Below are 71,928 nucleotides of genomic sequence, written 5' to 3'. Positions count from 1 at the left end.
ATTGTAAGAATGAGAAATAGAGGAGAAACTGGCAGCTTCAGAGACTTAAAATCATATTGGATTTTTTACATGGAGAACTGTGGAGTCCCAAGTGTTCACATGGGCAAAACAAACAACACAACAAAAACTATAAAGAACCATAGCAAGTGATTATGTCTTGTCTCGTTCTTGGGGGGTTGATGGAGTGGGAATGGGCCATGGTCAGGCTGGGGCACGTGGAAGATCTCAGTGGCTGGCAAGATTCTATTTCTTGACCTGGATGGTAGTTACCATGGTGTTTGCCATACATTTTTTCTTGTAATATTTTCCATCCTTGTGTTTTATTTTCCAGTAAAAAGCTTAAAAATGATATAAAAAAAGTAGATGACAGAAATGTGTAGAACCTAAATACACAAAGGGGTTCTGTAACTTTGTTTTTCCTTCTGACTTTTACAATTAATACTGCAATGATAATTACTCGTTTTGGCCACTAGGGTGCGCAATTTGTTGCCCACAGCGTCTCGTGCTAGTGCTGGAAAAAGGGGATTTTCGATGCTTCCTCCATTATTCACAGTTCTTTGATCAATAAACGAGTGACAACACTAACAAATTTTATTTAGAAAGTTAGGTCCAACTTTTATATACATAACATAGATTGAACATGCAGAGGCAATATTGTAGCTTTCGCTCCCCTAAAACAAGTTTTAACTTCATAAGTTATTATAACAAAACCTCATAAACCATCATACCAAAACTTCAGGACTTCATGTGTGAGAATGGCAGGTGAAAAGTTTGCAGAGTGGTCTTCTATGAAGAGATGAGGACTCACTGGTGGAGGAAGAGAAATACACAAGAGCTACTCAGATTCTCCCCTCAAACACGTCCTCAGCTCTGGACAGACAGAACCACAGCAGAAGGGCCAGGCTTTGAAGGCTAATGAGGAATGAGAGATGTTCTTTAAAGGGCCTGGACTTTGGAGCGATGGTGAGTCCAATTTGACTACTAATCTAAGAACCATCTTGTCCATGTGCAGTGTGGAAAGAGCTTCTGTTCAGAGAAGTTTGTTTGTTTGTTTGTTTGTCGTCGTTGTTGACTTTTTTTTGCTTTTGGCTTGATCTTTTTATTTTTTATTTTTTTTATTGTTGGGGAGTCATTGAGGGTACAATAAGCCAGGTTACACTGATTGCATTTGTTACGTTCAGAGAATTTTAATATGAGCTTACAGTAAGTTCAACAGGGCCGCATCTCAGGTGAGAAAGAGGCTTTCCAGCAATCATCAATTATCTTTTCTCAAAGGAGAAGATTCGGTGATACAACGTCTATTACTAAATCATGAATCTCAAATGCTTTGCATTGTCAAGGAAGTGAAAAGCTTGTGAATCGTTCACAGGCTAGGAGTTTTATTTATGTATTTATTTTTGCAGTTTTTGGCCGGGGCTGGGTTTGAACCCGCCACCTCCGGCAAATGGGGCTGGCTCCCTACTCCTTTGAGCAACAGGTGCTGCCCAACAGGCTGGGAGTTTTAAAGTCTTTCCACAAGGCTGCAATAAAAAAAAAAACACACAAACAACAGAAAATCTTACCTTTGGACTCCTGTTGTTATGGTTTCGTTTTGACACCTTTTCAGTGAGCCCAAAAGGCTGCTATGGCGTTCATGTATATACAGGGGCATACATTTAAGTGAATTAGAATTACTCATTCTGGCTTTTCCTTGAGATTTCATGAATTAGTTTATTAGCAATTCCCTAGAATCACACATCCTTTCTGCTCGTGTTTTGGTGGTGACAAAGAGGCTCGAGGTGTTGTAAATAAAAGAAAAAGGCGAAGAGAGACAGGCAGGGCCCTGAGGGTTGCAGATAGAAAATCCTCACTGGGGCTCCGTGCCTGTAGCTCAAGCTGCTAAGGTACCAGCCACATAACACCAGAGCTGGCAGGTTCGAATCCAGCCCAGGCCTGCCAAACAACGACAACCACAACCAAAAAATAGCTGGGCATTGTGGCAGGCACCTGTAGTCCCAGCTACTTGGGAGGCTGAGGCAAGATTGCTGTGAGCTGTGATGCCACAGCACTCTACCCAGGGCGAAAGCTTGAGGCTCTGTCTCAAAAAGTGAAAAAAAAAAATCCTCACTGGGTGGACACCGTGGGTTTTTGGTAAGCCTGGTGCTCGTAGAAAACCCATACCTCATTTCCAGAACCAAAATCTAGCCTTTCTCCTTCAAGGACATTGCCAGAAACTTGAGGAACACATTTTTTTCCCTGGGCCTGTTAAGTACCATATGGGGTCTCCAACGTTTAGGCTTCCTCCTGCCCCCCACTCCAGCTTCCTATGTAGTTCTTCTCCTATAAATGCAAAGTATGATGCAGCTCTCACTTTTACCCCAGGTTTTAAAAATGGTTGCCTTTCAGCGTGTTAAATGGCATGGTGGGAGAGATTACAGATGTTAAGGAAATCTCAGAAATATATTAAGTCCTCTGTAAATGCTGATGAATAAAGGGCTGGATGAGAGAGTGCGGTGAAAGAGCTCCAGAGATACAGTCAGTTAGCGGGAGGTCCTAACAGGAGAGAAAGTTATTACTTCTCAATGGCGAGGAATAGGGCAAAATTTGATTTGAAGTTCCTAAAAGATAGAAACTACGTTTAACCCTCTTTATCGATTCCTCTATACCTAGATGGATGTCTCAAATATAGAAAATGCTCAGCTAATAATTTAATCACTTTATTGATTGATTAACCATTTATAATTGCCTCCGATTTTTGATGGAAAGTTCCAGAAAACTTAGACCAAAAAAATAAAAACAGTCATGTATCACTTAAGGAGGGGACATGTTCTGAGAAATACGTCATTAGGCAATGTTGTCACCATAAAACATCCCAGAGTGACTTACATAAATACCTAGACGGTACAGTCCACTACACACCTAGGCTGTTGGGTTTAGCCGCTGCTCTGAGGCTACACAGCTGGGTAGGGTGTTACTGTACTGAACCCTGCAGGTAACTGTAACACAATAGGCAGTATCTGTGTATCTGAACATGTCTAGACATAGAAAAGGTACAATAAAAACATGGTACTGTAATCTCCCAGGACCTCTGTCATATATGCAATCCATCATTGGCCAACGGTATAAGTCTTAGAACAATAAGCTAAAAAGATCACTAAAATGAGGAGATTAAGTTTAGGTTAAGGGAATGGGATTAACCCAAGTTCCATCTTATTTTATTTTTTACTTATAAATGTGAGGGTGCAAACAATTAGGGTATAATGTTTGCATTTCTTAGGTCAACTTCCTAATGTAGTTGGGTCCCCCACCCAGGAGGTGTGCCATATACCCTTACATTGTGCCCACTAAGTAGGAGCACACCCATCCCCCTCCCTCCTCCCCTCTCCTCCCTCTCGCTTTCTCCCACCCCTTGACCTCTTATCGGAATTGAATCGAGTTTTTCTCTTATGTGGGCGTGTATTAGATGGTCTACTGGCTTCATATTAGTATTGAGCACATTGGATATTCGCTTGTCATCCTTTTTTTTTGAGACAGAGTCTCACCATATTGCCCTTGGTAGAGTGCCATGGCATCACGGCTTACAGCAACCTCAAACTCTTGGGCTTCCAGTGGTTCTCAACCTGTGGGTCACGACCCACAGGAACTGTATTAAAGTTCCTGGCATTAGGAAGGTTGAGTGCCACTGGCTTAAGTGATTCTCTTGCCTCAGCCTCCCAAGTAGCTGGGACTACAGGTGCCCGCCACAACCCCCCAGATACTTTTTGTTGTTGTTATCTTTGTTGTTTAGCAGGCCTAGACAGGGTTCGAACCCACCAGCCCCGGTGCATGTGGCCGGCACTCTAACCACTGAGCCACAGGAGCCGAGCCTGCTTTGCCATTCTTGTGATAACTTTACTAAGAAGAATGTGTTTCAACTCCATCCAGGTTAATACAAAAGATGTAAAGTCTTTTTTCTTTTTTAAGTAAATCTTTAGGCCAGGCGCAATGGCTCACCAGTGGCATGGCTCATGCTGTAATCCTAGCACTATTGGGGCGGGGGGGGGGAGGGCAAGGTGAGAGGATTGCTTGAATTTGAGAGCAAGATCCTATCTCTACTAAAAATAGAAAAACTAGCCAGGCATTACAGCACATGTCTGTAGTCCCAGCTACTTGGGAGGCTGAGGCAAGAAGATCATTTGAGCCCAAGAGTTTGAGATTGCTGTGAGCTAGGCCGACAGCATGGCACTTTACCCAGGCAAAAGAGTGGGATTTTGTCCAAAAAAAAAAAAAAAGGAGAGAGAAAGAGAAATAAAAAGTAAATCTTTAGTGTAGTATACATACAGAAAAACACATAAAGCCTGGGCATGGTATTATAGGCCCATACCTATAATCTGGGAGGCTGAGGCAGGTGGATCATGCCTGTAATCTGGGAAGCTGAGGCAAGTGCATTGCCTGAGCTCACAAGTTGGAGACCAGCCTGAGCAAGAGTGAGACCCTGTTTCTAAAAATAGCCAGACAGTGTGGCAGGAAGCCTGCAGTCCCAGCTACTTGGGAGGCTAAGGCAAGAGGATCACTTAAGCCCAAGAGTTTGAGGTTGCTGTGAGTTAGGACACCACAGCACTCTACTGAAGGCAACAAAGTGAGACTCTGTCTCAAAAGAAAACAAAAAAAGTACACATACATGATAATCAGCTAGGTGATTTTTCACAAAGTAAATACACCCCTGTAAGCAACATCCAGGTTAAAAACATTGCCTTTGGGAGGCTGAGGCAAGAGAATTGCTTAAGCCCAAGAGTTTGAGGTTGCTGTGAGCTGTGATGCCATAGCACTCTACCAAGGGCAATATAGTGAGAGACTGTCTCAAAAAAAAAAAAAATTGCCGTTGCGGGAGGCCCACAGAACTGTTGCCTGCTCCCATTCACTGACCCCACCTTCCACCTTCTACAGCACTGACTTACTTGGTTCTGAATGGTAACCTGGGAACTCCAGTGGTGCAATCGGTTAGCACGCAGTACTTATATAAATGATAACCTACATTGTATACACTTTAATGTCTGGGTTTTCTGGCTCAACCTATTTCTGAGATTCATTCAAGTTGTCACATTAAGTTCTAGACTTAAATATTAATATTATGCATGCTGTAGGGTTTTTACTGACAAATAACATCACAGAATGGAAAACAATATGGTGGGTAGTTTTTATTTATTTCTTAGACACAGGCTCTTGCTCCGCTGTCCAGGCTGGAATGCAGGTCACTGCAACCTCCAACTCCTGGGCTCAAGTAATCCTCCTCCCTCAGACTCCTGAGTAGCTGGGACTACTGTGCACACTACTGTGCCAGGCTAATTTTTTTTTTTTTTAGAGATGGGGTCTTGCTCTATTGTCCAGGCTGGTCTTGAACTCCTGGCCTCGGGTGATCCTCCCACATTGCCCTCCCAAGGTACTGGGATTATTGCCACGAGCCACCATGCCCAACCAGGGCTGAGGTTTAAAAATAGCACAGATTGGGCAGTGCCTGTGGCTCAGTGGGTAGGGCGCTGGCCCCATATACCATGAGTGGCGGTTCAAACCTGGCCCCAGACAAACTGCAACAAAAAAATAGCCGGGCGTTGTGGCAGGTGCCTCTAGTCTCAGCTACTCGGGAGGCTGAGGCAAGAGAATCGCCTAAGCCCAGGAGTTGGAGGTTGCTGTGAGCTGTGTGACACCTCGGCACTCCACTGAGGGCAATAAAGTGAGACTCTGTCCCTACAAAAAAAAAAAATAGCACAGACTGTTAGAAAATGACAGAATTCACTAGGAAAACATGGTTGGGCAGTGTTAAGGATCAAAATGACATTGACTACAGTGAGTCATATTAAAATTAACTAATTAATATATTTTTAAATGACATTGATGAGCATGAAAACCATGTGCTCTGTTTTGCAGGGTTTTTCAGCAATATGCTGCAGCCTGGTTCTAACCTCCTAACAGAATGGTCAGCTCCATCCAGTTGATGTGAATAGAATGGCTGAACAAAGAGTTTAGAACTATAGTTCTTTACCACCCACGGCAGAACAAATTACATTAAAATTTAGCAGCACCAAGCAAGCGTTTATCAGCTCGAGTAGCGTCTGAGGGTCGGGAATGTCAGAGCAGCGAAGCTGGATGGCTCCGGCCGAGGTCTCTCATGGGGACTGGGCATCTTCAGGCGCGCCAGGCTGCAGACTTCGCTTCCCAGCTGGCTCACGGGGCTGCTGGCAGGCTGCAGATTTTGCTGACTGTCCACAGGAGGCCACAGCATCTCGCCACCTGGATTAGACCTCTCCACGGGGCTGCTTACAGCATGGTACCTTGCTTCCCCCAGAGTGAAAAATCTAAAGGAGAAAGACAGATGGGGGATGGGGAGGAACACCAGAGACAGACATTTCATAGCCTTCCCCACCATCCCATCACCTCTCTCAAAAAGTCAGCTTCCTGCAAAGAGGGGACACAAGTGCCTGTCTTGTTCATCACTGTCCCCTCTGAGCCTAGAGGAGTGACAAGCATTAGCAAATGATCAAAGCATTCCCTCTCCCCCCCTTTTTTTTGAGATAGGATATTGCTCTGTCACTCAGGCTAGAGTGCAGGGGCGTCACCACAACTCACTGGAGCCTCAAATTCCTGGCCTTAATTCTCCCACCTTAGCCTCCCAAAGTGCTGGTGTTGTAGATGTGAGCTGCCATGTCCAGCCATGAAGTAAATCAGTAAACGAGCTAATCAGTGAGTGCGAAGGGCGTTGGAGAAAACTGAAGTCTCAATATAGTGGGAAACTTTCTTTTGGGGGGGGCAGAGTTTATATAGAAGTTCAGGGGCTCCCCAATTGTCTGCTGCTGTTTTCTTTTTCTTTACTCTCTTCTCCTTTTGTGTTTTCTTTTTTCAAATTTAATTAGTTTATGTTGCCACCAGTGAAACTGTTGTTAGAGTTGTCACTTAACATCTTATGCCTTTGAAAAACCATTCTCAAATACAAACACAGTCTTTCCATTCTCAATGCAAAAAAGAAATTCCACACAGGATTGTTGTAAAGAAAATATCCACTTAAGGCTCAGCGCCTGTAGCTCAAGCAGCTAAGGCGCCAGCCACATACACCAGAGCTGGAGGATTCGAATCCAGCCTGGGTCTGCCAAACAACAATTACAACTACAACCAAAAAATAGCCGGGCGTTGTGATGGGCGCCTGTAGTCCCAGCTACTGGGAGGCTGAGGCAAGAGAATCACTTGAGCCCAGGAGTTGGAGGTTGCTGTGAGCTGTGACGCCACAGCACTCTACCCAGGGCGACAGCTTGAGGCTCTGTCTCAAAAAAAAAAAAAAATTTTTTAATCAAGAAAATATCCACTTAAAATCCTCTTTTTCAATTCACTTTCAATTTAAAATTAGATATGAGTCTTACCAAAAAGAAAAAAATACGTAAGTCCCCAGGTGAATGAAGGGGTACTGAATGACTTCAACAAGCCTCTTGAAAACCAATATTTTTCTTTTTTAGAATAATAGTTGGGGGGGCAAGACACGATTGTAAGAGGGATAGTACCTAACAAATGCAATCAGTGTAACCTGGTTTCTTGTACCCTCAATGAATCCCCAACAATTAAAAAAAAAATTTAATGACCAAAAAAAAAAGAATAGTAGTTGGTATTTATTGAACAGTTACTGTGGCAGCACCAAGTATACGTGTAGAACCTCCATAGCTGACCACCTCCCTAAGTTGAGCTAATTGTCATAGACCACACACACCACATGTACATATCAGTACAGGGGGCCTAGTTCCTCATGTTGACCACCTCTGTATGTTGACCAGTTTGCTACAGTCCCTTGGGTGCAACAAACCCCTCAACTCACAGAGGTTCTGTTGTATAAATATTGGTTAGTGTAAGTGTTCTGTACAGAGTAGGTGCTTAACATGTTAGTTCATTTTCCTTCTAGTATGAGAACAACATGACTTTCTGCCTCCAAGGGTAATGGACAGTGGTAAAGAGGGTTCAACAATAACACTTGAGTCTGGATTGAGTTCCAAAGACTGCTGGTCGTTTGGGAATACCTTAGATCAAAAAACCAATATTTTAAGGGGAAAATTCCCTTTGAAATAATAACACTCAAAATGTTAACCCCTAGTGACAAAAAGAGTATTACCTTACATTTTATTAGCCCTGGATTTATACCATTATTTGAGAGGGCAGGTGGTAAGGGCCCTTCTTGCACCTTGGGCTCAGAGTCCTACCTCAGCTCTCTCCAGCTAGGTGACCTTGACCTAGCCACTTGACCTCACTGGGCCTCTATTTCCTCCTCTGTAAAGTGAGGTATTAGTGCCTCCCTCACAGTGTGGCGAGGATGAAATAAAAAGCTTTAAGAGGTAAGAGTTAGGTGAAATTGACTATTTTCTCTGTTTTTACAGATTAGAAAACCGAGCGTCAGAAACATCGAGATTGTCTTAAAGTTAGACAAGTGTCAGGTATCACGGTTTTGACTCATCATCCCCTGAATTTCTGGCTCCAAATTGCGTGTTCCATCAAGCCTCCCAAGTAGCTGGGATGACCGGCACCCCACCACACTGTCTGGCTATTTTTAGAAACAAGGTCTCACTCTTTTCCATTTAACAATAAGAGCATACTGCTGTACTTACAGAAGGCCACAGAAATACTAAAGTTTAGCGTTCAATCAGAAACTGTCAATAAGAATAACTGTTTTCAATTCTCACGGTGTTCTCATTCTAGAGAAAACAATAATCACTACAGCTTTAGAGAGTTAAACTCAGGTTTTACCAACAACAAAATACCGCGATCCTCTCAAATTCACATCTAAATAGTTCTCGAAGGGATTGGAGTTTGTTTTATTGTTTTCAAAATTTCACTTTCTCTTACTGACCTCTATAACCAGATGACACTCCACTATACATTACAAACGTACAGTCAGTTCTCATTACTCCCCATGGTTGCGTTCTATGAGCTGCCCTGAGCGCAGGGCTAATGAATACTGAGCCATTGCTCTCATGAGACAAGTGCACTTAGGTTCCTGCGTGCCCCGAGTCACAATATTTTGTTTATCTAAACAACATATCATTTTGTTCATGTGAATTTCTGTTTAAAGACACCTTCTACAGTGATTCACAAACACTGAACTCATAGCTAACAGTGCTATAACTCATGCCTGAATGAAGCTTAACACACGTGTCTTCTTTGTGAGGCACATCACAGCCTTCTGGCACTGTGACACTGGACGGCACGTCAGCAGTATGCTTTGGGGCTATTTTAAACAGGAAAATCACCAACAAAAGCACACCCTCAAAAGCAGGGAAGGTACAAGGATGTGCTTTGAGCATCGAAAAGGATAACCAGTGCTCGCTTCAACAGCACATACACTAAAATTGGAACGATACAGAGAAGATTAGCATGGCCCCTGTGCAAGGATGGCACGCAAATTCATGAAGCGTTCCATATTTTTTATGGAATATTATGCAGCCTTAAAGAAAGATGGAGACTTCACCTCTTTCATGTTTACATGGATGGAGCTGGAACATATTCTTCTTAGCAAAGTATCTCAAGAATGGAAGAAAAAGTATCCAATGTACTCAGCCCTTCTATGAAACTAATTTATAGCTTCTATATGAAAGCTATAACCCAATTATAAACTAAGAATATGGGGAAAGGGGAAAGGGAGGGGAGGGAGGAGGCTGGGTGGAGGGAGGGGGATTGGTGGAACCACACCAACGGTACATCTTACAAGGGTACATGTGAAACTTACTAAATGTCTTAACACAATAACTCAGAAAATGCCAGGAAGGCTATGTTAACCAGTGTGATGAAAATATTCCAAACTGTATATAAAACCAGTGCATGGGCTCAGCACCTGTGGCTCAAGCAGCTAAGGCGCCAGCCATGTACACCTGAGCTGGCAGGTTCGAATCCAGCCTGGGCTGGTCAAACAACGATGGCTGCAACAACAACAACAACAACAAAAAAAAAATAGCCAGGCATTGTGGTGGGTGCCAGTAGTCCAAGCTACTTGGGAGGCAGAGGCAGGAGAATTGCTTGAGCCCAGAAGTTGGAGGTTGCTGTGAGCTGTGATGCCACGGCACTTTACCCAGGGCAACAGCTTGAGGCTCTGTCTCAAAAAAACAAACAAACAACAACAAAAAAAAAAACAGTGCATGATGCCCCATGATTGCATTAATATACACGGCTATGATTTAATTTAAAAAAAAAGATAACCAAACAATAACACATTAAAAAGAATATTCATCTATTGTACCCTCAATGAATCCCCAACAATAAAAAAAAAAAAAAAGGAATATTCATCATGGTCAAGTGGGATTCATCCCAGGATACCAGAATGGTCCAACATATACAAATCAATCATTAGGATATATGACAGCAACAGAACAAACGACAAAAACCATATGACTGCTTCAATTGCTGGTTAAAAAGCATTCAATAAAATTCAACATCCTTCATGATAAAAACTCTTAAAAACTGGGTGTAGAAGGAACTTACTTCAATGTGATAAAAGTCACATATGACACACTTATAGCTAGTATCATCATCCTGCATGGGAAAAAACTGAAAGCCTTTTCTCTAATATCAGGAATAAAATAAGGATGCCTATTTTCATGATTAGTATTCAATGTAGTAATGGAAGTTCTAGTTACAGCAATAAGACAAGAGAAAGATAAATAATATCCAAATTGGAAAGGAAGAAATCAGATTATTTTTGTAGATGATATCTTACATTTAGAGAAACCTAGACTCCACACACACATACACACACACACACAAAACCTATTAGATAGCCGGGCGTTGTGGCGGATGCCTGTAGTCCCAGCTACTCGGGAGGCTGAGGCAAGAGAATCACTTAAGCCCAGGAGTTGGAGGTTGCTGTGAGCTGTGTGAGGCCACGGCACTCTACCGAGGGCCATAAAGTGAGACTCTGTCTCTACAAAAAAAAAAACCTATTAGAACTGATAAACAGATACAGTAAAGTTTCAGGATACAAAACCAACATACAAAATCAATAGCATTTCATATGCCAACAGTAAACAATCTGAAAAATAAACCAAGAAAATGATCTCATTTAGAATACCTGTAAATAAAATAAAAATGCCTAGGAATAAATAACCAAAGAAGCGAAAGTTCTCCATAATGAAAACTATAAACATTGATGAAGGAAACCGAATAGGACACAAAAAATGGAAATTTATTCCATGGTCATGAATTGGACAAATAAATCTTGTTAAAATGTCCATAATACACAAAGCAATCTACAGATTCAATGAAATCTCCTTCAAAATACAAATGATATTCTCCTTAGAAATAGAAAAAAAAAAAATCCTAAAAGGTTCATGGAACCACAAAAGACCCAAAATAGCCAAGGCCATCATGAACAAAAAGAACAAAACTGAAGAAATCAGATTACCTGACTTCATACTATACTACGGAGTGACAGTAACCAAGAACACTGTTTTGTCCTGGTACAAAAACAGACATATAGATCAATAGAACAGAACATAGAACTCAGAAATAAATCTACACACTTATACTGAATTTATCTTTGACAAAGATAACAAGAACAAACAATGGGGAAAGGGTACTTTCTTCAATAGTGCTGGGAAAACTGGATATCTATAATAGAAGAATGAAACTAGGCCCTTATCTCTTGCCCTATACAAAAATAACATCAAAATGGTTTAAAGACTTAATTCTAAGACTGGAAACTATGAAACTACTAAAAGAAAATATTGGGGAACTGCTTCAGGACATTGGTCTGGGCAAGGACTTCTTGAGTAATACTCCCAAAGCATAGGTAATCAAAGGAAATTTGGACCAATAGGATCACATTACTCTAAAAAGCTTCTGCACAGCAAAGGAAACAATCAACAAAGTGAAAATATAACCCACAGAATGGGAGAAAATATTTGCAAACTACCTATCTGACAGGGAATTAATACATGTAACTAGAACATACAGAGTACGAGGAGCTCTGAAAACACCAAAGAAAAAAAAATCAAAGAATCCTGTTAAAAAATATCTGGGCATTTCTCAAAAGAAGATATGCAGAAGACCAAAGGGTATGAAAAATGCTCAACATCAATAATCATCAGAGAAATGCAAGTGAAAACTACAGTTTAACTCACAGCAGGTAAAATGGCTTTTATCAAAAAGGCACATAATAAATGCTGGAGAGGATGGGGAGAGAGGGAAACCCTAGAACACTACTGGTGGAAATGTAAATTAATGCAACCACTAGGAAGAACACTATGGAAGTTCCTCATAAACTAATAACTACCACATGACCCAGCAATCCCATTTCTGGTACATCAAAAAGATATCTGCACTCCCATATTCACTGCAGCATTATTCATTATAGCCAAGATTTGGAATCAACGTAAGTGTCCATAAATGGATGAATGGATAAAGGAACTGTGGTCCATATACACAATAGAATATTATTATATAGCCATAAAAAGAATGAAATCCTGCCATTTGTGACAGCATGGATGGAACTGGAGAGCATTAATGTTAAGTGAAATAAGCCAAGCACAGAAAGACAAATCTCCCACGTTCTCGCTCATATCTGTAAATATTTTATTATTATTATTATTATTAATTTGTAGAGACAGAGTCTCACTTTACTGCCCTCAGTAGAGTGCCATGGCGTCACATCTCACAGCAACCTCCAACTCCTGGGCTTAAGGCAATTCTCCAGTAGCTGGGACTACAGGCGCCCGCCACAATGCCCAGCTATTTTTTTGTTACTGTAGTTTGACTGGGGCCAGGTTTGAACCCGCCATCCTCGGTATATGGGGCTGGCACCCTACCCACTGAGCCACAGGCACCGCCCATATGTAAATATTTAAAACAATTGATTTAATAGAGACAAAGAGTAGAAGGATGGTTTCCGGAGGCTGGGAAGGGCCGCAGGGAGGGGAAGATAAAGAAAGGATGGCTAATGGATGCAAAAATATAGTTAGATAAATAAAATGAGCAATATTTAATAGCACAACAAAGTGACTATGATCAACAGTAAGTTAAGGTATATTTTCAAATAACTAAAAGAAGTGTAATGCTCCTGAGTCTGGGGCCCCAGACAATGCCTAGAGTTCTCCACACTCCTGCTCAGGCTCTCCCCAGGGCAGTTCAACTGAATGCCAAGTCCAGGAACACCGAAACAGTTCACAGTCCACAGGCACGAGAACTTAAAGAGCAAGAGGAAGTGAAAGGAAAATTAGGGCAAGGAAACAGATAAAAGAAACCACTCATGAGGAAGAATCAGCAGAAAACTCCAAGCAACATGAAGAACCAGTCCAGAACAACCCCGCCAAGGGACCATGAGGTAGCTACTGCAGATGATTCCACCTATGAAGAAATGTTAGGAATGACAGGGAATTTAGAATACACATGTTGAAAACAATGAAAGAAATGATGGAAACAATGAAGGAAACTGCTAATAAAGTGGAAAATAACCAAAAGGAAATCCAAAAACAGAATCAAATAAGAGATGAACGATATGAAGAATATAAAAAGGATATAGCAGAGCTGAAGGAACTGAAACAGTCAATCAGGGAACTTAAAGATGCAATGGAAAGTATCAGCAACAGGTTAGACCATGCAGAAGAAAGAATTTCAGAGGTAGAAGACAAAGTTCTTGAGATAACTCAGATAGTAAAAGAGGCAGAAAAGAAGAGAGAGAAAGCAGAACGTTCACTGTCAGAATTATGGGACTTTATGAAGCGTTCCAACATACGAGTTATAGGAATTCCAGAAGGGGAAGAAGAATGCCCCAGAGGAATGGAAGCCATACTAGAGAATATTATAAAAGAAAATTTCCCAAATATCACCAAAGATTCTGACACACTGCTTTCAGAGGGATATCGGACCCCAGGTCACCTCAACTCTAACCGAGCTTCTCCAAGACACATTGTGATGAACCTGTCCAAAGTCAAGACAAAAGAAAAGAGGCTGCAAGCTGCCAGGAGTAAGCGCCAGTTGACCTACAGGGGCAAATCCATCAGAGTGACCGCAGACTTCTCTAATGACACTTTCCAAGCAAGAAGACAATGGTCATCTACCTTTAATCTACTTAAACAGAACAATTTCCAGCCCAGAATTCTGTACCCTGCTAAGCTAAGCTTCAAAATTGACGGAGAAATCAAATCATTTACGGATATAGAAACATTGAGGAAATTTGCCACAACAAGACCAGCTCTACAGGAAATACTTCAACCTGTTCTGAACACTGACCACCACAATGGATCAGCAGCAAAGTAAGAACTCAGAAATTAAAGGACAGAACCTAACCTCCACACTGATGCAAAAGATAAAACTAAGCAATGGACTCTCACAAAATACGACGAATAGAATACTACCACACTTATCAATTATCTCAATAAATGTTAATGGCTTGAATTCCCCACTGAAGAGACATAGATTGGCTGACTGGATTAAAAAACACAAGCCATCCATTTGCTGTCTGCAAGAAACACACCTGGCTTCAAAAGACAAATTAAAGCTCCGAGTCAAGGGTTGGAAGACAATTTTTCAGGCAAATGGAATTCAGAAGAAAAGAGGAGTTGCAATCTTATTTTCAGATACATGTGGATTTAAAGCAACTAAAGTCAAAAAAGACAAAGATGGTCACTTTATATTGGTCAAGGGAAAAATACAACAAGAAGACATTTCAATTCTAAATATCTGTGCACCCAATTTAAATGCTCCCAGATTCTTGAAACAGACCTTACTCAGTCTGAGCAATATGATATCTGATAATACCATCATAACAGGGGACCTTAACACTCCTCTTACAGAGCTGGACAGATCCTCTAAACAGAAATTAAACTAAGATATTAGAGATTTAAATGAGACCCTAGAACAACTGTGCTTGACAGACGCATATAGAACACTCCACCCCAAAGATAAAGAATATACATTCTTCTCATCACCCCATGGAACATTCTCCAAAATTGATCATATCCTGGGACACAAAACAAATATCAACAGAATCAAAAGAATTGAAATTTTACCTTGTATCTTCTCAGACCATAAGGCACTAAAGGTGGAACTCAACTCTAACAAAAATGCTCGACCTCACCCAAAGACATGGAAATTAAACAATCTTCTGTTGAATAACAGATGGGTGAAGGAAGAAATAAAACAGGAAATCATTAACTTCCTTGAGCATAACAACAATGAAGACACAAGCTACCAAAACCTGTGGGATACTGCAAAAGCAGTTTTGAGAGGAAAATTCATCGCTTTAGATGCCTACATTCGAAAAACAGAAAGAGAGCACATCAACAATCTCACAAGAGATCTTATGGAATTGGAAAAAGAAGAACAATCTAAGCCTAAACTCAGTAGAAGAAAAGAAATATCCAAAATCAAATCAGAGATCAATGAAATTGAAAACAAAAGAATCATTCAGAAAATTAATGAAACAAGGAGTTGGTTTTTTGAAAAAATAAATAAAATAGATAAACCATTGGCCAGACTAACGAGGAATAGAAAAGTAAAATCTCTAGTAACCTCAATCAGAAATGATAAAGGGGAAATAACAACTGATCCCACAGAGATACAAGAGATCATCTCTGAATACTACCAGAAACACTATGCCCAGAAATTTGACAATGTGAAGGAAATGGATAAATATTTGCAATCACACCCTCTCCCTAGACTTAGCCAGGAAGAAATAGAGCTCCTGAACAGACCAATTTCAAGCACTGAGATCAAAGAAACAATAAAAAATCTTCCAACCAAAAAATGCCCTGGTCCAGATGGCTTCACACTAGAATTCTATCAAACCTTCAAGGAAGAGCTTATTCCTGTACTGCAGAAATTATTCCAAAAAATTGAAGAAGAAGGAATCTTCCACAACACATTCTATGAAGCAAACATCACCCTGATACCAAAGCCAGGAAAAGACCCAAACAAAAAGGAGAATTTCAGACCAATCTCACTCATGAACATAGACGCAAAAATCCTCAACAAAATCCTAGCCAATAGATTACAGCTTATCATCAAAAAAGTCATTCATCATGATCAAGCAGGCTTCATCCCAGGGATGCAAGGCTGGTTTAACATACGCAAGTCCATAAACATTATCCACCATATTAACAGAGGCAAAAATAAAGATCACATGATCCTCTCAATAGATGCAGAAAAAGCATTTGATAAAATCCAGCATCCTTTTCTAATTAGAACACTGAAGAGTATAGGCATAGGTGGCACATTTCTAAAACTGATTGAAGCTATCTATGACAAACCCACAGCCAATATTTTACTGAATGGAGTAAAACTCAAAGCTTTTCCTCTTAGAACTGGAACCAGACAAGGTTGTCCTCTGTCACCTTTACTATTCAATGTAGTGCTGGAAGTTCTAGCCAATACAATTAGGCAAGACAAGGAAATAAAGGGAATCCAAATGGGAGCAGAGGAGGTCAAACTCTCCCTCTTTGCCGACGACATGATCTTATACTTAGAGAACCCCAAAGACTCAACCACAAGACTCCTAGAAGTCATCAAAAAATACAGTAATGTTTCAGGATATAAAATCAATGTCCACAAGTCAGTAGCCTTTGTATTCACCAATAACAGTCAAGATGAGAAGCTCATTAAGAACACAACTCCCTTCACCATAGTCTCAAAGAAAATGAAATACCTAGGAATATACCTAACGAAGGAGGTGAAAGACCTCTATAAAGAAAACTATGAAATCCTCAGAAAGGAAATAGCAGAGGATATTAACAAATGGAAGAACATACCATGCTCATGGATGGGAAGAATCAACATTGTTAAAATGTCTATACTTCCCAAAGCAATCTACCTATTCAATGCCATTCCTATCAAAATACCAACATCGTACTTTCAAGATTTGGAAAAAATGATTCTGCATTTTGTATGGAACTGGAAAAAACCCCGTATAGCTAAGGCAGTTCTTAGTAACAAAAATAAAGCTGGGGGCATCAGCATACCAGATTTTAGTCTGTACTACAAAGCCATAGTGCTCAAGACAGCATGGTACTGGCACAAAAACAGAGACATAGACACTTGGAATCGAATTGAAAACCAGGAAATGAAACTAACATCTTACAACCACCTAATCTTCGATAAACCAAACAAGAACATACCTTGGGGGAAAGACTCCCTATTCAATAAATGGTGCTGGGAGAACTGGATGTCTACATGTAAAAGACTGAAACTGGATCCACACCTTTCCCCACTCACAAAAATTGATTCAAGATGGAGAAAGGACTTAAATTTAAGGCATGAAACAATAAAAATCCTCCAAGAAAGCATAGGAAAAACACTGGAAGATATTGGCCTGGGGAAAGACTCCATGAAGAAGACTGCCACGGCAATTGCAACAACAAAAATAAACAAATGGGACTTCATTAAACTGAAAAGCTTCTGTACGGCTAAGGAGACAATAACCAAAGGAAAGAGACAACCTACACAATGGGAAAGGATATTTGCATATTTTCAATCAGACAAAAGCTTGATAACTAGGATCTATAGAGAACTCAAATTAATCCACATGAAAAAAGCCAACAATCCCATAGATCAATGGACAAGAGACATGAATAGAACCTTCTCTAAAGATGACAGACGAATGGCTAACAAACACATGAAAAAATGTTCATCATCTCTGTATATTAGAGAAATGCAAATCAAAACAACCCTGAGGTATCATCTAACCCCAGTGAGAATGGCCCACATCTCAAAATCTCAAAACTGCAGATGCTGGCGTGGATGTGGAGAGAAGGGAACACTTTTACACTGCTGGTGGGACTGCAAACTAATACAACCTTTCTGGAAGGAAGTATGGAGAAATCTCAAAGCACTCAACCTAGACCTCCCATTTGATCCTGCAATCCCGTTACTGGGCATCTATCCAGAAGGAAAAAAATCCTTTTATCATAAGGACACTTGTACTAGACTGTTTATTGCAGCTCAATTTACAATCGCCAAAATGTGGAAACAGCCTAAATGCCTACCAACCCAGGAATGGATTAACAAGCTGTGGTATATGTATACCATGGAATACTATTCAGCCATTAAAAAAAACGGAGACTTTACATCCTTCGTATTAACCTGGATGGACGTGGAAGACATTATTCTTAGTAAAGCATCACAAGAATGGAGAAGCATGAATCCTATGTACTCAATTTTGATATGAGGACAATTAATGACAATTAAGTTTATGGGGGGGGGACAGAAAGAGGGAAGGAGGGAGGGGGTGGGGCCTTGGTGTGTGTCACACTTTATGGGGGCAAGACATGATTGGAAGAGGGACTTTACCTAACAATTGCAATCAGTGTAACCTGGCTTATTGTATCCTCAATGAATCCCCAACAATAAAAATAAATAAATAAATAAATAAAAGAAGTGTAATGCTCCTAACACAAAGAAATGATAAATGCCTGAAGCATTTACCCTAATTATCCTGAATTTTTTTTCTTTTTTTTTGCAGTTTTTGGTCGGGGCCGGGTTTGAACCCGCCACCTCCGGCATATGGGGCCGCCCCCTACTCCTTTGAGCCACAAGAGCCACCCTGATTACCCTGATTCGATTAACATACATTGTGTGCATGGATCAGAAGCTCCCATGTACCCTGCAAATATATACAACTGTTATGTAGCCATAATAATTAAGAATTTAGAAAAGAACTGTCATTGATAGAAACATTACATAAATAAATATCTGATATACGAGGTCTGTCCGTAAGTATATAGCCATTGTTAACCTGTGTAAGGGCGACAGTTCGTGCGACATCTGCGTGACCCGGCGGCCCGGGCGAGCGGCCTGGAATGCGCATGCGTGAATGGGGACACCGTGACCACGCTGGTCAGTGCGCGCGAACCGCCGCTGCGCGAGCAGGATGCTCAAAAATGACCTGGTCAGCAGAGCAATGAATTTGCAGCAAAGTTTGCGTTAAGCTTGAACATTCCTCCACCGAAACTATTTGGACAATTCAGAAGGCTTTCGGGGACGCCGCAGGGAGTGCAGCGCCCACAAAAGGGTGGCGCGGACGCTTCCGAGAGGCGGGGATCTGCTGAGAGTGAGCCACGTGCTGGAAGGCCTGCCGCGAGCAGAGCTCCTGAGAAGGCTGACCGCGTGCAGGCTGCAACCGGGGAAGGTCAGCACTGCCAAGGCGAGAACTGGAGATTCCAAAACTACGGTGTCTGGGATTTGTGACTCAGGATGTTGGCGTGAAAAGTGCTGTGGCAAATGCGTTCCACCCTCAAAGAAGGCGCCGCAAAGTCCTAACGAGAGCAGGTCGACTGTGTTTGACTGCGAAGGTGTTGTCCGGCGTGAGTACACTCCTCAGGCCAAGAAAATCAATGAACAGTGTGCTGTTACGATCTCATGGTCCTTCTGGTTGAGAGATGCAAGGCGACCCGCTGCTTCTTCACGACACGCGCCCACGCGTCGCATCTCCTGCAGAGTTGATTGGGTGAAACGTCAACTCTCCCAGGTGACCCAGCCGCCTACAGCCCAGATTAGGTGCCCTGCGACTTCTGGCTTTTCTCAAAACTAAAGTCACCTTTGAAAGGGAAGAGATCTCAGACCATCAGTGAGATATTAAGGAAAAAACGAGGCAGCAGAAGGCAACTCCAACAGAGGATTTGGCAGAGTGTTGTGAATAGTGGAAGAGACGCTGGGAGAACTCTGTGAGGTACCAGGTGCCTACCGTGAAAGGGACTGAAGCGTCGTTGCCCCTGTATATAATGTTTCTTGTATCTCCTTCAATAAACGTGTCTATTTTTCATATTACTGGCTAGATACTTTCCAAACATACCTCGTGTATGTATATGAAAAAGGGAAGAGAAAGGAGCTTTTCTTTTCAGATAAAAGCCAGGTAATAAGTGGATTGACAGAATAAGACGATCACTGTTTGGCAACATTCAATGTAATCACTGATTCTGCCAAAGATCCTCAAAGAATGCTAAAACCAGTAAGTGAACCAATTTTTTCTAATAGGATATTTGCATGGATTTTTAATTGCAAAGAGAGAAGGGTATCTTCATCAAGGTGAGTTCTGGCAGTTTCCATCTTAACCAAGTGACCAAAATTAGCATCACTAATAGTGGGGCAATCTGATATATAGACCTTCTGATGTGATGCAATTTGAAATACACAGCATTATCTAAAAGTATTCTTTCCAAAATATGTTTTGTATGAATTTAATCCAGCTGCTAGAACAGCACAAGCCAATAGAAATATAACGTGAGCCACATAAGTAATGCAAAGTTTTCTGGGAGTCACATTAGAAAAGTGAAAACAAAATAAAAAATGCATGTATGAAATTAATTTAACAATATACTTTACTTAACCTGATATACCCCAAATAGTAACATTTCAACATGTAATTAACATAAAAAGCATAAATATTTTACTTTTTTTTTTTTTTTTTTGAGACAGAGTATTGCTCTGTTGCCCTGGGTAGAGGGCAGTGATGTCATCCTAGCTCACAGCAACCTCAAACTCCTGGGCTCAAGTGATCCTCCTGCCTCAGCCTCCCAAGTACCTAGAATCACTAGAGAAAATGATTCTAAAAATGCAATTTTAACCAAATATCAAAGTTCAAAGATGCTCACCATGACACCAGCTATTTTTTCTTTTTCTTTCTTTCTTTTTTTTTTTTTTTGGTAGAGACAGGGTCTTGCTCTTGCTCAGGCTGTTGTCAAACTCCTGAGCTCCAGTGATCCTGCACCTCAGCTTCTCAAAGTGCTAATAACACAGGCATGAGCTACCATGACTGGCCTTACATTCTTTTTTGTACTGTCTTCAAGATTCAGCTTATATTTTTACACTTAATGTACATTTCAATTCAGATGCTAAATTTTTATTGGAAATACTTGAACTGTATCTAGATTTCATAAAATTTGTTATTGAAAAAGATTTGCATAGGGCGGCGCCTGTGGCTCAAGGAGTAGGGCGCTGGTCCCATATGCCGCAGGTGGCGGGTTCAAACCCAGACCCAGCCAAAAAAAAAAAAAGAAAAAGATTTGCATAAATACTTAAAACTTTTTCAGTAACTGAATTGAGTATCAGCTTTTAAATTTAAATTCATAATTCAGTTTCTCAGTTGCATTATCCACATTTCAAGTGTTCTAAAGCCACATGTAGGTAGTAGCTACCATACTGGATGATGCAGTCCTCACCTTAACTTCCACTTTAGAGGAAATAAAGGGGATTGGAGGTAGACAAGTTAACTAGCACCAAGAGACAATCCAGAATGTAAGACAGTAGTCTTCCCAAAAAGTCAAGGTTGGCCGTGCACAGTGGCTCACACCTGTAATCGGAGTACTCAGGGAGGCTGAGGCAGGAGTGTCCTTTGAGCTCAAGAATTCAAGACCAGCCTGACCAAGAGCCAGACCCCCCCATCTCTGCTAGATATTGTAGCATGTGTGTGTAGTCCCAGCTACTTGGGAGGCTGAGACAGGAGGATTGCCTGAATCCAGGAGTCTGAAGTTGCTGAGAGCTAGATGACACCACAGCACTCTAGCCTGGGGCAAAAGAGTGAGACTGTGCCTCAAAAAAAAAAAAAGAAGGTCTTTACCTAACAAATGTAAATAGTGTCACCTGGTTTCTTGTACCCTCAATGAATCCCCAACAATAATTTTTTTTTAAAAAGTATGTTATTAAAAATGAGGAAATTATCCTAAACTAAAAGAAAATAAAAAGGAATGTAGCAAATACAGCATTTGAAAATAAAAAACAAAACAAAACAACAGCTTGGGGAAATTTCTTTGAACTGGGGAACTTTGTATACTATATTCTAGATATTCTGGAATTATTGCTTATTTTCTTAGGTGTGATAATGGCATTATGGTTATGAAGAAGATTTCTTTATTTCTATAATAAATTCTAAATATAATTCTATTATAAATTACGTAATAGCTCTAGTGAGAAAATGATTCTAAAAATGCAATTTTAACCAGGTATCAAAGTTCATAGGAGCAAAATTTGGGGGCATGTGAGATCTCAAAATATTTATCTTCTCTGTAACCTTTTCCCAGGAAGCCACTGGTGGATTCCTTCCTCCAAAATGAAGGAGTAAGCTAAGAAAGAGAAGATGTAAAATTGAGGAGGCAGGAGAATCTCGGGACGGCAGGTCTTAGAAAGCAACCATTACAGACTGGAGCAAGAAGAGAAAAGCTCCAAGGGAGATGTCTCCATGAAAAACAAAAATGGACAGGTGGATCGTGTGATGTGCTGGATTATATTGTGGGGAGTTTTATAATTCTGTAGGAGAATTTTCAGAGAAAAATACTTAGGTGCGTTCAGTGGTGTATTAATAAAATCCTCTCTGAAGAAAAAAACAGAAACAAAAAACAAGCCCTGATCTGTAGCACTGCCTGATTTCCATGACTTCCACTATAGCTGATTTCAAACTACCAACAAATTGCAAGAAATGCCTACAACGGGCTCTCGAGAGCTAGTAAGAGTTGTTTTCAACAAAATTAAACAAATAAATAAGACAATTATTAACTCCAAGAATAATACAAAGTTTTATAACTGAAAAAAAAATGGAATCACTGCACTCTATGTGACTCATCTATGAACAATATTTACTTTGTCACAACAGCGAGCACACTGAATACTGGTTTAACCTTTTAAAAGGTGACACTGGGAGAATGAGGGCAGGGAAGCAGGTGGAAAAGGGAGCCTAATGTTCACCAGGAAGACATGATGCTGAAAATGGAGAAATCAAGAAATAGCAGAAGGGACATTTTATTTAGAAATAGGATGTAAAAAAAGTAAGGGCCAAAAGAGATCAAAGTTGTTGCCTATATGGTGCAGACTCCAGAATGACGAGTAGTGTGCAGAAAACTGATTTTTTTATAAACCCTGTAATACTATTAGACTAAAACACACACAGGTGGAAAAAAGGAGGGAAATTCAGACTTCTGGTTATAGAAGGCTAGCTGAACGTAAACTTTCTTTTTCTTTAAGAGATAGGGTCTGGGCTGGGAGCATCTGGGAGGTTGAAGCAAGACGACTGCTCCAGGCCAGGAGTTCAAGACCAGCCTGGTAGGGCGGTGCTTGTGGCTCAAAAGAGTAGGGCGCCGGCCCTGCTGAAGGTGATGGGTTCAAACCCAGCCCCAGCCAGAAACTGCAAAAAAAAAAAAAAAGACCAGCCTGAGCAAAGCAAGAAACTATCTCCACTAAAAATATAAAACTTAGCTGGGTGTGGTGGCGTATGTCTATAGTTCCAGCTACTCAGGAGGCTGAGGCAGGAGGATTGCTTTAGCCCAGGGGCTTGAGGGTGCTGTGAGCTAGGCTGAGACCCTGGCACTCTAGCCCACGTGACAGAGGGAGACTCTGTCTCAAAAAAAAAAAAAAAAAAAAGAGAGAAGAGACAGAGGCCAGCAGGCTGGAGAGCAGTGGCATGATCATAGCTCACTGTAATCTCGAACTCCTGGCCTCAAGCAATCCTCCCACTTCAGCCTTCTGAGTAGCTAAGACTACCGGTGCATACTACCATGCCCAGCAAATTTTTTTTTATTAAGTCATTTGTACATAGATCATAAACACATTCATGCCATTATGGGATTCAATGTGTTGATTATTTGTACAAATTAGACTACCGGTGCATACTACCATGCCCAGCAAATTTTTTTTTATTAAGTCAGTTGTACATAGATCATAAACACATTCATGCCATTATGGGATTCAATGTGTTGATTATTTGTACAAATTGGAGTGCTTACATCCTACTAATCAACATAGCCTTCACCTCATTTACCCAATTACAGCATTAAGACATTTGTATTTTACACCTGATAGATCCAACTTGTACTTGCAAGGTGTGGTCCCCCTACCAATCCTCCCCCCCGCTTTTTTTTTTTTGGAGACAGAGTCTCACTTTGTCACCCCCAGTAGAGTGCTGAGGCATCATAGCTCACCGCAACCGCAAACTCTTGGGCTCAAGTGACCCTCTTGCCTCAGCTTCCTGAGTAGGTGGGACTACAGGCACCCGCCATGCCTGGCTATTTTTAGAGACAGGGTCTCCCTCTAGCTCAGGCTGGTCTTGAACTTGTGAGCTCAGGTGATGTGCCCGCCTTGGCCTCCCAGAGTGCTGGGATTATAGGTGTGACCCACCATGCCCAGCCTCAGCCCAGCTAATTTTTAATACATAGTATTTTGCAGAGATGGGGTTCTTGCTCTGTTGCCCAGGTTGGCCTCAGACTCCTGACCTCAAGCGATCCTTCCTCCTCAACCTCCAAAAGTGCTGCAATTATAAACATGAGCCACCATGCCTGGCCTAAACACAAACCTTTACCACTCTTCCAATATCTATTGAAATAACAAAAGGAATATAAAAATAACTCTCATGGAAAGCCAAGAGAATGAAGCAACAAATCAAGGCAGTTAAAAATTTCTGGGTGATACAAAAGAATTGGAATCATGCTGATTGCTAAAACCAAATAAACCAGATTAAAAAATAACTCACACAAACCAAAAAGTAAGGTTTTCTCAGCAAAGCCCTTCAGACCTCTAAAGTGATAGCCCCGTTTCTCTTTTACCACCCTGCTGTCAGCAGATAACTAAAGTTCTCCAGGATGCAATGACTGATGTATTCCACGAGGGGATGACGAGGACTTACAGCCACCAAGAGGGAAGGAACCCCTTGGAGAAAACATTTTCTGCCTCTGCTTTCACCCCTAGGCTGAATGATGAACAATTCACTTAGAGCTTCTGGAATCATAACCTTTATCCACCACCAGACACACAAGGAGTCTTACAACAAGACATGAAAGAAAATCAAAGCCCAGTAGTCACAACTACGACTGGATAGGTCAGTGAGGATTCCTCATGGTCATCCTCAAGAGCCACTCACCTAGTTCTTGCTAATCCAGATCCCCAGATGTGTCCTGCACGCTGTCCTTTTTAAGACCTGGCTCTTCAACTCTCTTCAGTTTAGTGAGTTTCTCCACATCTTCCCATACATTTCTTTCTTTCATGTTTCAACTAAGTGGAATCAGTCTGTTGCTTATGATAAAAAACTAAAATGATTCTTGAATGACAAGACACTTGATTTCATGCTATTATAATTTTAGATACAATTGTAATATGTAATAGGTCATATTACAATTTATAAGCTTGATTTAATACCATTTCCAGCCTTTGAGTGGTGGTTTTTCCAAGTTCTTGGTGATTGTTGAGAAAAGAATTTCAGAATGCACCATGTAAGCCAAACAGCTTTTTAATTTAAAATGAAAGTACACACACACATAAATAAATAAATAAATGAAAGTACACTCCCAGCTGTACTAGGAGAAGTGGTTTTAGATCACTTGTAGTTTTACCTATTCAAGATTAGGGGTTGTTGGCTTTTACTAAGAATTTAGGTAGTAAGTCCTAGAACTGGGTTCCCTCCCATTTTCTTTCTTTTCTTTTTTTTTTTTTGTTTTTTTTTGCAGTTTTGGCTGGGGCAGGGTTTGAACCTGCCACAACCCGGTATATGGGGCTGGCGCCCTACTCCTTGAGGCACAGGCACCGCCCAGTTCCCTCCCATTTTCATATTTTTTTAGAATTGTCACAGTGATTTTAAGAGCAGAGAAGTTTAAAAACTGCAGTGTAAATGATATTGTAATTACCCAAGATTCCTGTAAGGTGACAGAGGTCACGGACAAGCCAACTGAAGCCAGTTCTTGCCTGTGGTTATCAGGTCCTCCAGTCGCTTCGCTGGAGGGCCACTGTAACGTCTGCACCCAGTCTGTACACCCTGGCATCAGTCTCAGCCCTGGCTCCTAGTCTCCTACACTAACAACACTATTATAAAGAATTCACATTCTTTCCAAATGCCCATACAACATGTACAAAATGCTCTCGTAAGTAATACCACCACCACACACTCACATACACACACACACAGATCAATAAATCCCAAAAGGTACAAATGGTCCACAGTACAAAACAAATAAAATAAAAAGAAATTAATGGGGGGGTGGGGCCTTGGTGTGTGTCACACTTTATGCGGGCAAGACATGATTGCAAGAGGGACTTTACCTAACAATTGCAATCAGAGTAACCTGGCTTATTGTACCCTCAATGAATCCCCAACAATAAAAAATAAATAAATAAATAATAAAAAAAAGAAATTAATAATAAAAGCATATCCAAATTTATACACTTGGAAAAAATAAAAGCTCCTATTGTAAAAATTTAGGGAAGAATGGTAATAAGAATGTTATCTATCAAAATCTGTGATATCACATATGATAAAATGATTCCCAGAGCAAACTGCATAGCCATAACTATATTCACTAGAATAAAAAAGATGGAGAAGGCGGCGCCTGTGGCTCAGTCGGTAAGGCGCCGGCCCCATATACTGAGGGTGGTGGGTTCTAAACCCGGCCCCAGCCAAACTGCAACCAAAAAATAGCTGGGCGTTGTGGCGGGCGCCTGTAGTCCCAGCTACTCGGGAGGCTGAAGCAAGAGAATCGCTTAAGCCCAGGAGTTGGAGGTTGCTGTGAGCTGTGTGAGGCCACGGCACTCTACCGAGGGCCATAAAGTGAGACTCTGTCTCTACAAAAAAAAAAAAAAAAAAAAAAGATGGAGAATACATAAAGTATGCAGTCAATTCAAAAAGCTAGAAAAAAGAAAACAGGATAGACACGCCATAAAACAGAAAATGTTATTTAAAAACACAGACTTGGTTTAATAAAGCCAAAAGTTGGTCTTGCAAAAAAGAAGAAAAGTAGTCCAACTTATGAATGAGAAAGGGATCATATAAAGATTACTTTCAGAATCATGTATATTATTATAGGAGTCAAGAATTCCTACATAAGCAAGACACAAGATGAAAACCACACACACACAAAAAGGCAGATTTGACTCCACGAAAGGGTTAAAATGTATGATAAATGGAAGAGTCCATGAAAAACATTAATAAATGAACTAGAAGAAAATATTTGGTACATATACAACAAAGAGCTAAAAGCTGTCATTGTAAAAAACTACTATATCCTCATTAATATAGTGGTGAGTGAAAAAAAAGAAGAGCTAGTATGAAATAACAAGGAAATCAACAGGAACCAAATTTTTAATGCACGAAAGCTATACGAGGTTAATTCTATAAAAAGAATGGTCAATAAACATTTGAACGAATGCCCAATCATGCTAGTAATTAAGAAAGTTTAGGGGCAGTGCCTGTGGCTCAAAGGAGTAGGGCGCCCAGCCCCATATGCCAGAGGTGGTGGGTTCAAACCCAGCCCTGGGCAGAAACTGCAAAAAAAAAAAAAGTTTAAAGCAGTAGGACACCATTTTTACCCCATCAGATTCAGTAAACATTCTAAAACATGATCATCTGTGGTATTTAAAAGATTATGCAGAAACAGTTTCTCTCATATAGTGTTTTATCTTGTTTTGTTTAAGAAACAGTGTATTGCTCTGTTGCCCAGGCTGAAATACAGGGGCAAGATCTGAGCTTACTCACTGCAACCTTGAATTCCTGGGCTCAAGGGATTTTCCTGTCTTAGCCTCCTGAGGCAGGCAGATGCCTGCCACCATGCCTGGCTAACTTTTTTTTATTTTTATTTTTTGTAGATAGGCGGTCTAGATATGTTGCCCAGGTTGGAGTGCAGTGGTGCAATCTTAGCCTTGAATTCCTGGGTTTGAGAGACCCTCCTGCCTGGGTCTCCAGAATGTTGGGACTATAGGGGTGTGCCACCAGGCCCAGATTGATATACTGTTGATGGGAAAATGTAAATTGGTAGAATTTTTGCAGGACAAATTAGCAGTATGTGTTAATTTTTAATTGTGTATACCTCTTTGGATCAGTTATTCCATGTCCTGAAATCCATCCTGTGAAAACACATGAACATCGGCACAAAGATATATGCATAAGGATGTTCAAACATATTTTTGGATTAGCGAGAAAAAAATTTCTTATAGGAATGTCAGTCAGAAGGAAAATAGAGTATTAAGTAGTTATTAAAATGAATGTGTATCTGTGGGTAATTACATGAAAATTTTCAAAGATTAAGAGTTAAATGGCAAAAAGTAAAATACTAAATACAAATGACATAGCACAGTGCCATTTGGATATGTGTGTATGACATATAGTCATGTGTATATCATATGTGCGTTAGGGCAAGCGTGCCATAGAGCCTTTCACTTTTTACCTCATATATTCCAGAGTTATTTTAATGATTACTATAGATGTATTATATATTATATAGCATAATATTTGACAGAAAGAAAAAGATTTTGTAAAGAGACACACAATTGTCTGCCTTAGAGAGGAGAAAGGGATGAGTGAAACTTTTTACTTTCCACCCTGTAAAATGTTTAAAAAAAAAAGTGCTGTGTCATGCAATTTTGTGAAAGTAAAAAATTTTAATATAAACGAGTAATCGATAGGAAAATACTTTTCAAACACAAATGAAACGAACCCCAAGTCAACCCTAGCAATTTTTCAGTCTGGTACTTTTCCAATTTTCCTTCCTTTACAACATAATTAGCAATTACTCCAAAACAATGCCTCACTCTCTTATGGAATATTACTACCTTCCAAACCTACAGTTCAAGCATAATTAGCAGGAGAATTTCAGCTGAGAACCCAGAATTGGCAAGGGTATCCCCGGTAGGGCTACTTTTTTCTATTCCCTAATAAAAATATTACAGCAGTATGTATTTTGTTAACTGATTTCAAAAAAAAGATACTCCGTTTTTAAAAAAAGTATCACACATCGAATTGTTTATTTTACTGGGATTATACAAAGGTATTAAGTGAGCATGAAAATAAGGTAATTACATGGAGTAAGGAAGTGCTCAATTAACGACTGCTGGTATTAAACCCTCCTCGCTAACACTGAACATTTACTGCGTGCCAGGCAGCAGCGTAATTAGAAGCAGCAGGACTCGGCACAGTGACACGGCTCTACAAGGCTAAATATACTCCCAGGAATACGCTTTGAAATACATAAAGCCTAAACCTTAAATGTAAAGGTCCACAAATAAAAGAGGCATAGGCTAAACAGAAAATAATCTACTTTGATGGCTGAAGAACTGGCTCGCCCCTATCCCACGCCGCGCCAGCCTGCGCGCATTCTCGACTGATGTCGCCAACGTGCGACAGTTCCACGCTGAGCCGCAGTCGGAGGGAGGAGGGCAACGTACACGACTCGGTGTCCAAACTGCATGTCGCAAGCATTTCTCCTCCGGGACTAAAGGCGCTTCATCCCCCGCTCCCCGCCCTCCCCTTCCCACTCGGGCTCACACTGGAGGACACAAACGTCCCGACGCACGTCCCTTAGCCAGTTGCTCCCTTCATTTTGACCCCAGTCTCCTTTAGGCGGACTGAGCGACGCTATTTTAAAGTCACTAAGTAATGGCACTAAAAAAGGGAGTTGACAGTGTGGGCCTTCAGCGCATCCGCGGCGCTAGGGCCTCCACGCCAGTCGGGGCTGCGTGCAGCGGCCCGGGCACCCGGGGCTCGTCCCGGGCCGGAAGGACAAAGGACACTTGGCGGACGAGGGCCGCCCAGCCAGCGCCGGGCTCCTTCCGGGCCGCGGAGCCCGCCCCGCAGGACAAAGCGGCGGCACCGCCCCGCGGCGCGCACGCGCGGCGCCCGTGCACGTGAGCGCGAGCACGAGCGCGAGGGACGGTTAGAAATGGCGGTTGGGGCGGCGGAGGGGGGTTGAGGCGGGAAGCGGGCCCTGCTCGCTGTGTCCGCCCTCGGCCCGCTGGGAATCGGGGAGCCGGGTTGCTGCACGATCCCTCCTCCTCCTCCTCCTCCTCCTCCTCCACGCTTCGGGCCCCGCTGGCTGGTTGCCGGGCCGGGAAGGAAGCGTGGCCTGTTGGAGCGAACAAAGGAGATGGCGTGCGAGGCGCCGGCAGCCCCGGCGAGACAGTGCGGGGCGTTCGCGACCTTCCCTAAGATGGCGGCCGGCGCGCGGGGGCGGGGCGGGGCTGGTGGCGCTTCCGGTCCCGCGGCCTGCGCGCTGGCGGGCGGGGCTGCAGCGCCGACTGGTCCTCATGGCTACTGCGCCGGAGTCCGGCGAGCCCGGGAAGGGGAAGGTAACCCGGGGCGCGGCCGGGCGTGCGCGCGGCGGGGCGGGCGGCGTGGGCGGCTCGGGCGGAGCGCCTGGACCCGCAGCCCGCGTCGCAGGCTCCCCGCCACCCGCGGGCCTGGAACTCGTGACTGCTGCCAGACCCTCCCCTCCTCCCCGGCATTTTCATCTAAATTGCCGGGACAAAATCGAGTAAAACTAGGGAGGAGGGGACCATGCACTAATGACTTAACTGCGGGTCTTTATGAAACAGATAATACTGAATCCTTTGGCGAGAAACGTTTGCCGGTGAAGGTTAATAGTAAAGGCAGAGTGATTAAAAGCTCCTTGAAGAGCTTGTGTTTATGTTCTATTCTTTGCATTTAACATAGACGTAGTTGCGGAGGTATGAAAACTTGGGATTTATATCCTGCTGGAGGATGAGATGAAAGGGATGGTATTTTTTACCATTAGTTTCCTTCCGACCAAGTGTCTTGCACAGCGTTGTACGTCACCAGTAGCCTGCCTGGCTGGTGTCCTGCCTTGGTGCCCTCCCCTCGTCAGCCGTCCACGTGCTCCAACCTATGAACTGGATAGCTTCACCCCCCTTGCTCAAAATCCAATCACAGCCGCCTATTTCTTTAAAACCCTGATTCTTGGTGTAGTAAAGGTGAACCAGGTTTTCTGGCCTCCCTACAAGGGACGCCTCTACCTCCCCAAAGCCAACCGAGGTGCTGCTTTCCCCTTCCCTGACATCTTGTACGTAGCTTTGTCATTACCGCGTTTATCATGTTGGAAGGTAAGAATTTATCTTGTCTTTTTTTTCCTGGGCTCCTTAAGCGCAGGGAACCCAGCTTACATCCTCAGTACAAATAACAGGTGTTCATGGGGAAAAAAGAAAACAAAATTGAAAATAGTAAACCGTAGGGTGGCGCCTGTGGCTCAGCGGGTGGGGCGCCGGCCCCATATGCCGAGGGTGGCGGGTTCAGACCCAGCCCCGGCCAAAGTGCAACAAAAAAATGGCCGGGCGTTGTGGCGGGCGCCTTAAGTCCCACCTACTCGGGAGGCTGAGGCAGGAGAATCGCCTAGGCCCAAGGATTTGGAGGTTGCTATGAGCTGTGTGACGCCACGGCACTTTACCGAGGGCGATAAGGTGAGACTCTGTCTCTACAAAAAAAAAAAAGAAAATAGTAAACCATAGAGGTGGTGACACTGGACCAATAATGAGCAAGTGTTTATTGAAAGCCTACTGTGTGCCAGATGGTTCTTAATCTATGGGCTGGGATGGGGGGGGGGGGGTGTTAGACAGAAGCCCTCTCTGTATTGCCCAGGCTGTATTTGAGTTCCAGGCTCAAGTGATCCTCTCAAGTAGGTGGGACTATAGGCAAGTGCCACGGTACCCTAATGTACAGATTTAAGATTATTGTCTGCTCGACTGGGAAATTTCGCTCACTTCTTGTTCATTCTTGCTTCACTACAGACATTTCCATCTAAATTTGGCCAAGATATCAGATCAGATGGTTGATATGAACAAATATTGCATTGTTTCCATATTTAATACCAGAACAAGTTTTGTCAATTATATGCTAATGGTGCCTTTTGTTTCTACTCTCATACACTGACCATTTGGGATACATGTGTTAAAACAAAGATGCATCCTTGTTCAAAACATGCATATTTCAAGGTGCACCATAACTACAAACACCAAATTCTAGTTCCGCTTTGGAATGAATACTGAGATCTTGTGTGGGACTTTTATGGTTTCTGTTCAAAGATTTTTCATCTTTGACAGGAAATAACTGCTGTCTTTTAAAGGTTGTAGGGGTGCCTAATCCACTTGAAATAAAAAAAAAAAACTCAATGAAAGAAAAAAATGTATCAATGTTGACATATTTAACTGGTTCAGTTGCAAAACACTATTTTCAGTGAAATGAAGGATAGGTTCAACCCCTAAAAGACCACTGTCAGATTGGGGAGGGAGGGTGCAAAAATAAAAAAATTAAAAGACCTACAAATATATGGGTCGTGCCTGTGGCTCAAAGGAGTAAGGTGCCAGCCCCATATCCTGGAGGTGGCGGGTTCAAACCCAGCCCCGGCCAAAAACTGCAGAAGGAAAAAAAAAAAAAAGGCGTACAAATAAATTGCTGGTGAAACGCTAGTACCTTATCAAAGCTCATCAAAGAGATAAAGTTGATATAAAGCTATGACTAATTAACAGCCAACAGCAATGTCAGAAAAGGAAGTCTGCAGTTATTAAAAAGAATTTGTCAGTGATCGTGCTGGTATAACCTAGGGGAAAGGATTGTTTGGGTATTAGGATTAGCAACCTAAGGTAAATGCAAGTTATCAAGCCATCATACTTTATAGAACTAGCCCTTAAAAACTTGTTCAAGGGGGTGGTGCCTGTGGCTCAGTCGGTAAGACGCCGGCCCCATATACCGAGGGTGGCGGGTTCAAACCCAGCCCCGGCTGAACTGCAACCAAAAAATAGCTGGGCATTGTGGTGGGCGCCTGTAGTCCCAGCTACTCGGGAGGCTGAGGCAAGAGAATCGCTTAAGCCCAAGAGTTGGAGGTTGCTGTGAGCTGTGTGAGGCCATGGCACTCTACCGAGGGCCATAAAGTGAGACTCTGTCTCTACAAAAAAAAAAAAACTTGTTTGAGGGCGGTGCCTGTGGCTCAAAGAAGTAGGGCTCGAGCCCCATATACCAGAGGTGGCAGGTTCAAACCTGTCCCTGGCCAAAAAAAACTTCTGTTTGCCCCTCATTCTTGTTCTTCAAAAACTTTGTAAGGTTTGGTATATACAGGTAAATTCACATTCAGGAAAATTCTGAATTCATTCATTGGCCTATTCAACAAATATTTATAGGGTACCTACTATTTAGGCACTGAAGTAGAGGGAGAAATCAGTAAGACATTTTTGAGGCACCCATGCAAAGATCTGGAGAAAGGCAACATGTGTTAGGGGATCACCACCTGGGCTTGTTAGAGGAATAAAGCCAGGATGCCTGGACTAGAGGACAAGGGAGAGTGAGATACAAAAGGAGGTAAGGGCCAGATCTTTAGGGCTGCTGTTCTCAACCTCTGGACCAATACCAGTACCAGTATGGGGTCTGTGGCCTGTTAGGGACCAGGTGCGCGGCGGGTGGTGATAGTGGAAGCTTCATCTGTATTTACTGCTGTTTCTGCATCACCACCTGAGCTCCACTTCCTGTCACATCAGGTGGTGGCATTGGATTCTTACAGAACCGCAAACCCTACTGTAAACTACGCACTCTAGGAAATCTAGGTTGTGTACTCCTTACGAAAGAAGTCTAATCCTGCCCACCCCCAATGGAAAAACTGTCTTCTGTGAAACCAGTCCCTGGTGCCAAAAAAGGTTAGGGACCACTGATGGAAGGCTTTGGGCGCAATGTAAGCAATGCATATTTTATTTTGAGCACATCTGAAAGCCATGGTGGGTTTTAAAAGGGAGAATAGGTTCGGTGCCCATAGTTCAGTGGTTAGGGCGCCAGCCACATGCACGGGGGCTGGTGGGTTCGAACCCAGCCCGGACCTACTAAAAAATAGCCAGGCATTGTGGTGGGCACCAGTAGTCGCAGCCACAAGGGAGGCTGAGGCAAAAGAATCACTTAAGCCCAAAGAGCTTGAGGTTGCTGTGAACTATGATGCCATGGCACTCAACCCCAGGGTGACATAGTGAGACTGTCTCAAAAAAATAAAGAGAATGACAGTTATCTGATAGACCTTTTTTTAAGAGTATAATCAAGATTTAAAGTATTACCATTGTTAGGGGCTGGGTGCGGTGGCTCACACCTGTAATCCCAGCACTCTGGGAGGCTGAGGTGGGCAGATTTCTTGAGCTCAGGAGTTCGAGACCAGCTTGAACAACATTGAGACCCCCATCTCTTTTTTTTTTTTTTTTGTAGAGACAGAGTCTCACTTTATGGCCCTCGGTAGAGTGCCATGGCATCACACAGCTCACAGCAACCTCCAACTCCTGGGCTTAAGCGATTCTCTTGCCTCAGCCTCCCGAGTAGCTGGGACTATAGGCACCCGCCACAACGCCCGGCTATTTTTTTTTTTTGGTTGCAGTTCAGCCGGGGTCGGGCTTGAACCTGCCACCCTCGGTATATGGGGCTGGCCCCTTACCGACTGAGCCACAGGCGCCGCCCGAGACCCCCATCTCTTAAAAAATAGCTGGTCATTGTGGTGGGCACCTGTAGTTAAAGCTACTCGAGAGGCTGAGGCAAGAGGATTGCTTGAGCCCAAGAGTTTGAGGTTGCTCTGATGCCATGGCACTCAACCCCAGGGTGACTGAGTAAGACTTTGTTTCCAAAAAAAACAACAACAACAAAAAAAACATTGACAGTACTTTGGTTGGTTGAGTATCCCTCATGTGAAATGCTTGGGACCAACCAGAAGTGCTTCAGATTTTAGAATACTTGTATTATACCAGATGAGCATCCCAAATCCAAATTCCTCTAATGAACATTGCCTTCAAGTGTCATGTCAGCAACTCAAAAAGTTGTGGGTTTCAGATTCAGAATGTTCAACCTGTAAAGTCACAACAAAAGTGGTTTGGTTTAAGATTTATTTTGAAGATAAATCCTTTTAGGGTTACTGATACCTTGGTCATAGATTTGATGGAGGAAGGAATCAAGGATGACTTGGGTTTGGGGCCTAAAAATTGGTTGAGTAGCGATGCCATTAAGAGGCAAGTTTGGGGCGGCGTTTGTGGCTCAAAGGAGTAGGGCCCTGGCCCTATATGCCGGGAGGTGGTGTGCTCAAACCCAGCCCCGGCTAAAAACTGCAAAAAAAAAAAAAAACAGCTGGGCATTTTGGTGGACACTTCTAGTTCCCAGCTACTCGGGAGGCTGAGGCAAGAGAATCGCTTGAGCCAGATTGAGGGTGAGACTTGTCTCAAAAATAAAGTCAGACGTTTTTCCTGGTTTTAATACAACTTGCAGGTATATATTTATATACTGACTTTGTCCTCTTTATATATGTGACCATTAGAAAATTCTCAGGCCGGGCGGCGCCTGTGCCTCAGTGAGCAGGGCACTGGCCCCATATACCGAGGGTGGCGGGTTCAAACCCAGCCCCGGCCAAACTGCAACAAAAAAATAGCCCGGCATTGTGGCGGGTGCCTGTAGTCCCAGCTACTCGGGAGGCTGAGGCGGGAGAATCGCCTAAGCCCAGGAGTTGGAGATTGCTGTGAGCTGTGTGACGCCACGGCACTCTACTGAGGGCAATAAAGTGAGACTCTGTCTCTACAAAAAAAAAAAAAAAAATTCTCAGGCCTTGTTTCATTTAGCCAGTTAAATAATGTAGTTTGGTATAGTGGACATGACAGGCTTTTCGGGGTCAGACTAGCTTCCACTTCCACTCAATAGCCTTTTATTTGAAGTTCCTGAACCTATTTCATGGAGGTTGTAAAATAGGCAGGTGCAGTGGTGTGCAGCTGTAGTTACTTAGGTGAGGCTGCAGTGCTCAGTGATCATGCAAAGAAAAACGTGGAGTGCTTCACACTGACAACCCCCTGCCAGCTCTAAATTATGAGATGGCTTAATTAGACCAGGGTTTCTCAGCCCTGGCATTGTCACCACCTCATTGGGTGAGGGGCTGGCCTGTTAGGGGAGTGTTTAGCAGCACCACCACTCTTTGGTTTTAGAAGGTACCATTTTAAATAGAATATTTAACTTTTATAAGATGTCTTTCTTGAGATTCTTTGCAAATTTGCTTTTCAAATAAGTGTGTCGGCTCAGCGCAGTGGTTAGCACAGTGGTTACAGCGTCAGCCACATACATGGAGGCTGGCAGGTTCGATCCTGGCCCGGGCCAGCTAGCCAATCTCTACTAAAACTGCAACAAAAAAGCAGCCGGGCATTGTGGTGGGCACCTGTAGTCCCAGCTACTTGGGAGGCTGAGGACAGCTTGAAACTCTGTCTCAAAAAAAAAAAAAAGTGTATATACTTTTCCCTAAAGGAATGCTTCAAAGATTTCAGTGGCTTATCCCAGATCTATATTATAATCTGAAGGTGGAACTAGAAAAAAAAATCTTTAAAAACTCAAGATAACCTAATTGTTTAGCTGGTTTCAGTTCAGGGTGCACTGGTAAAGCTACTTTCCTAAACCATGCTTTTTAAAGCCTGAAAGCACTGTTCCATCCAAGTATTTGGCAAGTGTACTTCTTTCTACCAGCTACATTAAAGATCTAGGGCTAACATATACATTTTGCCCAAGTGTTCCACCACACTGGAAGGGAATCCAAATGAGAAAGCTCAGAAGCCCTGAAAGAACATTTTGTTTTGCTAGGGGGCAGGCGGGCAGTGTTTGGCATGCTGTGGGCAACGGGAGATGTGTGAAAGCCACCATAGCTGCTGTTCTCACACGTGCATTCTAAGTACCTGACACAACCAGCTTGTTTAGAAGGGCTTTAGTTTTGACTGGAGTTCAAAGTGTAGCATTCCTTATGGCATATAGTGTAAAAGACGTCCTTTTAAAAAGAAAAACCTAGAAGCAGAATTAAGTCTTTGTATTGCAGAGCTTTTAAAGCCTGCAACTAAGAGCAAGTCCTGTGCTTCATGAAGCAATCCGGTTATGAGTGTGGAGGGAAAAGGGGGAGGCAAAACAGACCCCAAAAGCAAGTGTGCAGCTTTTTTGCTTTTATTATGAACCAAATCACATTGTCTTTTCCAGATGATGGAGCAAAAGAACCAAATACAGGCAAACATACAACTGAAGATTATTTTCATGTTTCAATCTTTAAACTGACTTGCCTTTTACTCTTCTTTCCCCATTTCTTCTGATCTCTTTATTCTTCCAATATTTTACCTTCTAGATGTCACGTCATCCTATAGAATGCTCTTAATCTAGCTTCAATGTCCTGTCTCAAACAATATTAGGCTGCTTTTAAAACTAAAACCTTGAAAACAATGTTACTGAAAATTTACATTTGTTTTAGAAAATATCGTTTTCTAACTTATCAATAGAAATGCCAGTTAAACATAGCTATTACTTTTAAATGCCTGTCCTGCAGCCCTGTAGTAAAGAGTGACAAGACATTCCAGTTTTAAAAAGTCCATAAATCCAATGAAGACTGTAGAAAAAGAAGTCATAATAATCAAGGCCTACTGACTGCTGAGACAAGAGCCAGCTCTGGGTTCCCAGCTCTTCCCACCACAGCTAGCTGTGGTTACCATATACTGTGATCACAGAATCAAATACCATCAAGTGCAACCTCATTTTAAAGGCAAGAACACAGACTAGATGATATATTGCCCATGTTTACTTAACTGCAACTGTTGTTCACCTAGTCAGACAACAAAACATGAAAATGGAGTTTAGAACAGCATGTTAATGTTAAAAGAAAATGTGGTTCAAATTACTGGGATTATTGGAGCAAACTAAGGTTTTTAATTTCAGTGACAGCCAAATTCTCAGGAATATAAGTATTTCCTGAGGTCTTCACATGAAATTGCCTACTTCCAAATCAGTTGATATGCAAAATACATACATCACAGTTATCCTACTGCCTAGGGCTTTCTTTGTGATTAAGTTTTCAAGATTCAGACTGTATACCAAACCAGGGCAAAGTGTAAACTGATTTTGAGTTGTCCCATAGGCTTGGCATGGTGGCTCACACCTGTAATCCTAACATTCCGGGAGGCTGAGGCAAGTGGAATGCTTAAGCTCATGAGTTCAAGACCAGCCTGAGCAAAACGCAAGACACAATCCACCTCCCACCCCCAATCTCTACTAAAAGTAGGAAAACTGGGGCAAGAGGATTTGCTTGAGCCCAAGATTTGTGACAGCTTGAGACTGCCTCAAAAAAAAAAAAATTTAGTTATCTTTTGACAAGGGAGATGGTGATGTAATCTTTGTCAACTCACCCGGGAATTTCATTTTCATATTCAATTTTTTTTTTTTTTAATCCTAGCCCTTTAAGCTCCTAGGAATTTTAGATGTTGAAAACATTCCCTGTGCACGGGATTCGATATTATATGGTTCATTAGGATCTGTCGTGGCTGGCCTTGGACATTTTTTGTTAACTAGTGAGTATCTGTTTTTTACTTCTCTATGTATTGAAAAAGTTCTTTGTTGATAATTTTTTTCTAGATAAGAGTAACTATAACCTATATAATGTATAGTTGTATTCTAATCAATTGTAGTAGTGATTATGCTTATTTTCAATAGGCAGGATTAGAAGATCATGTGATGTTGGAGTAGGAGGATTCATCTTGGTGACTTTAGGATGCTGGTATGTTTGCTAAGTATTCAAGAAAATCCATGATTGTATGTTATCTAATACAGAAGCATATGCTTTTTTCACAGCCATCTCCTATTGGGAGATGCCAGCCTCCACTGATGAAGAATGAGTTGTGAATCTTAAAGACACACTGCTGGAATTGCCTTTACCTTTTAAATATATATACATGTATTTTATATCATTCACTGAATGCTTTAACAGATGAATGCATGACATTCAACGGTCTATTAAAACAAAACAAAATGGCTTTTACACTTCATTTAGGAAGGCCTCAACCTTTTCCCTCATCTGAATTCCTATATCACTCTTATTCATCACATCTAAAAATGCTACTTTAAGAATGTGTTCACAGCTACTGATGAATATAAAACACAGATGAACCTCACACATACTGTCTTGAGCAAAACAAACAGACCCCATAGTACCTTCTGTACATGCTCTATGATTCCATTCATATAAAGTTACACTGTGGTTCCATTTACATGTTCTTTTTGATAGAAATCTTCATTTGATACATTTTTAAAATTTGACAACCACTCCAAAATAGCACTCCACATTTTAGGCTCGTGGTAGTCATCTGTAAGCATTTTAAAAAACTATGTGCTAATATAAAGAACAATAAGTTTCACAAACTAATTTCTATAGAAACTTTATAGTAATAATTTATTCATATTCTTTTCTTACAAGGTTCCATTGTAGGTATAATTATGCAAAGCAGAGAATCCAAGAAAGAATTGCCAGACAAGGAATTAAAAATAAGATATTATATGAAAGCACCCACCTTGATCCTGAAACAAAACAAACCAACAGCAGCAGCAGCAATTAAGCAACTTGAGCACAGAAAATCAATGTGAACAAAGCTGAGATTAACCACATAAAGCATTTTATGTACAATAAGCTGGCAATAAGTAAATAAAGTACGTGTAAGTTGTAGTCTTTTTTTTGTTCACACTTATATGAAAAGTCAACAATTTATTCTGGCCTTTGTTATCTTACTGCCAAGGTAGTATATGTGTTGCATGTAGTGAACAGGTCATACTTTATGAAGTTATTTCTAAGAACCCTTAGTGTTTTTTGGAAGTATCCAAGGTCTTAATTTTTAAGTAAAATTAGTTTTGAATTCAAATGTGCACATGGTATATAAAAAATATTCTCAATTTGGTAGACTGGTACAATGGAAAAATTGTAGAATTATACTCATTATTACACTAATAAAATCCCATTAAAAAGTCCTTTAAAATACAAGTATAGAATTACCCAACATCCAAGCTCATCCGGGACAAATTCTAAGACAATGAAACTTTTCTCAAAAAGTATCAACATTACTTTTCAAAAAAATCTTAAGTGCTAAAGAATTACTGGGGAAAAGCATTGGTCAATGGGATTATAGCCCATTATTATTGGTTCTGTTACTCTGCCTCTGAAGTATCATGGCAAGCCACTGAAATAGAGCAAGAAGTCGTCTTCAGGGGAAAGTGGGGTTTGCTCCCATGCCCATATTCTTTAGCTGTCACTGGGAGGATTAGGATTAGGGTATATAAGTTTTATAGTTTCCCAAATGCCTTAACTACCGATAAATGACACTGTCAAACATGTTCTAAGAAATTTTTACTGATTCCAATCTGGCAGCCACAAAAGGGATGGACTTTGATAAGAAAAGGTTAAACAGAAAAACACAATTTTGCAAGATCTGTCCACTCTCAACTGGCACAAACCAAAGCTGAGTGCAGTCTAGTTGGCCACAGCCAAATTAACTGTTTAAAATTCCCAATGACAGGCAACGCTGCATGAATGAGGGAAAACATGATGGACACTAAACAATAACCTGGTATTTAAAAACTGTATGGACAGACCACATATGCTGAGTTTCTGTATGTAGTCCGTCCCTGGGTATCTGCAGCACATACCCAAGTCCCTTAATCATTTGTACATTCTCCCACAGTTTTTTTTTTTTTTTTAAGGCAGTGTCTCACTTTATTGCCCATACTAGTTCCTAACTCCTAGACTCAAGCAATCCTCCTGCCTCAGCCTCCTGAGCAGATGGAATTACAGGCATGCACTGCTATATCCAGCCTCCCATATACTTCAAATCATTTCTAGATTACTTATAAAATACCAAATATACGATGTAAATGCCAAGTAAATAGTTAATATTTTACATTTTTTTGTTGCTGCATTGTTACTGTTTGGTTTTCTCAATACTTTCACAATCTGCAGTTGGCTGAATCTGTGGCTAAGAGGATATGGCACTGGAGTACAGATACGGAAAGATGTTTTAAATGTAGTAACATGTAAAACTCGGCTATCCGATTTAAGTGAAGTCCCTTCTAGCTCTAGTATACTGCAACTTGCATCTTACCCTGGGTAAGAGAGAACTCTCTTTAGGTGGTAAAATTTCCAACACCTTCACCAGTAACAAGGTTAGTTCACTTTCACAGAAGAGTGCTTGTGTAAACTGGAGACCTGGATAAAACAAAGATGTAACATAATTTGTCATTATATGGTCATGAATGACTGATGTATTTTTTTGAGCTATTAAGATATTACAAAATGTATTATTAATTGGTCTCAATATTTCTAGTCCCCCCAATTAATTTCTATTGTGCCATACAATTTCCATGTCCAAAATGTATTACAACAGTTGACTTACTGATGTCTGTTACCACTAGTGCACAGAACCTAAGTTTCTTGTTGGCAGAACATTGCCCTTTAACATTCCCAATAAAGTATCTGGCACAAAATAGTCAAAAGGCGCTAGACTTAATGTTCGCTACCAATGGAATCCCAGTACCCCTCTCATCCAGACTTTCACACTCTGCAAATCTTAAAACTGATAAAGAGTAGCAACCTACCTTCCACGCCCACCTTCCACGCCTCCAGTGCAATGCTTCCTTCATTGTTCCATTAATTCCAAAATTTCACACTAGGTGATATAGCAGTAGGTACCAGCTAAATAGCTGATTAAAATAGAATTGTGGTCATTAGTCGTCTTAAAAACTTTTTTGGCTTATCTATCATATCTACTTTTAAAAATCTTTCTAGTTCATAATTTATGCATTTCCCCCGTCCCTTGCCCCTCCCTCTTTGCTTTTCCAGCTCAGTAAAAGGACCTTAGGGAATTTAACATTAACTAGCTTTTCTATGGATTTCTGGTTTATATTGACTGGGTTTGTCAACAAGAAACTGGTGACTATCCCTGGTACCATTATTTGATTTGCAAGCATCTCTTTAGTCTACGTACCTCTACTCCATCGCTGGTTTCCCTTTGCTTCGATTATATTATGCGAGGAGGTCTATATAATAAATTCAGGATTCCTGTTTATGCACTTTTCAGCAAAGAGCTAGGTATCAAATAGGGTTTGAATCCTTCTATTCCTAGATAAAAATCTGTGATGGGGTCAAGTCACCCCTTTAAAAGTCATGTTAAGATATGCACTATTTGGGGGGTAAGCAGAAGACCTTAACAAGGAAAGTAGAAAAATTAAAACGATTGCTGTAATTCTGATTTTTACTGGTCCTCTAGAATAAAATTATTTTCTGGAAGCATCTTAAAATAGTCCAGTAGTCATGTCATCAGATCAATAATATACCAATATCCTCTACCACCCAAATACTAGTATTTTACACAGCTTTGCACATTAAGTTCCGTTTTAAAATGTTTTCAAACTTTTCCTTAAAAGGGATAATGGGACAAAATAAATTTTAAAAAGTGTTACATTTTAAAGTTTGTAATGTGAACATTACAGATTAATGTGTTGCATATATTCGAGTGCTCTTCAACCACTGCATCCACCTCACTCTTCTATTTTCCAGAGCAAGGACAGAGTATTTCTATCTTGAGAAGGTTACTGATCGTAATAGGCAAATAGTAATAATGTTAATAAGTTTCTATTATTCAGTTTAAAATCTGTCACTTAATGCTTGGTATCTGTTCTACTTTTTCTAGGAGTAATTAAGTCCTATGTGTCGTAAGCCAGCTATTATCTGGTAAACCCTTAAGGGATAAAGCACTCTATAATCTCTGCATATACTTGTTTCTTAAAGTTTCCATGGAAATGTTTCTTCTCGTATACCATGAAGTCATGTGAAGTAAAATATGCCTTAGCCTTACCATCTATCTACACAGCTAATCTGAGATATATTTCCTTTCCTAGTTTTATCAACATTTTTCTATAAACAGAATTAGTTATGAAACCTAAAGATGCCTGCTCTTCAGAAGCCATTATATTGCTTATTTGTGCATAGAGCCATATTTCATTAAGCAAACCTTGACAGGTACATTTGGAATGACAACAGTACCTAAGTCCTCTCTCTTCCCACTATACTCCAAAATAATGTCTTTAAGTGAGATGAGTTTTCTCTAAGTTATCCGGTCTTTTTCAGTAGTGAGAATGAAATGCTCTGGGGACTGGCACAATTAAAGCTCATGCCACACCTCCCTAATTCCTTCAAGCCTTTAAATTTTAAATTTACTTGCTATTTGATTTTATGTACTTCAAAGACATGAATTTTTATCACTTTTTTTTAAGAGACAGAGTCTCACTTTATGGCCCTCGGTAGAGTGCTGTAGCATCACAGCTCACAGCAACCTCCAACTCCTGGGCTTAGGTGATTCTCTTGCCTCAGCCTCCTGAGTAGCTGGGACTACAGGTGCCTGCCACACACCCAGCTATTTTTTTGTTGCAGTTTGGCCCGGGCCAGGTTCGAACCCGCCACCCTTGGTATATGGGGCGGGCGCCCTACCCACTGAGCCACAGGTGCGGCCCCTACATCACTTCATTATCTCAAAAGATCAATTTATTTTCCAAAGTTCAAAAGCTATTAAGGAGTATTTGTGTATTTAGTATAAATGCAACAAAAGACCATAGAAACCAAGGACAGAAAGCTATCTTAGACTCATTGTTTTATATTGGAACACTGTATTTAAGCTCCAAAAGTCTGAATCTTAAACTAGTTTTTAAAAGCCCTACAAGTAGGGAGGATATTAAAACAAACATCTTGCAAATGTAAAAGAAGGAATTTGAGCCACCAAGAAAATGGATCTACCCTTGAAATGACTCAGGTGTCTTTTAGTAAACCTAAGAGGACCACCAACTGCTAAGAGAATCACCAAATACTCCTGGTATGCAAGAAAAATGAAACACCTTTCTCTGTTATGATCTGTCCATCTGGTTCCAATCCTTCCCCCCCACCCCCTTCTTTTTAAAACAAGAAGAGTCCTTTTAAGGTGATCCTGAAGCCTAAAGTAACAACTGTTAAATGTACAAGCAGCAATTAATTTGGAATACCTATTGGAATCACTGGAACACATTTAGTTGGGCCCTTTAACTCTTCCACACAGCACATTCACATGGACAGACTAAGGAAAAGGAGATGAAATTTAAATCAGCACATTTCTTTTTGCTTTATTACTTTTCAGAAAGAAAAAAAAAAAGTAAGTTGGAACCTTTTATTCTTGTATTTGACCGTGACACTCCCATTTCCCTTTACAAAAACCGATACAGGCTACCTCAAAAACTCACTGTTAGTTGCCATTCAAGTAAGCCCCAATCACTCATGTGAAGTGTTAGTTTTATCTCGTCTTCTCTATGTATGCTTTAATACTTTCAAAGCATTTTTAGTGGTAATTAGATGTCTATACTAAATCTGTTCTTGATGGCTTTTTCTATCTTGAAAATTTGACTGATACCAATTTGTGGCAATGCTTTATGTGTTTGCAAAGTGTATTTTACCAGAAAAACTCATTTTGCTTCCTGGAAGATCATGGAATGGGACTGTTAAAAGGAAAAGCAAGGAAAGAGCATGCCACAAAACAATACTTCAGTCTTTACCAGTTAGAAGCCAGGTTAGTTTTCTAGCCTGTAGTCCCTTTATTAACTTCCAGGAGTGGAGACAGGCTGGATGTGCTTATGAGAAATTATGCCACAGGCACAGACCAGTGACTGTCATGGTGTAACAAAAAGGAACTGAACCGAAGACATTCCTAACGCGTCATTTACCTCATCACTTTCAATATAGTATAGTTTCTCATGCCCAGATTCAGCTTTGTTTAAAAGCAAAACCCCTGTTCCTTGCCAATATCCAAGTATATACTGAATCCTGGGCATGAAAAAGAAACATTCCTAGGCTATAATTACATAACAAATTAAAAACATGGCTAAGTTCCTCGTCCTAAAAACTCACCTAGCAGTGATTATTTACAGATGTTCTGCCTACACTTATCTTCATCCTTCGTTTCCCTAGGAACTACTAATTCCACTATATAGGTGTTATACATTTTCTGAGTAATTCTGCCTTACATCCAATATACTATCCCTTACAGACTTAATGAAGTTCCTAAGGAGACAATTAAGCTCACTTATACTTTTAGTCAATTGGCTAGGATGTGAATGAAGGTCTGTATTTGTCTAGGTATACAATATTTTTTAGCTATTTCCCATGTAAATGCTCGTGTTTTCTGAGGTCCAGCTGTTTTGCACGATTTGAGATTGGCGTTTAAGTGTGATGCCAAATAAGGTAGCATAGATATGTAGCTGAACATAATGAAAACTAAACATTAAGGTGGGTAGTTTCAATTCTATTTCATAAATATACACAATAATGGATATGTCAAGACACTTGGGGAGCCCTGGTTTTTAATCTATTCCAACACACTCAAAGGATACACATTACTTTGTAAAGTACTGTACCTCATCTTCAAATCTAAAAGGCTTAATTTTAACTATCACAGTTACTGGCAAGGGTTATTAAAACAAATTAAGTCACTCCAACATGAGGGAGCTGGACAAATGTACTTTTAATGTTTATTTTATAAACATGACCCTGTAGTTCTAGTAATAGCTAATAAATAAAAAAACTTGGGAGATGATTCCAGAGCAGCCTACAAAACTAAAATCTCATCTCAAGTACTGACCCAGCTAGCTAGAGCTATCACCTTCAAAAGGTGAGGAATAGCTATGGCCATACAAAACAATCAAAAGCTAAACTACAAGAATAAGGTGTCCACAAAGGGTACCACAATTTAAGTGAGCATTTTGGGCTAAGTTCAGGTGATTGGGAATTTGAACAGACTTGTGGTTTACATGACTAATAAATTCAAATTACTGTTTGGGAGACCTCAGGTCAACAGATTCTTGCTCTCACCACTAATGTTTACAGTCCCTTAGAATTTATTCTTAATTCTTAGTTGAGTCCCATTGCATAGGTATCACAACCTATGGGTAGGCCTTTACATATATCTTAACTACAATGTTAAAAACTTAAACCCAGTTTTTCATGAAAATTCTGAACACCTCAATCTTAGGGCTCCAGAATTATAAAACAATGACAAAGCAGACAATATTGTGGTCATGTTTCTCAAAGGAACATCTCAAATGAATATTCTGGGGGCTCAGTAGTAGATAATTCTTCCCTCCTACACAAGTTCCCTCCACTTTTAAAAAATATTTTACATAAATGTCTAAGGATTTATGGAAACTTTGGAAAACATCACTTATGTCCAGTAACAGATACCACAGACTGTAAAAGGCTCTAGTCTAAGAGGTGTTTAAGCATTTTTCACTGAACTGATTCTAGTTTTGGCTTTAAAAAAATGCTGTGACAAAACCTATAATTAGGTCTTTATATGCCACTGCCTTAAAAATTAGTAAAATATTTCATTGCATTTATTTGTACAGAGGAACCCACTATAGACATGGTCCTTAGAAGCCAATTTATGTTATGAACAAGTTTTACAGAATCATCCAGCTCCCCAAAGTGAGGCAAATATTAAATACAGATCACAGCTCATGAACGTAAAATCCCCAAGTGAAAACCCCTTAAAATTTTTGAAATTAATTTTCAAAGAAACTTGCCTTGAAGATTAAATACCTTGTTGCTAAGTGCTCATGACACCTAGATTTGTATTCCTAATTTTCAGACAGGATATATCCTAGGCAAATAAACTTATTTTTTAATAGATTTAATATTGCTTCCTTTCATTACATGTTGCTATCTGGACATTATAGCCTGAAAAAGCTGGTCACTGCTTTCTTTGCAAGCTAGAACCAGAGCCCTTCGAAGGCTAGATGAGTTCACTATAAGCTAACAGCAGTCAGGACAACTTTCTACATAATTTCATTTCCTTCCTATCTTGCAATTTAAGTTTCAGTGTTCTTATTAGCCTCTCTACTGTTTTCATACTTCTGTAGCTGACAAATCTAATTTTTTACTGAGCATGAAACATCTACAAAACTTAAAAAGCACCCCTAAACCAAAAGCAATCTCACAGGAAGTTTTCTCTGGGTGTGTCACAATTTGTTCGTAACTAAGTTGTGTCTTTGTTCTGATTTGTTTGCTATTGGGGGTACAGGGATGGCATTTCAATTGGGTAAACAACAAACCAAGTTTCTCATTCACAGAACTCATTCTGCCAACACCTGGCATTTCTTTCACTTGTTTTTCTCCCCTTCACTGGCTATTTGGTGCATTCTCTTTTCTGAATTTCTTAAATACTTTTATTTGCCCCATAAATGTAGAGAATACTATTAATTCCAACTTTGATTGCTTCTTAAGAAATTTTAATATCTTTCTGGACAGTGCTTTACCTATTCTTTCTCTCCTCCCCAAATTCTCTGGACTATACTGACATTAATAGTCTACCTACTGTCATTTGACCATTACTTTCCTGTTATGAAATGTATCCCTTAGTAAGCAATTCTCAACCAGAAGACACATATTCAAGATTTTTAAAAGGCACAAAGGAAAACTTGAGGACACCTAAACGTTGATAAGAATCTCATTTAAATTTTTCCTCTGGGTCAGTATCTATGCAATCCTAAAAATAACATATAGTGAAAAGTAGCTCAGGCCAATGGTCACTAACATTAACTGCTAATAAGACACAAACTCATGAGACACTACCTTTAACTGTTCAATACCCTATGGTAATGAAGGATTAAGCCTTTGTTCTAAAAATATGTTAAACCTACACCATCTAAAACTCTAGTTTTTTTTTTAACTCTAGTTTTTATCACAAGAAATTTCCTACAAGCATGAATTCAAGTTAAAAATCTTTTAAAAGACTACAAAATTCTAAGCAATCCGAAATACAGCAAACCTAAACTTACCAGAAGCAACCTAAGAAACACCAACAAAACACTATCCTGAAGTCAAGTTTTAGTTCTACAGTTTGACTCCTGATTCCTCACTTCACTGTAGTGAGGAGTAGATAAAAGTGTTCTGTGCAAACCCAATAAAATTACAATTAGGGGATCTAATGTTATCACATAGCTACAGTTAAGTTAGCAGTGTTGTGTAGTAGTGAAATCAATGACTGGCTTGCATGATGGCTTCTAAAAGCATCTATTCCCAGAGTTTCATGTCTCATATATATGTATATAAAATAATCAGTTGAGGACAGCCATTAGCATTTTGTAAAGATGGTAAACAGTGTTAGCTTCTCCCAGCCAGTACCTTTTCCCCTCATTAAATGTTAAAAAGTTGTCGGGGGGAAGGGAAGGGAAGAATTCAACTTTACTTCATAATTATAAATCATTTGTCAACATACATTTAAGTTTTAAAAACCTAAATGTTCTAAGTACAGAGTAAAGAATAAGCTGTCCAGAAAGCACACACTTAAGATTTCTCCTCTTTCGGAGTTATATAAAGGGATTTTGAACCTTGATGGCGAGAATCCCAAAACAAGAGTAAAATGAATTCTTTTTATTGCAAACAAACGTCTAAATTAATTTCTCCACCCACTTTCTTTAGAAAGAAAAAGAAATCAGCAGGCTAAGGAGATACCCATTCAAGAACTGACATGATTAAAAATTAAGATATAAATGGGTGACTCACAATTTCATTAGCTTACAAAGATGGTGGAGTTAACTACTACAAGCACACTAGTTATACAGTATTTTGTGGGAGAAGGGCATACAGACATAGCTAACTTCATATAGATCCCATTAGACAACTGGATTTACAACAAGTTTTTTTAATAAGAAATGGGCAAAGCCAGCTTTCTTTTCAGAATCAAAATGCAGAACAAATGGAAAAATTATGGTATTTAACCTTCACAAGTTTGAGCCTCCACAAATAATGCAACCAAGATTTACATTTTTAACAGCCCTTCTACATACACTCCATCTTCTCTATCTTAGTTCCAACTTTTAAATCTTCATTCCCAATTATGTGAATTCCACTGTTACTCAAGAAAAAAGCCTTCCCAGCTATTGTCAGAAACTATTTGGCTTAACCCCCTCTGCTACCCGGCAAACTACAGAGAGGATGGAGTGTAATGTGAGCAGTACAGAGTCTTAAGCAATTCATGAGGACCACTTAGTCCTTACATGAATCTGGTTGCTAACATTTCTATTATATTGTGACAATGACTCCCGACTGTTATTCTTTGTGAGAAATGGGGGGAGTAAATTCTTAATAAAAGACACCAGGTACAAAGCAACATTTTACTTTTGTTGTGATAAAAAAAAAGTCACATTTTACAGATAAAATGTAGAACCCTGAAATACTGACACATTCTCTTATCGTGCACAATGCTGAGGTTCTCTTACGATTCACTTTAAAACTGCAATTAAAAATGTACAAAAAAGAAAAGAAAAAAAAAAATCAACCCACAAAGCTTCTAAAAAAGGAACCCGCAGGCACTTCCTCTTGTGGAATGTTTAAAAAGTTAGCCTACTAAAGAAAACAGTCGACTTCTTGTGAAGGTTTTGGAGAAATATGTATCAGTTCGTTTTATTTGGGTATTCAATAATATCCTTGGTGATAATGCTGACTCCATGGCTTCTGACCCCAGAATTGCTGTAAGAGAAAATTTTTTTTTTAAAGAAAAAACATCAATAAGCCACTCAAACTGCTTTTAGGAAATGACAATGAATCTAATTCAGAGTAAATTGCTGGAAACAAATTTACACCTGTCATACCTCTGATTTCTATCAAACCACATTTAGTTAGTTTTAATATCCCATTATAGTATCAATACACTTTACAAAAGAAACACGCCATGACTTGGTTAGTTTACACAATTAAGGCTAGTAGTAAAAAAAAAAAACCATATATATTAAATATTACTTTACTAAAAAAATTAAGTTATAGTAAATTCCAACCTATCAGCTGCAACACAATTCACACCTTGCCCATTAACACTTATAAGCACTTCCATGTCTGAACAAGATCTTTTTCAAGACTGATTCTTAGGAACTCAAAATACAATTAATGCACATAAGCACGTAAGAAATTACTTACACCCTGCTGCCACTGGTTGTAGCCCTGAGATTGATTTTTGTAGCCACGATTGTTTCCTCGTCCTCTGAAATTCTACAAAAAGGAAAAGCTCTTTAGCTCTGAGCCAAAGTGTTAAGTTGCTGGGGGTAATGGAAGTAACAACGGATCAGAAATGGACAGGTGGTTGCTAGCCACTAATCTAAGGGGAATACAAAGTCGAGCATCCTGTGCTTTTTTCTTAAGTGTTTTGATTTTTACTATGAGAAATCCACATGGCTTGTTGCTAGTCAATATACCTGAAAACCCTAAATTAAATGGGTTCATTTTACCATTACCAATAACCAGCTGCAACCATTTTGAGGACTGCATGTTCTTCCTCATGCCAATGCTTATACATGTTCCTTACGATTACTGAGACCCATACATAGGCCTCTAACTTTCCAGACAAAATTATGCAGATATATCACTGCCCTATAGGGACCTTAAATCATTACCTGGTTGTAGTTCCCTCTGTTGGGCATTCCGCCTCTGTTGTAGTTCCCTCTGTTTGAATAACCACCTCGGCTGGGAAAAACAGGGCCACGAGGGTATGGATAGCCGATTCCACCACTTCCGCCACCGCCACCACCTCTCTGTGGCATATTGCCCCTCCTATTGTATCCACCACGATTACCAGGAGCTAAAAAACAAGCAAAGTTTCGTTTTGTTGTGTTGCACCTACTTACACGAGTCAAGTGTTCTGAACCATTCCTTCGTTTTTGAAAAAACAATGTTTAAAGATAAAAAGAATTGTTTAACCATTCAATTAACAGGTGTATTAAAGGCCAATCACACAAATACTTCAAATTATAACAGCATAGCATCAATGTGGAACAAACTTTCTATGTTAAATTTAGCTAAACCCATGACTGTGGGACTATCCATTCTTTTTCATCTGGAACTAAGTATACCACAACAGTCAAAATTAACTTGCCTCCCCCTCTGAAATTTCCACCTCGCATATTAAATCCTCCACGTCCTCTATGGCCACCACCTCTGTTAAACTGGTTCTTGCCACTTTTATTTTTATTGCTCTTCTTCGAGCCAGTGTTTTGTTTCTTTTCTGGTGGAAGAGCCTTTTTGCTTTCTTCCTTATATTGCTCCAAGAGTTTTTGGGCTTCCTCCTTCTGAAGCTCAACATAGGTTATTTCATCAAAGCATTCAGCCACCTCTGGCAGTGTGAAGTTTCCTGCAGGAAACAAAATCAAATTAACTAAAAACTGCAATGTACCAAGTATCTCCAATGCTAAAGCTTTCAATTCTTAAATGGCCTTTTCCTCCTTTATTTTTCCATTTTGGCATAATAAAAGGGTGCACACAATTAGATAAGATTATTTGGGTTTGTCAGAGGTGTAGCTGAGTACTTCACCACTGTACTGTTAGGTGAGAACTTACTGAGCCCAAGTCCCCTCCCCATGCCTGAATTTAATTGTGATTTTTCTCTTGTATGAACCTGTAGTTACTCATCTACTAGTTTCAAATTAGTACTGACTACATGGGGTGCTTGCTGTCCCATTCTTTTTTTTGCTTTCCCATTCTTGACGTATCTCAAATGGCTTTAATTCTTTAATATCTACTCATGGCTTAGTTATATTTTCCTAAAAGTAAGCAGAAGTAAACCAAACATAACCATGTTTACCAAGAATTACTCTAATACCTGAAACAATATAAATGGCAGAAACATTCACTTTTCATATATGAAGTAAAAAATATTTTAAACAATTTCAGTAGAATTAGATTTCACACCTTTCATTTTGAGAACTGCATGTTCTGGTAGGTCTTTCCCCTCTACTTCTGCTTTCTTCTGTGTTCTTTGCTTGTAGTCTTCATCCTTTGGGCAAACTACAACAGCTTTTCGCTGGAAGCCTGCAAACAGGCACATTTTTCTCCTCTGGGCCGCAGCAGACACATTTGTCTTAAAACAAAAAACGTTTTGAGTTTATAACACTGAACATTAATTCTATATCCAACCCAAGCATACGTAACATTTTCAACTTCAAAGCTATAGCTTACCTGATCCAGAATGAAATTTCTCTTCTTCCGGGCAGCAATCTCAATAAACTTTCCAAGACACTGTGGGGCTCTCTGCAACAGTGTGTTCAGTTTTCCAGTATCTGCCATTTGCTTCTTAAAACCTGCCACCTGTTATTTTCAAAAATTAAAAATGTCCTTTAAATTGGTGAATCTCAAGTTAAGGCTTAGACTGTATAACTTAAGTATCATCTTCATCCATTACTGCTGTAGAAAAAGAATCATTTACTCATGTAACATGAACCCGTATTACTCAATCCTTTCTAGCTACTGGATACTTAAGAGTTACCAAAATATATGTACCCCATATATTTATGCGATAGAGAAAAACAGGTAAGCTTAACAACCAGTAGAAGACAGTTTACGTTACACATGAAGAGCTTAAGTAAAAACTTTATCTTGCCCAAATACCTATCTCTAAGATAATAGCATTGGACACTGACAATGGGCAAGAGAGGTACCTAGAATGTCTCCCAGCATATATTTTTTTAATTTTTTCTTTTCTTTTTGAGATAGAGTCTTGCTTATTAACCCTCAGTAGAGTGCCGTAGCGTCACAGCTCACAGCAACCTCCAAATCCTTGGGCTTAGGCAATTCTCTTGCCTCAGCCTCTCGAGTAGCTGGGATTACAGGCGCCCGCCACGACGCCCAGCTACTTTTGTTGCAGTTTGGCCAGGGCTGGGTTTGAACCCACCACCCTCAGTATATGGGGCCGGCACCTTCCCACTGAACACGCGCCACCCCCAGCATATTTTAAATGCTGAGATAGGGCCCTAAACATTTTACTTACCATCATTTTATCCATAATAGTATTTGTTCCAAGAATGTTGTATTTCCCTGGATTTTCTGCTGCATGTTTAGTAACCCAGGTAGTTTTTCCAGCTCCTGGCAACCCAATCATCATCACAACCTAAAGTGAAAAGAAAAAAAATGTTATTTCACTTTCATTAGAGGCCACCTAACATTGAAAAATATTTTTTATGTTAATGGATTTATATAAAGTTTAATGTTCCACATAAAAGGAAAAAACTACTTAAGAAAAAAAAATCACTACACTGAGAGTAGTTATGTACAGAACATGATTAATCCAGTTCTTCTAAATACCATTTCTGCCACACAAAAGCAACATTAAGTGTCACAGCTGCAGGCAGGAAAAAAAAAAAAAAGAATCACTTACTTCACAATCTTTCTTCTCTTCAGGCCCCTTTGGTCCTCTCACTCGATCCTCTAAAGGAACATTCTGGATAAAAGTATATTCTTCAGGTATTGGAAAATATGGCTTTTCCTTCTGACCAAAATTAAATTCAACTGCACAGTTGTGGCAGAGAACATGAGGGAAGAGTGGCCGTCCCGCAAGAACTTCCTTACTTATTTTGAAGGCAATGCCAAGATCTTGTCCATTCTTAGCATAGGAGAGTTCTACTTCATCACTTTCAAAGTTCTATAAATAGGAAAAAATTCTTAGCAGTTTAGACCTACTTTAAGCTTTCTAAAAAACTTTAAAGTTCTTATTAGGAAACTTTATCTTGTAGAAAATGTATTTAGGTTAAACGTTAAGAAGTCTTGGAATGGTTATGACAATGAAACACATGTACACCAAGAACTGCAAACAATATTGTCTAGGAAAACAGAATAAATTTTCAGGTCAATTTTGTGTTTAATACTTTTTAGTCAAACTATTTCCTATATTCTCCCAATTCAACTGCTAAATGAAGTCTTCAACCCAGGGCTGGTTCACGTAGTCACAGAACAATGTGACTAACAATGATGTAGCTTTTTAAAAATTCCTAGATGTAGCTGTTAACTTGCCACTTATACACAGAAATTTAACTTAAAAATTTTTTTATACAGAAATTTTAGCTATAACTTACAGCAAAACATGTAATCACATCATTTTCATCAAATTTCTCTCCATAATCTTCAGTCTCACAGTTGCATGTTTTTATTCCTTTCAGAGAATACCCATAAGAAAATTCTTCTTCACCTAAAGAAATAATTAATTTTTAAGAATAGACCCACCTACTTTATATTTACAACTTAAGATATAAGGTATAAAACAAAAGAGTAGAAAACAATCTGACATTCTGACTTATGTATCCCTGTACTAGATATATTCTGAAATATATAGATACTGAAATATGTGAGTGTGTGTGTATATATAAACAAACTTAGTTGGCAAATTGTGTCATGGGTATGACTATTTTAACCATCACTCCTAAGCTTAACCAACCATGAATAAGAATTAAAATTTAGCCTGTGCCTGCCTACTATATGCTATTACTACCCTGCTCTAAAAGATTAACAGAATGGATAAAAACAGGCGAACGTCTCAGAATGTCTTCTATTCTCAAATACTTAAAATCAGATCCCAACCATACAAAAAACTACAGTGGTCAAAAAAGGCAACTTTACCAAGCAACATTCCACTTGTAGTTAGTGACCAGCCAATCCGAACTTCATGTATGTCAATATCTTTAGTATATAAATGCCTTACTGGGATCTTCTCTGTAACCTAAAAAGTCAAATCACTAAATGATTAAACTGTAAACCAAGGAAGATAAAGCCTTAACTGTTTTATTTCAGATAGATTAACACAAAGAAGACACCCAACTCTGCCTCACACTTCCCTGTTCCACCCCAAACATTTATAAGAACTTAAATTGATGTAAGTGCCTATAATTTGAAATTGAGCAAGTTTTTGCATTAAATAGTTGGTCAATTCACATTTGAAAGAACAATTAATATTTTTAACGCTCATGTTCTCAATTCTCAACTTAAAGCCAGTTAAATATACATGTTTTTCTACAACAATAAAAATCCAACCAAATTGTTCTTTTAAAGCTCCTTGGGGACCATTTCGAGTGCCTGATAAAATAGCACGGATCTATATGCCAAATTCTGATGTAACAAACTTGTCTGTCACAAAAAAGGAGCCCCTTTTCTAATTCATGGCAAACTGACAGCTATGTCAGGCAAATGAAAACTCAAAAGGTTCTTTTAAAAAAAATTAAAACGAAAAAATACGGTGGCACCTGTGGCTGAAGGAGTAGGGTGCCGGCCCCATATACTGGGGGTGGCGGCTTCAAGCCAGGCCCCAGCCAAAACTGGGAAAAAAAGAAAGAAAAATCATATCACAAAATTTCTTTTACCTTCATCTCAAAACAGACTTTGCCTTTTGACACACCGTAAGATGCCCTTCCTCCAGCCCAAAGAAAAGCAAAACTCTCCATAGTAAGGGAAGAAGCACTCAGGCGATCTCTTGATATTTTAAAATGTAGATCACAATTATCTGCAATTATATCAAATATCATTATTACTCATTTGATATCTAGTGTAAATGTATCTGCTATGTAGACAAAACTTGGTTATTAAATTTGTGCATGTATTTCTTAATGCTGCATAAAACACACATTACACCATTGTTTCAATTTCAGATTTAGCCCCACTCCCACCAAGTGACTTCAATTACGCATGAAAAGAGTAAACTGCCTATGAAACTGTTATCAAAGCTTAACGTATGTTAAGGTGTGTATTTTTAAGTTTATAAAAACATTAAGACAATGTGATATTAATACATACCTGCTCTGCTCTTTACCTTGATTTAGAGGCAAGCAGTAGAGGATAGCAGCAAATCAAAGTGAAGCATGCCAGAACCAGGTAGAATTTACCAGTGCCACAATAAAAGTGAAGGGAGGCCACGATCAAATATTTTAAAATATGAGTATGAGCTGTTGATTCTGCACTTAGTTAACACCAGGGCTCTAGGTCCTTAATTCTTTTCTAAAACTTCTGAAAATGGCTTAAGTCTACAAAGTACAAATTGGTCATCTAAATGCTGTTAGTATTACAGCATTCTAGGTCCTTGGTTCCTCTTCCCCAGGTCTGCCTGTTACTAACAATTAGGGATTAACCACTTCCTGGATTATCCAAATCCAAAGTGTCTTTAACCTAGCTACCTTAGGGTCACTGGCTCATTAGCATGCACTCTTCTCAGAGTTAGCACTTGAGTGACAGCTGCAATCAAGTTGGAAAGCTGTTTTCTTTAGGGAGTTCTTACTAATGAGAAGATTTTCCTTATATTACCTTTGCTCCTAAAATTCCTAATCACTGGTAAAATTTCTAATTCAACAAACCATGTTTGAACCCAATATAGCATTTAACAAACTGATTTACTAGTTGACTTGTTACAAGTCTATGACAATGACATTACCTTCCTGAACCGCTGCTCTGGTATCTCACCTACTCCTAACAATATTTAAGCTAACTGAATTTGACGTGAAACTTTCAAATTAACTATAGTTTTTTCTTTTAGAAGACTCAAATGACTATCGGTTTCAACTAACTATAAAGAATATTCAGTAAGGAATCCAAAGCTTTAACTTTTATTACTCTTACAAATCTGAACATGAACAATTTGTACAACAAAACATGGAAATCTAAGCTTCGACTCCTTAAATCTAATGGAGCAGTTTGACACCTTACCTCGTATTTTTACCTACTTATCACAAAGGAGTCCTGCGCTTTCCAATAAACTAAACCAACTTTTTTTCCAACAAAAAATATTACAAGTCTGACAGCCAAAGCCCATTTACAGGTTTGCAATACTTCCTCATACTCAATTGCAACCCAACTGGGAAAATAAGCAGTATTTACAGTGCTGCCATTGATACCATTCGCTGCTGAAGAAAGCTAGTGGCCCAGTGATAGCCCACTGCTGCTGCCCCAGGTCTTTGGAAGAAATCAACTTATGTTAAAGCAGCAGCTACTGAACTGGAATTGAGAACAAAAGAGCAGTTATTGAAAAAATAATATTACAGTCTTTTAGAATAGGGAATATACTTGTGTGCTAATGGGAAAAATCATCAGTAATATTTAACCAGCCCAAATAGCTCACTTAACAGTTCCACAAAAAGATGAAATTACTTCATTGTAGAAGCCTATAAGAACAAGCTATCGATAGTTTACAAGTTTCCATTAGTCCAAAGCTGGCATTGATTTTACATTCCTAAGAATGAGAACCTCCAAGTCATAAAAATATATAAAACTGCTATTAATATAACCGATGCCGAACAAAATATTAAACTCCTTGAGTGTGAATATAAGCCATTACCTCCCTGCTTTAAAAAAACCATCCTAACTTTTCTGCACTTAAGTTCAACATACTGCACTAAGTCTTTTAACATTCCGGCACCAAAAGAAACCAAAGACAGAGCCAAAGCCCATTTACAGGTTTGCAATACTTCCTCATACTCAATTGCAACCCAACTGGGAAAATAAGCAGTTGATAACGGGGAAGGGGGGAGAACAGCTTCACTTACAAGTATCAAGACAAACCACTGTGTCATCGAAGTGTTCATCTTCCTCTTCCACCGGCGGCTGGGGAGACTTGGCTCTGAAAGACAGAATCGTCTCCTAACGCCGCTGCCCCGCCGGCGGGCGGCGGCCCAGCCCGGGAGCGCGCACTACCTGCTGTACTTGTTTTCCTCGATGTACTCGAAGTACCCGCGGCCGTGGTCCTCCCGCGGCCGTTTCACGCCGCGCTTTTTATCTCCGCCCTTCTGCTCTGTTTTGCCGTCCCCTACAACACACAACGACCCTGTAAGACGCCAACGCGCACAAAAACAGAGACCACCTTTTCCCTATCGAGGCGTAAAGCAGCCCGACTTCACGCTTTTTAATTTTTAAAAAAGTGAGATTTTAATCGACGAATCAAATCTGAACTCAAAGAACAATCACCTTGAAGTCAGCGACGCAGTCAAAAGACATTGCTAATTTTGCCAGTCTACTCGATGATTCGAGAAAGCTAAAGAAAAATAGCAGCCCAGGCCCAGAGCCCACGTGCATCCCGACAAGAGTTCAGGAAGGGGGGAGGGGCCGAGCGGCGCCGCGGCCTCCCCTCCCCCACCCGGGCCCGCGCTCCCCGCGGCCGCATTGTACTGATCTTCCGCTCCGCTCTCCCCGCCCGGCTCCTCCCGCCGGAAGTGACGTCACGCCGAGCCCCTGCGCTCCTTGCACAATACAGCGGCCAGGAGCCGCCAAAGCGCGCCCGCCCCGGGACCTCGGGCCTCTCCCCTCCCCCCGAGACATGTGCCCGCACCGCGCGCACGCAGCGCGACGGCGCCACCGCGGGCCGACGGGGCTCCCTCCCGCCGCCCGCGGCTCCTCCCCCTCCAGCGGCAGCTGCAGCACCCCCCTCCCGGCTTCCGAGCCACATAATGGAGGCGCTGCCACCACCGTCACACACACACACCGAGCCCGAGGCCGCAAGGCTAATCTGGGATTCCCCGTGCCCCCTCCCCCTCGCCACCTCCGCCCTCCTGCAGCGCAGCGGCCCTCGCCCGCCCGGGGCTCCCTCCCCCTGCGGGGCTCCGGCAGGCCTGGGGCACGGTCCCCATCCGCGCGGGCCTCCCGCCGCGCGCAACGTACAACGCAGCACTCACCCGCCGCCGGAGCCCCGGGGCGACCGCCGCCTCCGCCGCCTTCCGCCTTCTTCTTACCTCCCGCCTGCTGCTGGCCCTGCCTCGCCCCGGGCGGCGCCACAGTCACCGCGAACAGCGAGGTGGGGCCGCTGCTCTTCCCCGCGGCCTCCTTGGCGGCCCCGCGCTGCTGTTGGGGCTGTTGCTGCGGCGTCGCCGGCGGTTGAGGCTGCTGCTCCCCGTGCCCGTTCTCGTCGCCCGCGCCTTCCTCCTCGTCTCCAAGCTCATCCTCCCCTTCTTGGAAACCCTGATCGTCGCCGTTCTCGTCTTCCGAGGCGGCCTCCTCCTCCATCGGGCCCGAGTCGGCCGCCCCCGCGGCCCCGTTCTCCTCTCCTATCTCCATCTGGTCACCATCCAGGGCGGTGATCCCTTCCTCCTCTTCCTCCTCCTCCTCCTCCTCTTCATCGCCGCCGGTCGCGGCCTCCTGCTCGAGGCCTGCTCCCGAGCGCCCGGCGGAATCTCCGCCCAGGTCTAGGCTGCCGTTCCCGGGCTCCATGGCGGGGCGGCCCCCGGCCTCCTCGTCGTCCAGCGCGGCCTGGAGTCGCTCCATGAGCTCGGCCTTAAGGCCCTTGTCAGAAAGGCGCCGCTTCTTAAGCTCCTCTTTCAGCTCCGACACCTTCAGCTTTTTTACATTAACAGGCGACGAACTCATGGTGAGGGCCCCAAATCACCGCTAGGCGCTGGCTCAAACTGGGCTCCGCTCGCTCGGCCACTAGTGGCGGCTGCTGCGGCTGCTCCTCGGCCCGGGCGGCGGCTGCGGCTGCGGCTGGAAGTGGGTTCCTGCTGCAGAGCGGATCCGCCTGGTGTCGAACGGCGCCAATTCCTTTCACCGAGTTCGCGAGGGAGACGCGAAGACTCGCCTGGCGCGAGCGAGCACGCAACGTCCTCTCGCAGGGGCGGCGCCGCGCACGTAATATAGCCGCCCCGCCCCCTGCGCTGACGGGAGCGCTGCGCAGGAGGAAAGCCGGAGCGCGCCCGCGCCCGGCCCCGCCCATTACCGTACTTACCTCCCCGCCCCCACGCCGAACTCCGGGCCGAGAGCGCGGCATAGGCCGCGCAGTGCGCTTCCAATTGGGACTGAGCAAAGGGAGGAAATGGAAACCGCCTTTCAGTTAAACCGGCCTACTGCAAAGTCTATTGGCCTTTCGAGTTCCTGGTGGCAATACTCGTTTTGCTCTTCGCTTTCAGAGCCTGCAGACTGCTTTACGCAAAGGCTTTCCTTAAGTCCTCAAGTTGGCAATTCAACTCGACTCCTCCACCTTTTCTTCCATCTTAGATTTCATTCTTACATGTTTCCCCAGCTATTCGTTTAAAACTCCTTAAAATTTTATTTTAGTTTTGACTTGTATAACCCAAATTGGCAAAGGTTATATGGAGGGTATAATACTGCATAATACTGCATTAAGGTTAATTTTTTTAAGTCCTGCCTTGCGAATTGAATTTTAAGTTGAAGGGGAGGGCAGAGGCTGCCTTTTGTCTCTTCCACAACCCCTAGTGCAAGGCCTGGAAATTGATGGCCGTGCTCTGTACAGCAAAACGTTGTTTATCAGCCTTTTCACAGCATGTTTGTTTGTTTTTCATAGTATCTATTCTTATGGTGTTAATACCCCTGGAATAAGCTTCGGAAATTGCATTTCTAAGTTTTCTATTCCTACCCACAAGACTGCCCTTGTGTAGGGCTTAATTCTGTCCATTTTAGGGCCTAGTCATATGGTTATGAAGTCCCCAGTAGCTAACAGAGAAGATGAGATCCAGCTAGGTCATACACTTTGATCTTATTAGTCCTATGGAAATACTCTAAACCAAATCAGGCTGAAACCTAAAGTTCATGAAAAATAAAGGGTTGTGATTTTGTTAAAAATACCATGGGGCGGGGTGGGGAGGGAGGTCCATTATTTTGTTGTATTTTAGAAGTCTGATTTTTCTCTTTAATAAAATTAAAGGTATAGTGTATTTGTGAAATAGAAAATAAGGATGCCAGAATTTAGATTGGTGATAGAGATTAACTTCTTAAACTCCAGAGAATCTACACAGCGTTCAGCCAGTGTTCTATCTGATTAAGGAATTGGTTATAAAACCCACTCCTTGGTGCCATAGCTGACATAATAATATTGCTCCAATATTAATTTGAATTTAGAAGTATAGAAATAGGAAATTTCTCCTGTAGGTTAATATGATTTAACTGATGAATAAATTTTATTTTTAGTTTCTTTTCAATAGCTTTTAAGAAGCATTGTATCATACAATACAGTCATGTATTAAGTATGAAATATTAACATTTCTGAAATGATTTGAGTTGAAATCAATTACAGTACTACTGATACTCCTCAATGCAAGTTACTGGTGAGAATAGCCCCCCAAACAGAAACTTCCAAGTAGTGCCAAACCTCATTTTAACCTTTGATTATAATGTCTTTGAAGCTTATAAACAAGCCACAAACTGGAATTTGATCCTTTCTTTGTGTTCAAAAATGAGAAAGAGCTACAGGCGACTTGCATGTTGACCAACTGGATAATTGATCCCTTAATGAATCAGAGTAAAATGCAATTATGATGAGGGTCCTTTAAATTATAGACGTCTGTAGATATTATCTACACTTTTAAATATTAGTGATATGAAAACTTTGCATTTAACTGGAAAAACTATTAAAACTAAGTTTATGTACCTACGTATTATAGATCTATAATGGTCCTTCTTGGAGCATTTAATCAGTTGTAATAATAACTATGAAATGTAACTTTCATGCACATGGGGTGGTCGCATGGCTTTATCTTCCAAAAGTTTTGCAGACTTTAATTTAAAGTTCAATGATAAGTACAGAGCACTTCCAGCCTGCTCATTTTACAGCCCAAGGAAGCTGAGACCCTCACTCCCATAACAATGCTCTTGCCATTACATTGTGCTCAGCCTTATAGCCATCTGAAAGAAAAACAGTTTTTCTAAATGCCCAAAGACCTGTCATCTTACTGTTTGTCCTTTTTACAAACAAAGGAAATCTGCCATTCTATATTTTGTGTTACCACTTGAAAGGACAAATGGTGACTTAATTTGCTAATTAATTTTGTTCTTATACTTTTAATGCTATTATGATAGTCCTGCTCTACAGAGACCAATAAAAGTGCAGGTCACTTCCTCTAAATCTCTGAGGGACCTGCAAGGCACTTCAAATTCCACTTTTGAAACTACCAAGAATACGGAGTGGGAGAGGAGACAAATTAATTCTCAATAGCAAACTATGATTAGTGAATTACCTGTGGATAATATAATAGATCTATGAGAGGTAATTACAAAGTTGTAGTGCTCGACATAAAAACTTACACATTTTAAGGTTAAAGCAAAAGAACACACCAAAATGCTATACTTTGTCATACAAATATGTTTTGAGTATTTTCTCTAATATTGGTACTAGTCTGCTAGGGATACAGCAGAGATTATAATTCTCCTTTTACTGACTTAAGGAGACTTAGCAAATAAAATAGAGATGATGGCAAATACTATAGAAAAAGAAACAGGAGATCTCACTCAAGATATCTTATTTAAAAACAAGAAAAATAAAGGGGAGAGAGGCAAAGTATGCCAGGGCAGGGGCTGGGCGAGTTTTATCAGATATGAAAGGGGTGGCCGGGGAAGCCTAAGAAATAAGGTAACTTTTTTTTTGAGACAGTCTCATTTTGTTACCCTCAGTAGAGTACTATGACGTCACAGCTGACAGCAACCTCAAACTCTTGGGCTTTAGCAATTCTCTTGCCTCAATGCTCGGCCTCCCAAGTAGCTGGGACTATAGGCACCCACCACAATACCCTGCTATTTTGTTGTTGTTGTAGTTGTCAGTGTTGTTTTTACCAGGCCCAGGCCGGGTTCTACCCTTGGTAGAGTGCCGTTGTGTCACAGCTCACAGCAACCTCAAATTCTCAGGCTTAAGTGATTCTCTTGCCTCAGCCTCTCAAGTAGCTGGGACTACAGGTGCCCACCACCTAGTATTTACCTAGTAAATAGCTACATCTTGGCCAGTTTAATCAAAGCAACATGAAATATGGTGAAGTACATTTTCCAATGTGTTTTATAAAAGATGTGAAAAATTATAAATACCTTAATTATTAAGCACTGAAAATAGACATTTTTCCATAGACAAACAAGGAAGCCCAGTTGGAAGTGATGATGTATCAAAGTTCTGGTTGAAAGTGCAAGCTTTAGACTGGGCACAGTAGCTCACATCTGTAATCCTAGCACTCTGGGAGTCTGAGGCTGGACCTCTAGACAGACGTCATTAGCTTTTTTTGATGAATATTGAGTTTTGGACTGTGTTTCAGCACTTCATCTTCATCCAACCATTGTGTCGAATGCTTGTGATTATCAAAAAGACTCTGTTTCTATCACACCTAACAATATGATGTAGAAATGGTTCACCTGTATGTAGTGACAACAAAGAAAGGCAAGCTTCTGAACGATTTCTCTTCTGATACTCATTTAACTCCTGCAGAAGCCATCTATCCAGTTTCTCTACCTTGCCAATTTGTTTCAAATAGTCCAGTATTGTTGGAATAGCCAAACCTTGCTACTAATCCACGCATAGGTTGAGATGGATTCCTTTCCACTATAGCTTTCAGGTCATCAATATCCACCTTGGTCTCAAGTTGCCCACGTGGCTCATTTGCAAGATTAAAATCACCAAAATGGAATCTCTCGAATCATTGGCGTACCATGTATTCATTATCCACATTCTTCCCAAACATTTCATTGATATTTTGAGCTGTCTGTGGTGCATTAGTTCCACGACAGGAACTCATATTTTTAAAATAACACGAATTTTTGACTTGTCCATGGTTTTATAAAAATTGCTCTACAAAAGTTTGAAAGATAATCACAAGCCAAAACATGCATTTGAAAGAATGAGGATGTATCTTTGCAATAAAAATAAGAAGTGTCAAAGTGAAATGTCAGAGATATCAACTGTCAAACTTAGTACTTAAGAAAATTTGATATCTCATACTTAATAACCTATAGTTTATATATGACTCAGTAGCCAGACTAAATGGAAAGTTGGCCCTAGGCATGGGAGGGTGTGTCCCATATATGGAACATAGTTAACTCCTAATTCACTCATTCATTTATATAACAAATATTTATTGACCATCTTCTATATACCAACTCTTATTCTACATGCAAAGAAAACAGAAATGAATTACACAATCCTGGGCCTCCAGGAATTTGCAGTTTGGAGAGACGAGCTGTACCTAGGATGCTATGGAACACTAGCACAGCTTCATGGGAACCAGTCATCTTAACCAACTACTGAGCCATTATTTAGAGGATTCCTATGGTGTAGGTTTGTACACACACTTGCCCACACACAAACATTCAAAACCCAAACTCACACACACACACACACTTAAAAAGCCAGTTGTATGACATTTGCAAGTAAATAGTAATTAGCCAAGATTATCTTATATCATATCATATTCATTATTCTATACACAGAGCTGCCCATCATTTGCAAACTTCTGCCAGCTGAAAACTAAGCAAGTTCTTCATCAAAAGCTGTAGGGGTTCAGGGAAAAATACATCAAACTAAAAGTGCTTCCTATGAGGTCCTAATTGCTAAGACACTGTGCATTCTCCATGTTTTATACATCTTTTCCTTCTTTTTCTTGTTTGCACTTTGCTCCAAGTACATTTGATATAAGCTATCTTTTCAATCTGGCGTGTTGTGTCCTGATCCATTTATTTGTGATATTTACTTTTAGTGATTAAGTGCTAGTAGCTACGTACCAACCATTGTGTTAGGCATTTTATACCTCTACTCATTGCAATCTCATCAAGGTAGGAATTACTAGTCTTAATTTACGGAAATGGAAACTGAAAGTGAGAGAGATTAAGAAATTTGGCCAAGGTTAATAAGTGGTAAAGTAGAGTTATCAAATCAGGGCTAACTGACTTCCATGTCCAAGCTTTTTCTCCTACGCTCAAAAAATTCAAATCATTAAAGTTCCAAAGTTAAAAACTGCATCCTTTGATCTAGCAGGATTTTATATTGGGTTGTGTCTGTAGCTCAACGGAATAGGGCACCAGTCCCATATGCCGGAGGTGGCGGGTTCAAACCCAGCCCTGGCCAAAAACTGCAAAATAAATAAATAAACAAGATTTTATAGTACATAGTACAGGAGAAAGAGACAGGAAAACCAATAATTACATTACAGGGGTGATATATATATAGTATGACAAGTATGTATTCAGCACAGGAAATAGAAAAAAGAGAATTCTTGGGGCCAAAGGCCCTTGAGCCAAATCTTCCAAGAGTGAGCGGGGCTGAGAGAGAGGGAAGAGCATTCCAGGCTGTAGGAAAAACCTCTACAATTGCATAGAGGTGAGAATCACTCCTGTGGCTAGATTCAGTATAAGTGGGTAAGGTTTCAGGGGCGGGGACAGATTTAGAAAATGATTATAGTGGACAAAGAGGCACATTGAGAAGAACCCAGCCAAGCTACCAGTTGGAGCTTCGTCCACTGATAAGGAGGTGGGGAGTAGGGACACCAAGGAATATTAAACTGAGAGAGGCAAGATCAAGTCTGAATTTGAGAAAGATCATGTAAGCATGTTGATCATTAAAAACCTACAAGCCTGGCTCAGCACCCATAGCACAGTGGTTATGGTGCCAGCCATATACATCAAAGTTGGCAGGTTCAAACCCGGATCAGGCCAGCTAACCAACAATGACAATTGCAACAAAAAATAGCTGGGCGTTGTGGCAGGTGCCTGTAGTCCCAGCTACTTGGGAGGCTGACCCAAGAGAATCGCTTAAGCCCAAGAGTTTGAGGTTACTGTGATCTGTGACGCCACAGTACTCTTCCAAGGGTGACACAGTGAGACTGTCTCAAAAAAAAAAAAAAGAAAATGTTATAATGCCATATTTCCTACCCACCAGTCCCCAAAGCCACTGCTCAGCTAATCACTGCCCAGCTATATCACCTATTAATTACTTAATTGAACATACAAATGTTATCTCATTGTCTTTTTGGCACAATGATTCTGAGTTTGTATGAGGCTAGGCCTTGCTTATTCTATGCTGTTTCAAGATTCAGTTTAAGTACCACCTCCTTCTGGGGCAAACAGGAAAATCCTTCCTCCCTGCCTGGATTGGGTATGCTTCCTCTGAGCTTCCCAACATTCTGATGCTGTTCTTGCTTCACAGTTTCATAATTATCTGTTTCTGATCTGTCTTTCCCCCTGACTGATCTTCTCCAGGGGACACTGCTGGATGTCTGAGCCCTAAACTCAGAAGTCTGAGTTTACAATGAGCTATGATGACACTACTGCACTCTAGGCAGGGTGACAGAGCAAGACCCTGTCTCCAAAAACATTTGAACTGATAATGTTCAAATAAAGGGTAGTGACTTAAAAATACAAAGATAAAGGTGCTGACTGCCCATCAAGTGTGACAGCTGACCTTGCATGGCCGGGCACTCTTACCTGGGACTGGCCACTATCGGCTTTAAGCAGCAGGTCTTTCCCTGGAGAAACTAAACTTCAGAACCTGGCCTTTTTATCAAATGTGCGCTCAAGGCAGCCCTGTGCAATCCTACAACAGGCAAGCTTGCAAATTCTCTCTCCAAGTATGATTGATAATATCGCCTAGGCAAGCTAATTAAGTACTTTGTAAACAGAGTCTTAATTTACACTTGCCCAGAAGGAACTGCGGAATCTACCTCCTGCCCCTGGGAAGACGTGAATCAACAAGTTGGGAGAGAGAGACCAGTTAGGATTTAGGCTGATACTCTGTATCGCTCGGGGTGGGGGTGGGGGGGGATTTCTTCCCCATTTGGGAGGGATTTGATGGGATACAAAATGGGACTGATTCCAGTTGTTTACCCCTTTGTCACATTTTTCATATTCTGTTTAGACCATTTAAAGAAATGTGAATTCCCACAATAGGAAATTCAAAGGTAAACACAGAAAGATTTTATAATGTAAATACTAGAGATTTTTCTACCCCTATAGTAGATTAGTGTACTTGCATCAGCATAATAAAGAAGGCAGAGAAATGAATCACTTGCTAACAAGGTACCTGAGCAGTTGATCTTTTTAAGGCCCTGCTTCAAGCTCTTCAGCGGCTTCCACTGCCCTGGAGATAGAGCAGGAGCCTCCTCTGGGTCCCTGGGGAGATGGCTCCTGCTACCTCTCTGTTCTTATCTGAGGCTTCTCCGTACTTCATTGGCCCTAAGGGGAACCATCTGTTCCCAGAAGCAGCCTTGGTGTCTTCCAGGGTTACACTTCAGGTCTCAGCGTTAACCCTGACTGCCCTGACCGAGTTATGTCCTCCAGACTGAGGTTTAGTCCCGAAGAGTGACTCACACCTCCCTTCTCCTAATGATTACTGTTCTGGAAAACGTTAGGAATGTCGACCTACTTCACGGGAACATTGCTACTGGTCATGCTTGTCTTCCTCTCTAGGCTGTTCCCTCTTGTTCATTCTGTGCCCCAGACCTCCATGTTGGGAACTAGGCTGATCACAGGTGCCCAATAAATCCTCACTGAGTTCATGCCTGTAATTCTAGCACTCTGGGAGACTGAGACAAATGGATTGCTTAAGCTCAGGAGTTCAAGACCAGCTGAGCAAGAGCCACCCTGTCTCTACTAAAAATAGAAAAATTGGGGAGGCAGGAGAATCACTTGAGCCCAGGAGTTGGAGGTTGCTGTGAGCTGTGATGCCACAGAACTCTACCCAGAGCGACAGCTTGAGGCTCTGTCTCCAAAAATAAATAAATAAATAAATAGAAAAATTAGCTGGGCATCCTGGTGGGTGCCTGTAGTCCCAGCTACTAGGGAGACTGAGGTATGAGGACGGCTTGAGCCTGGAGTTTGAGGTTGCTGTGAGCTAGGCTGATGCCATGGCTCTTCAGCCTGGGAAATAGAATGAGACTTTGTCTCAAAACTAACTAACTCAATAAATAAATAAATTTTTATTGAATGAAGAACATGTAAAAATGTGTTGAATAGGAGCACACTAACCTACTATCTGGGCTATTGCTTTTTTTTTTTCTTTAACATATACATGTGTTCATTAGGCTTCCACTTTTTGCCTTCACAAAATTAAAAGGCCTTAAAATCTGGGCTATTGTTTAATAGGTGTGGTGTTTCAGTATGAGAAGATGAGATCGTTCTGGAGACGGATGGTGGTGATGGTGGCACAAAAGTGTGAATGGATAAAATGCTAAATTGCACATTATATATATTTTACCACCATTAGAAAGTGCTAAGTAAATGTATAAATAATTTTGAAACAGGCCCTACCCAACGTGAACATTTCAATGGGAAGGTTTTCATTTTGTTTTTTGTTTGTTTGTTTTGTTTTTATTGTGGGGGAATAATTGAGGGTACAAAGAAGCAGTTTACACACCTTGCATGTGTTAGGTAAAGTCCCTCTTATAATTGTTTTTTTGTTTTGTTTTGTTTTTGAGACAGAGTCTCACTGTGTTGCCCTGGGTAGAGTGCCATGGCATCATAACTCACAGCGACTTCCAACTCTTGGGCTCAAGTGATCCTCGTCCTCCAAATAGCTGGGACTATAGGCACCACCCACAATGCCCGGCTACTTTTTCTATTTTTAGTAGAGATAGGGTCTCACTTTTGCTCAGGCTGGTCTCGAACTCCTAAACTTAAGGGATCTTCCTGTCTTGGCCTCCCAGAGTGCTAGGATTACTGTTAGCCACTGCACCCAGCCCTGTGTTAACATTTCAATTCAATAAACATTGGCAGTGTACCTACTGTGGGTAAGACATAAGGTGCATGGCTCAGCGCCTGTGGCTCAAGTGGCTAAAGCACCAGCCACATACACCTGAGCTAGCGGGTTCGAATCCAGCCCAGGCCCTCCAAACAACAATGACAGCTGCAACCAAAAAAATAGCTGAGCGTTATGGCGGGTGCCTGTAGGCCCAGCTACTTGGGAGGTGGAGGCAGGAGAATCGCTTGAGCCCAGGAGTTGGAGGTTGCTGTGAGCTGTGATGCTACATCACTCTATCCAGGGCTACAGCTTGAGGCTCTATCTCAAAAAAAAAAAAAAAGACATAAAGTGTGCTCTTGGATTTTAATAATATAGAAAGTACACTCAAATTCAAACCCAGTCACCCTTTGCGTGTAAAAAAGCTGGATAGATGGGTCTTATTTTTCTCTATATTCTAGGCAGCTAGCACTTAATATGCACTCAATGCACAAAATGGTAAATCAAAACAGGTTATTGACAAAAATATAGTATTTGTTTAGGCCTTCCCCCATTACAAAATGCTTCCACGAATAATATCTCAGGTTACCATCCGTCACCTTGACTTCTACCCCCAACCTGTTGCAAAGCCTCCTGGGCATCCTTGACAGCAAGGATTATGCATCTAATTTCATAAAGGAATCACACACCATTTGTCTGCTATCTATAGTTTATTTGTTTATTTATTCACAGCAATATCCTGGGCTCAAGAGATCCTCTTGCCTCAGTGTCCCGAGTAGCTGGGACAACTGGGTGCCCACCACAATGCCTGGCTAATTTTTCTATTTTAGGAGGGATGGGGCCTCACTCTTCCTCAGGCTGATCTTGAATGTCTGAGCTCAGGCAATCCACCTGCCTCAGCCTCCCAGAAGGCTAGGATTACAGGCATGAGCCCCCACACCTAGTCTACTATCTATAGTTTAAATAGTGGTCGTGTTTTCTGCTTTCTTCTTTTATTTTCTACTGAATAAACATTAGTCCTTTTATAGAGTAAGAAAGGAGGTAAGAATAATTCTGTATAATAAAATATTAGGAGGCAGCATAAAGGAAAGAGAATACCAAAAATCTGAGGTTAATCAGAAAGACTCCTTAAACCCTGGTTTTCAGTGATAGACAAGGCGATGGGTAGATTGTATTCCCCAAAGTTCATGTGTTGTAAACTTCATTCCTATTGTAATAGTGTTGAGAGATTAATGTCCTTATCCCAGCAGTGAGTTCCTGATAAAAAGATGTGTCTGGCTCCCTTCCTGTCTCTCTTTCTCCTTCTCTCCCCCCACTCCATACTCCTTTGCTCTTTCACCTTCTACCATGGAATGACATGGCAGATGTGGGCCCCTGAATCTCGGACCTCCTCTCATCCAGAACTGTGAGAAATAAATCTCCGTTCTTTATAAATTACCCAGTTCTGTATTCTGTCATAGCAGCACAAAACGGACTAAAATACACACAGTGAAAAGAAGCAAAGGGGCTTGGCACCCATAGCACAGTGGTTACGGCACCAGCCACATATACCGAGGGTGGCAGGTTCGAACCCAGCTCGGGCCAGCTAAACAACAATAACTGCAACAAAAAAAGCTGGGTGTTGTGGCAGGCACTGTAGTCCCGGCTACTAGGAGGCAAGAGAATCACTTAAACCCAAGAGTCTGAGGTTGCTGTGAGCTGTGATGCCACAGCACTCTACTGAGGGCGACATAGTGAGACTCTGCCTCAAAAAAAGAAAGAAAAAAAAATGAGCATTTCCTATCTTTTCTTTCCTCACTTTCTCCAAGGAAAAAGGGTCAGCACTTTTTTTTATCTCATTATCAAAGCAAAGAGCATAGTGGTTAATCACTTCCTAGCTGTTTGATTAGTATGACAGTAAGTATAATACCATCTATGGAAATAAAACAGAGTTTGTTGATGTGTATTTATGATACGTGTTGCATGTCTCCTAAGAAGGTTACCCATCTATTATTAAGTCTTTTTTTTTTTTCACAGTTTTTGGCCGGAGCTGGGTTTGAACCTACCACCTCCGGCATATGGGGCCAGCGCTCTACTCCTTTGAGCCACAGAAGCTGCCCCTTATTAAGTCTTTTTTTGCTAAGAACAAAACTTCTGTTCAGCAGAAAGACTGTTAAGCCTTTTTTTGGCTAAGAACGTTTTGGAAACAATATTAATTTTATACTTATTAGACTAATGGTGAATGTTACACTCACACTGAACTTGGAGCCAGAAGTTCAGGTGGTCAGTCTGTAGAGGGAAGCTCACTGTACACTCTGGACTGTGTCTTTCCTGTCTCCCCTCACATACACCTATACCTGGAGTTACATAAGAAGTTTGTTTTCTGTTCTGCAGGGTTGGCATTTCCTATTTTAAATAGGATTCCATGCACCTGTGAAGGTTCTCAGGGTAACTGGCTAAACCAAATAGGCGGGATTGTCTTCCTCCCAGGGCCCTGGGTGCTCTAGACACTGCAGAATGACGTTACATACACTGGATTGAGAGCAAGGAGCTGGACTGTCTGGGACTGAATCCCAGCTAAACTGTTTTCTAGCTGTGTGAATTTAGGCAAGACAATCCATCTCTCTGTTTCCTCATTCACAGCATGGACACAATGGCAGTGTCTGCTTTAATGGGTTCTTGGGAAGGTTACATGTGAAGTACTTAGAACAGGCATTGCTCGTGGCAAGCATGCAGTAAATGTCAGCTATTAGGCTTATGTCCCATGTCACTTAACACTCTCATCATCCTCCTGTCTACGTCAATAGCTTTCAAACATTGTTACCTGTGACCTCCAATAAGAAGTACATTTTATATCACAATCCAGTGCGCGTGCACACATGCACACACACACACAACTAAGTTGAAGTGTCACAAAAATTAATACTACATGCGTTGCTTTTTTTTTTTTTTGAAACAAAATCTTGCTCTGTCACCCCAGGTAAAGTGTGGTGGCATCATCACAGATCGCTGTAACCTCAAACTCCTGGGCTCTAGCAATCCTTCTGCCTCAGCCTCCCAAGTAGCTGGGACCACAGACATGGGCCACAACACCTGGCTAATTTTTCTCTCTTTAGTGGAGACCTGGTCTTGCTCTTGTTCAGGCTGATCTTGAATTCCTGAGCTCTAGTAATCCTCCTAGTTCAGCTTCCCAGCGTGCTAGGACTATACAGACATTTCATTCTCTTAATTTCTACTCCTTTAAAAAAAGTGGTGGTGTCCTATTAAATTGATTCCACAATCCACTAATAGATCAGTTTGAAAAACTCTGCTCATTGATACCTTTGAGCGGTCCCCCCTAATATGTCCACATCCTAATTCCTGGAACCTGTGAGCATGTTACCTTACCTGGCAAATGGGACTTTGCAGATACAATTAAGATTATAGACCTTGAGATGTGAAGATTGTCCTGTGTTATCAAGTGGGCCTAGTCTGATCATTTGAGTTCTTAGAAGTGGAGAACTTTTCCAGGCTGTGATCAAAGAAAGATGTGACCACAGAAGGAGGCCAGAGATGTAAAGTGAGAAGGACTCAGTCTGCCATTTCTGGCTTTGAACACGGAGGAAGGGGACCATGAGCCAAGGGATATGGGCATCTCCTAGAAACTGGAAAAGCTAAGAAAATGAATTCTCCCTAAGAGCCTCCAGAAACACACCCCTGCAACACCTTGATTTTAGCCCAGGGAGATCCATACCAGACTTCTGACCTCTAAAACTGTAAGATAATGAATTTGCATTAAGACATTAGATTTGTGATAATTTGTTATAGCAGCAATAAAAAACTGATATACTACTTGAGTGTGAAACCTTGACTTTACCTTTGACAATTCTTCCCTAGCCCACACATTTAATAAATCACCTGGTTCCCCTCCTTCTACTCTTGAGTATCTCTGGGAAAATCCATATGTGTTCCCAATTTTCATTTAGATCCTGTTTATCTCTGGATAAACTTGGACTATAAAACTTCTAACTGTTTTCATTACTTCTGGGTTCCCACCTGTCCCATAGCCTCTTCCCTCTGGCTATTACAGTTAACTTTCTTTTTTTTTTTTTTGAGACACAGCCTCAAGCTGTCACCCTGGGCAGAGTGCCATGGCATCACAGCTCACGGCAACCTCCAACCCCTGGGCTCAAGTGATTCTCCTGCCTTCGCCTCCCAAGGAGCTGGGACTACAGTGCCCACCACAACACC

At 41.1% G+C, this 71,928-nt stretch overlaps 2 protein-coding genes and 1 non-coding gene across 7 annotated transcripts; 2 read left to right on the top strand and 1 right to left on the bottom strand.

Annotated features, from left to right (window-relative positions):
* Positions 1-9,305: 9,305 nt before the first annotated feature.
* On the top strand, positions 9,306-9,412 carry LOC128597814 (U6 spliceosomal RNA). The gene has a single exon (XR_008383373.1). It is a non-coding gene; the product is annotated as a U6 spliceosomal RNA (small nuclear RNA).
* A 20,215-nt stretch (positions 9,413-29,627) lies between these two features.
* On the top strand, positions 29,628-39,178 carry LOC128597490 (cytochrome c oxidase assembly protein COX20, mitochondrial). Of its 4 annotated transcripts, none has more exons than XM_053607888.1 (5): positions 29,897-29,994; positions 33,187-33,378; positions 37,905-38,019; positions 38,162-38,225; positions 38,922-39,178. In XM_053607888.1, the coding sequence occupies exons 2-5, from the start codon at positions 33,376-33,378 to the stop codon at positions 39,058-39,060; spliced, it is 321 nt and encodes a 106-aa protein (XP_053463863.1). In that variant the 5' UTR covers positions 29,897-29,994; positions 33,187-33,375; the 3' UTR covers positions 39,061-39,178. The 4 variants fall into 4 exon arrangements, with proteins under 4 accessions (XP_053463865.1, XP_053463863.1, XP_053463861.1 ...); XM_053607887.1 differs by lacking the exon at positions 29,897-29,994 and adding an exon at positions 30,633-30,765; XM_053607890.1 differs by lacking the exon at positions 33,187-33,378 and having other exon boundaries at positions 29,628-29,994.
* Positions 39,179-47,921: 8,743 nt separating this feature from the next.
* On the bottom strand, positions 47,922-58,959 carry HNRNPU (heterogeneous nuclear ribonucleoprotein U). 2 transcript variants are annotated; one of them, XM_053607884.1, is made up of 14 exons: positions 57,968-58,959; positions 56,994-57,105; positions 56,846-56,919; positions 54,677-54,816; positions 53,940-54,039; positions 53,399-53,511; positions 52,705-52,968; positions 52,318-52,437; positions 51,510-51,638; positions 51,243-51,411; positions 50,431-50,685; positions 49,952-50,136; positions 49,479-49,550; positions 47,922-49,034 (listed from the first exon to the last, which is right to left on the bottom strand). In XM_053607884.1, the coding sequence occupies exons 1-14, from the start codon at positions 58,653-58,655 to the stop codon at positions 48,981-48,983; spliced, it is 2,475 nt and encodes an 824-aa protein (XP_053463859.1). In that variant the 5' UTR covers positions 58,656-58,959; the 3' UTR covers positions 47,922-48,980. The 2 variants fall into 2 exon arrangements, with proteins under 2 accessions (XP_053463859.1, XP_053463860.1); XM_053607885.1 differs by having other exon boundaries at positions 58,025-58,959.
* Positions 58,960-71,928: the final 12,969 nt, after the last annotated feature.

The sequence above is a fragment of the Nycticebus coucang genome, chromosome 10 (assembly GCF_027406575.1).
Source record: "Nycticebus coucang isolate mNycCou1 chromosome 10, mNycCou1.pri, whole genome shotgun sequence".
Classification (NCBI taxonomy): domain Eukaryota; kingdom Metazoa; phylum Chordata; class Mammalia; order Primates; family Lorisidae; genus Nycticebus; species Nycticebus coucang.
Note: the sequence above shows the minus strand (reverse complement) of the source record. Positions and strands in the feature narration are given on the sequence as shown.

What these genes read in the sequence shown, in the direction of transcription:
- LOC128597490 (XM_053607886.1), top strand. Translation starts at nt 30,412, where the DNA reads ATGAAAGGGATGGTATTTTTTACCATTAGTTTCCTTCCGACCAAGTGT. An exon ending in TGGACATTTTTTGTTAACTA is followed by an intron (nt 38,020 to 38,161) that starts GTGAGTATCTGT and finishes TATTTTCAATAG; the next exon opens with GCAGGATTAGAAGATCATGT. An exon ending in TTGGTGACTTTAGGATGCTG is followed by an intron (nt 38,226 to 38,921) that starts GTATGTTTGCTA and finishes TTTTCTTACAAG; the next exon opens with GTTCCATTGTAGGTATAATT.
- HNRNPU (XM_053607884.1), bottom strand. Translation starts at nt 58,655, where the DNA reads ATGAGTTCGTCGCCTGTTAATGTAAAAAAGCTGAAGGTGTCGGAGCTG. An exon ending in AAGAGAAGAAAGATTGTGAA is followed by an intron (nt 52,438 to 52,704) that starts GTAAGTGATTCT and finishes TTTTCACTTTAG; the next exon opens with GTTGTGATGATGATTGGGTT. An exon ending in ACAGAGGGAACTACAACCAG is followed by an intron (nt 49,551 to 49,951) that starts GTAATGATTTAA and finishes TCCTTTTTGTAG; the next exon opens with AATTTCAGAGGACGAGGAAA.